The 72,089-nt window shown below is 38.0% G+C and overlaps 1 protein-coding gene across 1 annotated transcript; it reads right to left on the bottom strand.

Moving 5' to 3' along the window:
* Positions 1-38,515: 38,515 nt before the first annotated feature.
* On the bottom strand, positions 38,516-39,493 carry LOC127527541 (putative nuclease HARBI1). The gene has a single exon (XM_051926611.1). The coding sequence runs from the start codon at positions 39,491-39,493 to the stop codon at positions 38,516-38,518; it is 978 nt and encodes a 325-aa protein (XP_051782571.1).
* Between the last annotated feature and the right edge of the window lie 32,596 nt (positions 39,494-72,089).

Raw genomic sequence — 72,089 nt, 5'->3', positions numbered from 1 at the left:
AGGTCCAGAAAATCAATGAGTAAGCGAGTTGATGATGAGTGATTGATACTGACAGACATCCAGAAATCTATAGACAGCCCAGAAAAATAAGCTAGAATTGAACATGTCAGAAAATGAATAAAAATAATTAGAACCCAAAAGAAAGGCTAAGCAATTGCCCTTAATGCAGTATTGCCCAGATGGCAGGTAAACACCATAACCTGTGTGTAGTGATGCAGTTGTGTTTTTTTCTTTCAATAAACAGAAGACAAAAGACAACCCATGCATATTCTGTGTGCTTTTTATGGTCTATTCTCAAAATTGATAAATTGAATTTTACATAGAAGAAGGGATGGGACACTGGTGCACGCATATAGCTGCCGCTCCTTAACACTTTTTGTTAAAATTTGTGTTAAATTTGCACTTCTTACACTTCTTTCACTTTTTTTTTATTGTATAAGTTCATGGATACATCTGACTCAAACTGCACTGATCTGGATTTATTTTAATAGACTTTATGGACTTTGCCTTAACTGGGTTTTCAGCCTCAGGGACAAATTAATCTTTCTGTGGTTCATGGGACGAGTCTTATGAACATTTCTTTGCACCATGGAGATCTAGGAGCCGGGGATGGTCGGTCTTCTTGATTATACTGGATATACTGGATTGCTCTTGATTACTTCTATATGTGCTTAATGACTGAGAAATAATTTGATTATACACCCACATGGCTTGCGGCCCAGCGTTATATGTATGTGGCTGTACATTGGAACATCCGAATTCTGGTATCTTCATGTGCATCTTGTGATATCTCCTACTATGCTTTTTCTGCTGCTTGCTATTGCTGCTTATCTGCACCACCCCACCCCACCCATCTCACCTTCTCCCCTGTGCTGCTTCTCTGCTACTATCAGATTAAGTATTGCTCTGCACTATGCTAAAATACTCTCATGACAAACTCTTTCATATTAAACAGTTTTTCCAGACCAAAAAGTGTCCTAAAAGACACTGGTATTGTGTGGTGCCCTAAAAATTTACTTTTGTGGGTCAGGTCACCGCCACTGCCAGGCCATGAATGAAAAGTTCAATGGCAGTATTTGTTCAGGAATACACTGTACTATTCAGGGTTTTGGAAATAGGAGTGTCAGTATGCCAAATTTGCAATTTGTTAAAATAAACTATGATCATGGATCTGTCCAACATGAACCCTCGACAGCTAATATTGCATTGTTTAACTCAAGATCTCTTAATGGCAAAGCACTGATGCTATAAGAATCAATTTCAGACTCCAACCTTGACATGCTTTGCCTAACAGAAACCTGGCAAAAAACAAACGATTTTACATCTCTCACGAAAGCAACACCATCCAGATACATTTACTTCGCAGAGTCTCGCAGCTCAAGACAAGGAGGAGGAGTCGCAGTAATTGTTAGAACTGAACTAAACATCAAAAGAATCCCAACTGACTGTTCATTGTCTTTTGCGTGTCTGCCTCTTAAGCCAATAACAAAATCAGGTCCTGTTTTACTCATTGTTCTCTATCGTCCTCTAAAATACAATGCGTCTTTTTTATCTGATCTAACTAAATTATTAACCCACTTAAGTTCCCTTTCACAGAGAGTAATTTTTTGACGGTTTCAAAATCCATATTTACATTACTATATGTAAGCTGAGAAATGAATTCCTATCCTTTCTGGACTGTTTTATCTTGGTGCAAAATGTTAATTTTCCTAATTACTCTGGTGGTCATATATTGGACTTGATCTGCACATCTGGCTTATCTTTTGGCAGCCCTTATAGCAGTGATTTGGGACTCTCTGATCATAAAGCAGGACTTTTCACTGTCTCATTACCTCTCCCTCCACTTACCTGTAAATGTCAAATTTCTTTCAGAAACCTTAAAAATATCCTTCCTAGTTCCATTTCTGATCTTATTCTATCTTCACCTATTCTAGCAACACTAGATAGTCTTGTTGATCACTATAACACAGTCCTTCTTTTAGCACTAGATAAAACAACTCCTTTAAAGCAGGGGTTCTCATTGTCGGTCCTGGGGGCCCACTGTGGCTTCAGGTTTTTGTTCCAACCAAATTCCTAATCAGTGAAAACATCTGATAACACTGATCTCAATTAATTAGCAGATGTTTTTTTTTCGCTTCACTTATTCTTCATTAAAAAAGCACCTGTTTTACATTTACAAGACATTTAGGAATATTTCTGCTTTTGCTAGAGATTTAAATGCTTAACAACCTTTTGTTGATTTCATTCTATTTTGCCCTCTCTCTGTGCAGTTTGCTCCCTTCATTGTATCCTAATAATGACAACCAGCAGAGCAGACAGCCAGGCAAACAACAAGGCTGCAACTACTTCAGCGTTAGACCCACTAATTAGAAAATAATTAATTAATTAAACAATTAGAACACCCGGCAAAAAACAGAATGAAAATCAAGATGAAAATATTGTTAAAAAGAAAACAAAATACATTATTCCAATATAACTGCTTGGTACATTTTAATATACCAAACTTAGTTTTCTAATTTCTACATTTTTCCCAAAACACAGAATTTGACAAATAACAGTTCACTTAATTAGCCCAGGGGTCCAATTAAAAATAGAAGCTGGTTAGAACAAAAACCTGCAGCCACAGTGGGCCCCCAGGACCGACACTGAGAACCCCTGCTTTAAAGCATAAGGAGGTTTCCTTTAAGCGGTTCGCTCCATGGTACAACTCCACTTTTCTGTAATAAAATTAAAGATCTAAATAATTTAACTAACATAAATCCAGCATCCATTTATATCTTTACCTGTGCTCCCACTACATCCAGCTCCTTTTCTAAATTCTCACCAGTCACATCTGCATTTGGTAATGACCTGCTTTGTAAGATGAGGTCGACTATCTGTGTACTGGACCCCATTCCCCCCCATCACACTTCTTAAATCCTGCCTTCATGCTTTAATTCCAACTGTTACAACAATAATAAATACATCCCTCGACACCGGTTTTGTGCCAGACACTTTTAAAATTATTTCTGTAACCCCAGTGTTAAAAAACGTCTGGTCTTGATGCTGGCAGTCTTAACAATTTTAGGCCTATCTCTAACCTTTTCATGTTGTAGCCTCCCAACTCACCAATTACTTAACTTCTAATAATTTGATGGAACCCTTTCAGTCTGGTTTCAGAGCACAGCACAGCTGAGAAACTGCTCTGCTTCGGGTAACCAATGATTTGCTTATGGCAGCAGATTCTAGACAAACCAGCATATTAATCTTGTTAGATATTAGTGCAGCATTCGACACTGTCAAACATGACGTTCTACTGTCCAGAATGGTATAGGTATGTCTGGCACTGCTCTCCACTGTTTTAAGTCATATCTGACTGACAGGCAGGAGTTTGTTAGTCTTGGCAACAGAGATCCAGCTCAGTGCCAGTTACACTTACTGTTTGTGTGTTGAGGGCGCTGCCAGGGAAACGCGGGGCCGTCTAGCGGGTGAGCGCTGTGAGGCGCAGTGTGTCTGGACAACACATGGAGCCGGTATAATGGCCAGTACGGCCTCCACCGCACGTGTTCGTTTTTACACGCCGGTGTCCTCGCAGCCTGCCCAGCTTAGGCGGTTTGAGGTGCGGCACGCCTGAAAGAAAAAGCCGGCATTACCCTATGTAAACTAGGCTGAGTCAGAGAAGGGGATCCCATATTGCAAAGAAATTATTTTACTTACAGGCGGCAACGGGTATGCTTGACCTCAGCATAGCCGTTGGCCATCCCGGAGGGTTTATACTCGCGCGACCCGCAGGGGTTCGATTTTAAATACATAGTTGCCCGGTGTGTGTCGCGGCTCGTGGCGTGAACGCGCTAGCGTTTACCTGGATAGGTGCGTGAGGTAGACGGGTTGGCAGATTGGCAGGACAATCTTGACGGTTATATTTAAGGAGTCACCAGCCAATAGGGGGTCGTCAGTGGACCTAAAGGCGAGGGAGGAGTAAGCACTGCTGAGCTATTTGGAGGAGCAGTTGTGATTTTGGCGGCTTTGTATATATTCTTTTGTACAGTATATAGAGATTTGTTTTTGGTGGATTTTCTTTCCTGCTGGAGGAGCGTCTTCAGCCAGGGATCAAAGAAGACAACCTTCATTATTGGAATGTGTGTGTGTGTGTGGTTTTTGTAGGAGTGTACTGCTTTTGTAAATACACCAAATTTTTCCTTTTTTTTGTTATTTATTTTTGAAGTAGTGTCAGTGCTGAAGGACTGTGTCTCAAAGCCCACCTGACACTACTACATTTTTGGTTGTTCAGCACTTTTGTAAATAAACTTGCACCATTTACCCTTCAATTTTTGTCTGTGTCTCATCTCTCCACTGATCCTGTTTGGTTCATAAACTATCAGATGTCCAGAGTGTAAGCTGGGGCCACTTCCCACTACACTGGATATCACACTGAAATATTTATGTTTTTGTGCAGATGATACTCAACTCTATTTCAGTGTTAAAAGTGAAACTTCATCAGGTCTTTCTAGGCTCACACCTTTCCTCAATGAAATTAAAACCTGGATGGAGCAGAACTCTTTAAAATTAAACAAAACTGAACACTGGAACTTGGCACTAAACCACAACTTAAGAAAATGAGCTCCTTCTCAGTCACTCTTGATGGTGATCTCATCAGGCCTTCGTCTAATGCAAGGAATCTTGGTGTCATTTTTGATTCCATCCATTATCCACCGCTTATCCGAGGTTGGGTCATAGGGGCAGCAGCCTAAGCAGGGAAGCCCAGACCTCCCTCTCCCCGGCCACCTCCTCCAGCTCCTCTGGGAGGACCCCGAGGTGTTCCAAGGCCAGCCGGGAGATATAATCCCTCCAGCGTGTCCTGGGTCTGCCCCATGGCCTTCTCCCAGTGGGGCATGCCCGGAACACCCCCCCTCCCCCTCCGGGAGGCGTCCAGGGGGCATCCTAACCAGATGCCCGAACCACCTCAACTGACTCCTGTCAATGCGAGGCGTAGCTCCTGGGGACTCTATTGTCCTGCTGGGAGACTGAAACGCTCACGTCGGCAACGACAGTGAAACCTGAAGAGGTGTGATTGGGAGGAACGGCCTCCCTGATCTAAACTCGAGTGGTGTTCAGTTGTTGGACTTCTGTGCTGGCCATGGATTGTCCATAGCAAACACCATGTTCGAGCATAAGGGTGTCCATAAGTGCGCTTGGCGCAAGAATGCCCAAGGTCGCAGCTCGATGATCAACTTTGTAATCATGTCATCAGATCTGCGACCTTATGTCTTGGACACTCGGGTGAAGAGAGGGGCTGAGCTGTCAGCTGATCACCACCTGGTGGTAAGTTGGATCAGATGGCGGGAGAGGCTGCCGGACAGACCAGGCAGACCCAAATGAATAATGAGGGTCTGCTGGGAACGTCTGGCGGAGGAACCGGTCAGAAAGATCTTTAACTGCCACCTCCGGCAAAACTTCAACCTCATTCCGAGGGAGGAGAAGGACATTGAGTCTGAATGGGCCATGTTCCGAGCCTCCATTGTCGAAGCAGCAGAACAGAGCTGTGGCTGCAAGGTTGTCGGTGCCTCTCGTGGTGGCAATCCACGAACCCGGCGGTGGACACCTAAGGTTCAAGAGGCCGTCAAGCTGAAGAAAGAGTCCTATCGGGTCTGGTTGACCAGTGGGACTCCAGAGGCAGCTGAGGGGTACTGGCGGGCCAAGCGTGTGGCAGCATTGGCTGTTGCAGAGGCAAAAACTCTGGCATGGGAGGAGTTTGGGGAAGCCATGGAAAACAACTTTCGGTCTGCACCGAGAAGGCGCCTCAGGAGGAGAAAGCGATGCTCCACCAACACTGTGTACAGTGGAAATGGGGCCCTGCTGACTTCAGCTGCAGACGTTATTGACCGGTGGAAGGAATACTTCGAGGATCTTCTCAATCCCACCAGCATGTCTTCCTTAGAGGAAGCAGAGCTGGAGGACTCCGGGGGGGCCCGTCCATAACAGGGGCCGTGGTAGTTAAAAAGCTCTGAGGTGGCAGGACATCCCTGATGTAATCCCACCTCCACCCTGAATGCATCCGTCACTCCTACCGCAGACCTCACCACTGTCACACTTCCCTCGTGCATATCCTGTACAACTTTTACGTACTTCTCTGCCACTCCCGACTTCCTCATACAATACCACAGCTCCTCTCGAGACACCCTGTTGTATGCTTTCTCCAGGTCCACAAAGATGCAATGCAACTCCTTCTGGCCTTCTCTATACTTCTCCATAAACATCCTCAGAGCAAACATCACATCTGTGGTGCTTTTTCTTGGCATGAAACCATACTGCTGCTCACTAATCATCACCTCACTTCTTAACCTAGCTTCCGCTACTCTTTCCCATAACTTCATGCTGTGGCTCATCAATTTTATCCCCCTGTAGTTTAACCCAGCCACAGGGGATGCACAAACCAGTGTTTCTTCGTGCCAGTCCCAATCCCAGATAAATGGGGAGGGTTACGTCAGGAAGGGCATCCAGTGTAAAATTTTGCCAAATCAATATGTGGACAACAATACTTGTGGCACACTCACACACCAGGCCAATTTCACCTAATTTCAGATGTTTTAAGGGATACACAGAGAAAAAAACTATGCACACACAGAGAGAACCCCCAAATTTCATGAAGAAATTATACAACTGGGAATTAACTCCAGTCTCCTGGAGCCTTGAAACAGAAGTGTTAAACAGTTAGTTTTTATGCCATCTCAAAAATGAATATAATAGTATCTGTGGAATTGGTATACTAAGGTTCAATGTAATACCATTCTTTTTGAAAAAAATTCAAGTGACAAGTGACTATTCTAGAATTCTATGAGCTCTATGAAATCAAAGTTCACTTGGTAAATCTCATTTCTATTGTATACCATTTTTAGTTTTTCATACTGTCTTGTATAAATTCCCTTTTAAAATTTTTCAAGGGTTATCTTCGACAGATGCCATCACCATGTTGGTTCAACTTAAACAGGCATCCTCCTTTGCCCTTTCCTCTTTTTATTACTGTAGCAATTCCAAAAGGCTACTATCTTCATTCTTAGGGGATTAAACTGTTTGCAGACCTCAGTATGGGAAATGAGAGGGGATGCTGGGTCACAAAAATGAAACACCTTTGAAAATTAAACCTTTATTTAAGGGGCAGATTGAAGTTCCCTTGAGACCTTGGTTGGTCAAAGGGTCATGGCTTTGATGCCTCAGGTGTAGGTGATCGGTATGGTTTTTCAGTTGTTAATATAAAAGTAAGCTCACTGCTGTTTTCATGATGAGATGAAAAAGGATTCCTGTGGTTAAAAAGAGAGCACACAGAAAATCAGGAATTTTTATTCATCTCTCTCACACTGTCTGTTTCATCTTTACTGTAAGACACATAATCTTTTAGGGAAAGTAAAGGTGGTTTCTCAGTCTAGGTGCTGTATTTATCAACGCTGATGTTGAGCTGTAATCTTATTAATGTGTTTAATATTTACATGATGAGAATGGCTTTTGCAAATCAATCATGTATTTTTTTTGTTGCCCCAAATAATGAAGTGAACATGAATAAAAGTGACAAAATTGTGTGGTTGTTTCAAAAGAAAATTACTATACTTTTGGTGATGAGGAAAACAATGTTTCTGGAGAGTTTATTAAAGTGATAAGAGCAAACAGTATCATCAATTCTAGTTCAAGATTATTTAAACATAAGAGATGAGACTCCTGATTTTGTGTGCTCAGACAAGAACTAAGCAGAATATATGGAAAACTGTCAGCTATTCCATAAGATATTTGTACCACTAATCAAATTAATGAAATACTCAATCTTGTTTAATATTTGTATGGTAAACAGCAATATAACAGTAAGCAATGAGCAAGTGTTTAGATCGGTAAGGTAATCAGAAATAATTTTGTTTTAATTGAACAGAATGTGAGAAGCATTGGATTATCTTGAAGCCTGATGTGGGTAAACAAGAATTACTTTTCTTTATTAGTGATGAGAAAGTATTGATTTTGAAAGACCCTTGTGGAAAATATATTTTTCGATCAAGTTTTCATTAAATATGTTTACTAGATAGAGACAACAAGGTGTCTGCTTTTACTTATTTAGTTATTTTATTTTATTAACAACACCCTACTTCTGCTCCACCCTCCCAGTACTGAGAAGTGGCCAATGTTCACAATATTCATAATTTTGCCTCTGTACACTATCACAATGGATTTGAAATAAAGCAATCATTATGTGACTGAAGTGTAATCTTTCAGCTTTAATTTAAGGAGTTTAACTAAAATAATGCATGAGCCATTTAGGAATGACAGACATTTTTATACTTTGTCTTCCTATTTTCAGGGGCTCAAAAGTATTTGGACAGAGTACCAGAATCTTAAATATAATAATCGTTTTCAATATATGGTTGAAAACCCTTTACAATCTGTGGTGGGTTGGCACCCTGCCCAGGATTGGTTCCTGCCTTGTGCCCTGTGTTGGCTGGGATTGGCTCCAGCAGACCCCCGTGACCCTGTGTTCGGATTCAGCGGGTTGGAAAATGGATGGATGGATGGAACCCTTTACAATTAATGACTTCCTGAACCCTGGAACCCATGACCATCTCTAACTGCTGGGTTTTAAACCTACTGATACTTTTCCAGGCCTTAACTGCAGCTGTCTTGAGTTGCTGCTTGTTCGTTGGACGTTCTGTCTTCAGCAAGTGAAATACATGTCCAGTTGGGATGAGGTCAGTTTATTGACTTGGCCTTTGAAGACTCTTCCACGTCTTTGGCTTGAAAAGCACTTGGCTTGCTTTTGCAGTATGTTTCGGCTCATTGTCCATCTGTACTATGATGCATCGTCCTATCAGTTTTGCAGCGTGTGGCTGAATCTCAGGAGAATATAGCCTGATATACTTCAGAATTCATCCTGCTACTTCTGCCAACAGTCATATCATCAATTAACACCAGTGAGCGACTTCCATTGGCAGTCAGGTATGCCAATGCCATAAAACACTGCCTCCACTATGTTTCACAGATGATGTGGTATGCATCGGATCATGAGCCATTCCTTTTCTTTACCATACTCTCATCTTTCCATCATTCTGGTGTATATTGGCCTTAGTTTCCTTTTTCCAAAGAAAATTGTTCCAGAACTGAGCAGGCTTTTAAAAAATGTTTTCTAGCAAAGTCTAATCTGTCTTTCATATGTTTGAGATTTACCAGTGATTTGTACCTTGTGGTAAACCCTCTATATTTATTTTCAAAACATTTTCTTTTGGTTGTAGACTTTGGCAATAATAGGTCTACCTCCTGGAGTTTGTTCTTGGTTTGGATAAATGTTGAGAATTTATTTTTCTTCACCATGGAAAGAATTCTACAGTTGTCTTCTGTAGTTTTCCAGACCCTCTGGTCTTGCTGAGTTCAGCAGTGTGTTTGTTCCATCTTTTAAAGAATGTACCAGATGGTTGATTTGACCACTCCTCATGTTTCTGCTATCTCTCTAAAGGGTTTCTTTTGTTTTCTCAGCCTAAGGATGGACTCTTTTTACTTGCATAAAAAGCTCTTTGAATCTCATATTGTGTGTTCACAGCTTATAAATGCAATTCCACCCTTGGAATCAATTCCAGACATTTTACCTGCAAAATAATTAATGAAATAATGAGGAAACTGCTTCAGCCTGACTATGGAATAGCTTATTAGTCAAATGTCCAAATACTTTTGACCCCCTAAAAATAGGAGGGCAGTGTAGAAAAATGGCTGTCACTCCTAAACAGCTCATATGATACTTTTGGTAAATCCTTTGAATTAAAGCTGTCTCAGTCACATAATGATTGCTTTATTTCAAATCGATTATGATGGAGTACAGAACCAAAATTATGACAGTTCTATCACTGTCCAAATATTTATGGACCTGACTGTGCTTGCCTAGGTTTTTAATTTGATTTACATATTGTTTTGTTGTTGTTACCTATCATAGTTAATTTTTAAAGTGAAGTGAGAAGAAGTCTTAAGGTCAGTTCCTTCCTTCCAGGTATGTACATTCTCACCTAAAATGAATTCTTTTTGACATCAGCTTGCTTGACTTCACATGTCCAGGAAACTATTCATGTCCTTCCAAATCACTGAGGTTGACTGCACTTGCTCCTTAGAGCACTCTGTGCAGCTCTATAGTTTTTTTGTCTGGATTGATTGCACCAAGTGACATGCATATTTACGCACTCCTAAAACAAAAATTTGCATTTGCAAACTGTGCAGAAACTGCAGAATCAAAGATATAGTATGACAAGTCAGTAATCATTGTATGTATGTGATATGTGTAGATATGTGAACCTAGTGTAGTCATAACCAGTTTTGAGATGTTCAGCAATTGGCAATTAAAAAAGGTGGACTTGCAATTAACAGGGAGTTGTTAAATTATTAGTGTTATGAACACCTACAGGATTAGGCGAGGGAAAGCAGTCACAAAATGAAAAGCACTAAAATGGAACAGGCAGTAGAACCAAATATACAAAAAAAACAAAAACACTGTCACAAAACAAACTCATAGTAAAAGATACCAGCAACAGAGTAAAAGGTATTGACTCCTTGAAAAACCCTTTTAGCTTCCTTTAAGCTAAGGAGATAGCCAAAAAATGGGACAGAGCAGAGAAGAGGCCAGGGAGATTTAAGACTCCAGAAACCAGAAAGCAAACAAAAGCTAAATATAAACAAAACCAGAAAAATTTAACAAGAGAAAGCAAAGCAAAGGGTTCTAACCTTAAAGTTTTTTTGAAGGAGGTTTTTCAGTTTCCACTAATAATAATAATAAAATGGTAGATAATTTTTAAGAAATTAATTCAGTACATAAATGTCTTCTATTTCTTTCATATGACCAGCCACAGACATACTACTCATAAACAATATGGCCACAGTAATGAAGAGAAAAAACCACAAACCCCTCAAGTCCCCAAAGTCCTGGCCAACAACACAAATGCCTCACTTCTTCAGACCGCCTCCTTGCCTCCTCTAAGACCTCGTCTCTTGACCTCCCAACTCAAGCCCCTGACTGGAGGGAGGCGGCCCCTTTTATAGTCACCCGGATGTGCTCCAGGTGCCTCCCGAGAATCTTCCACCGGCACTCCCCAGTGTGGCGGAAGTGCCGGCTGCACACCCGGAAACACTCCGGTTGTGCCCGATCCTCTTCCCACCAGCACTTCCGGGTGTGGGGGAATTGCTGAGGTCCAGGGCTCCCAAGGCATTGGGGCGCCCCCTGGCGGTGACCACGGGCCCCAACAGGGTTGAGCTTCAAAGCTCTGTACACGTGGTCCCCATAGACCAGGGCGGTCGCCCCACGTTGTCTGGGGAAGGCGTAAGCCCTCTTCCGGTCCTCTGACACTGTTGATTCATGCAATTGCCAGTGCATCCTCTCTGATTTTGCAGACCAATCCATCACATGACATTTTTTATAGATCATACTGGAACATATTAAATTTACAATGTTCCAAGCAGAACTGTAATTCAGAAACAAAAAAAGCTGTATTACTTGTGTTACAAAAATGTAAATGGAATTAAATTCATTGTGCGGTAACAGAAGCCTGAACATTGTGATGGTTAAAATAAGAAGAACAAGATCAGCAAATTAAACTCTCTCTGCCTGTTCCTTTCATGAACATGGAATGAATTGGGCATGAACTTTTATGACAGTTGTAAATTATTTTCCTGCTACATGAATACTTAAAAATAAAACACATTCTGGCAGTGGTAAGCACAATTGCTCAACCATTCTTGAAGCCTGGGTTTGAGTCCAGTCCTGACCACTGAACATTTTGAGTTTACACCTCCTCTCACTGGTTTTGTGGATTTTCTATGGGGAAACTGTTTCCTTCAAATCCAAAAGACATGCATGCTAGGTAATCTGATGAATCAAAATTAGCCTAAGATGGGAGTATATGTGATCATGCCGTCGCATTGTTTGGCTTTCTAAAGACACTTAGTTTGCTTTTGCTTGAATAAACTGTGGCTCCTTGTGGTCCTGTAATGAACTATGTGTGTTGAGGAAATAGGCAGAGAGATTTCTTTTTGTTATGCTCGGGCTTCTTTCCACAGCTCCCAAGATGTTGTTAACAACTACTGAGAGAGAGACGGAAAGAAGTGATCTGAAGAATTCAATGTGTTGTGCTACTGAAAATAGATAATGGTTAATATATGACACTCTCAAACAATTTTTACTCAGCAATAGCTTTATCGAAAGTGAAGAAAACTGAGAGACCATCCCCATGCGTCATGTGCCTGACATGACTAATCAAATACAAACCATTCTATCAGTGCAAACCTAACAAGGAGATTGCAGACGTCTGTATCATCATATAAGAATAATTTCTAATGGTCAATGTTCCAAACCTTTAAGCTCTTACATTGTATATCTTAGTAAACTTTTTTTTTTCTTACTTGCTTTGACTCATGCTATAGTGTTTTTATCCTGTCAACCTATAATGCAGTGCTTTAATTAATTTGCTCTTAATGAATAACTATATACAATGTAAGGTTATTTCACTCTGTTTCATACGAAATATATATTTTTTTTAGAGTGAACAGGCACCCAAAAGCTCCTCGCATGTCTGCTAAGTGACCGCATTACAAGGTGCATCTACGCTGGGCACTTAATGAACTGCTTAATCAATGACAGCATCATTCATATGGATGATAGCTCTTAAAGCAGGTAGGCACGTACCAACTGAATATATGTGTGTAATTCAGATGGTGAACAGGTTAAGGTAAGATTAATATGGCATTCAACTAGTAAGTCAAGGTTTATCCTTTATTTTTATGCATGACACAAGAGACAGCTACAGGTCAATAAAGAATGTCTTACAGAATGTCTTAAAACCCAAGAAATGGCAAGTCTTATTGTGAGAAAGAAAAGCATACATAAAAGATGTAAGGAGTGGGAGGGGCAGTTTGTGACAGGATGCAATCAGTCACCAAATAGCAGAGTTCAAAATTGATGCTGAAAGTGGCATATCAAAATACACTCCGTATTGACCTTGCCGCAGATTTAGTATAGCTCTCAACTATATAACCGAGTTTCACTCTTCTCATTGGAAAACGCTGCAGCTGCAATGGGCTAAGAAATACATAGGACATAGGAGCATCAGAAAAATATCAGCGGATCTCACTCAGAATATGGTACCAATGTAGGAGATACTTTCAGATGACGAAACTGTCACTTTTGCCAGTGTATGACATTTATTCCTGCAATCTTTAACATACACAGCATAAATGTGTATTTATTTATTTAAGCATTCACGGTAGTTAATAATTTTCTTGACCTTTAGAGATTTTAATATTGGCAAACATACTGTATGTGTACTTTGAACAACTACACCTCGGATACAATCTTCCAGTACCATGGTAAGTTTATTATTGTATGTAGAAATCTGAAATTCTGTTAAATCTGCCCAAGCTTTCTAAACTTCCCTTCATATCTATGTTTAAAACAATACTGGCTAGTAATGATGATAATATACATATGGAATATCTAGGCTTTATCAATTTGTTTCATACATCATACCTTTTCTAATCTGTGTCTTTAGACTGATATGAGAACAAATGAGATGTCAACTCCATAATAGGAAGTTAAACCTATAGTATTAAAGGCTGTTAAATTGAAGAAATGGAAAATTAGAAACTTAAGGATCCAAATCATGGGTTTGTCTAATAGTTCATGGCTATGATATGAAAGCAATACATAGAGTACAAAGCCATCATTATTAATAAAACAGAGACCATATATGTAAAGCTCAAATAATTTGTTTTACTAAGAGTATGAATATGTATAACTAAACATTTAGACTTTATGTGCCAGTACTTAAGAGCTTTCTTGATTTCTGGTTTTCATTTCAGATTAAAAATTCAAATTGATCTATTTTACCTGAACTAGTCTAACCTTTCTTAATAAAATACATGTTTACTAGTCATTTAGTGATACAAATCTATGATATCTCTACATTAATTGGGTATAATTAATGGATGAATGGATTGATTATGGGTAAGACAAGAATTGTTACTCATGTTTGATTCGCATTCTGCTTACTCTTAATTTGAGTTCACATATTCTTTGTATTTCCATATGACTGCCGGCACCATACTGTGGAAAAATATGCACATCAAGTTGATCAATGACTTAAAAATGGACAATCAATACTGGTTTCTGTGATTGTGAAATGGAAATTATGAGTTTGAAAAATTAATGGATGAATTGTTAAAGAAAACACTTTTTCATTCTCATGATGAGATTAATTTTTCAGGTAAATTAACTATAAAACATTACTTTATTAACATATGAAAACAATCCTTTGTCAAATTAACATGTGTTAATTTTCACCATTTCTGGGACTTTGTTTTTTTTATTATTATGATGGTGACATCACCACAGAGCTATTTTGTTGCCTTATTTCTTTATCACCACAAAGCTATTTTGTTTCCTTATTTCTTTATTATTCCTGCTAATTTATATTAAACCTTGTATGGCCACAACCATATTGCTTACCATCTACTGTTGCTGGCCATGTGACAAAGAGGTCATGTGAGATGCTATGTCATCAAACTTGGCCCTTAACAGATGGTGGTGCACATTACACTGGGCCCAAGTTTTGCATTATCTTAGTTAAAGAACAAAACTATGGATAACAACAGTTAGAGGCTAACAAAATAAGTTAGTATCTGGACTTTACCTTCACAATTCTGATTTTTGATTAATGATTCCTTTTTTGATTATTCAATTCTAGTTTATTTTCTGCAGCATTTCAAAATCCTTGCCTGTATAACAATTACAACTTGGTGCACTACTTTACAGTGGCATTTTTGGTTTGAAAGTTCTGGCAGGGCTATACCAGAATTTTCTTTTAGCTGTAATGACTTTAATGGTAACTATCCATTGTCCCTATTTTGCTGTTGACTAGCCAGACATGCACAGTTCCATAATTTTTGCATCACAAAATAAATCAATCAAACAATGGGATGTTGGTGTCTGGTCTGTCTCAATTAACATCAAATTACCGTGATACCCTCTGATATTATCATCATCTGAAAAATACAGTAATACAGATTTTAATGGTATAAAAAAGTGAGAGCCACATAGCCACCTGATGAAGAAAATCTATTGGGTAAAAACTGCCTACTTTGAAATAGAAACACCTCGAGTTTGAAATCAAACAGCCAAAATAACACAGACAGAGCACACACTCTATACACACACTGTACAAATGTAAGTCTCTGGGGCATCTAGTAGCAGTGCTAACCACGTTGTGATCAGATGTTTGCTGGACACTGCAAGAATGGCAGACAAATGATTTTCGACATAATGCTCAGACCTGGCCATTCTCAACCAGGAATCTGTGCTTATTTGTGATAGGAGCAACATACTTCTGGCTTCAAAAAGTGGAAAGAGCACACATAAAGGCTTACTTGGTAGCTTTTTCAAAATTAGTGCCATCAGGCCATCCTCCTTAGCAGTGGGTAAAGATCAACCTACTTTCTTGTGCTTGATGCATTCCTAATATTGAACTGCTTTGTTTTTGTTTTTTTTTGTAGTATAGTATTAGATTAATATTGCTGAACATAAGGGGCTATAATCTTAAAGTCCCATCTCAGTTAAACTGGGAAATTCAGATTGCATACATGCACACACTCAAGGGTATAAAGAATAGTGCAAGGCCAATAAAGGTAGCCCTTCGGTGCAGCATCCGCAACAAAGACATTCTCACATACAACAAAAATCAATATTTTTCTAGATAGGAAAATTGAGCAAGTTCAGCATTGCTATAAATATTTTAACAATAAGTCAGATTACTGAGATAAGTTTTTTTTACTTATTTTGCACATCTGGTGTGGCTTTACCTCTCTGGCCTTTAATACAGTAACTTCACTACTACTTCAGGACTTTCATTCTTGTGTCTTTTATTCCATGCCACCTTTGGGCACTTGTTCTCACCCTTATTGACATCATAACAACACACCCTCTGCAGTTGTTCCTTCACTGCAGAGCTATGGTGTAGTGAGGGTTTGACTAACTAAGTAATCAATGCTAGTATAGTTTTTAGGTAAGTATTTTAAAGCCAAACTCCCATTAAAGTTTCTGACACTCCCACCACTTATGGGGCCTCATTTTACATGGTCAGGGGCCTAAGTTCAAAATCTGCCTTGGTCAGTATCTGTATGAAGTTTTACAATTTGTCTGTGTCTGTATGACTCTTCTTTCTGGCCATTAAAATCTTGAATGGCTGTGTTCGGTTAAGGACTGGAGTCCTATCTAGTGCTTATTCCTGACTTGAACCCAACTCTAGATCCCCAATGCTTTGTAATGAAACAAAGGTAAAGAGATGATTATTATGAATTACCTCACTGATTTTTCTGCTTAGTCTGATAGTTAACGTTGGATGTTATTTATTGAAACATTTATTTAGTCTTTTACTTTAGCAAAATTAAAATCCGTAGAGCAGCAATAAGATGATGAAGCAGTCTTCTCCAAGCTAATACTGTATGTCTTTGTCTCCACTATAGCAGTGCACATCTATAAGTTCAGCCTTGGAAATTCAACCTTAGATGACAATAAACTTCTCAAGGTTATTTTATACAGTTTTATATTTTATACAGTTGCTTGCATGCTGCTTTGATTGCAGTTTTATCTGTAATGCATCATTTCTGACCCAAGGGATTGTTCAACCCTATACCCCCAAACCTAGCAGCACCAAGGACTGGCATGGCATTTGCAGGAGCTGCCTGCTCATCACAATTCTATCCCATGAGAGTTTTCTGACCGCAACTGGAGGACAAGGTAAACTTGCCCTATGCAGGACACTGTACAAGAATATTAGCTAGCTGGTAACCAGATATGGTGTGCATCTGCACTTTAGCATATTATTCATTTCCTTAAATTTCTGAAACAATGCTGACTTTCACCTAATTTAAAGTAGCTCTGGGATAAAACAGAGCCCTAATATCATACCATTAACTGACATGTGCAGATGTGCTTTATATCAAGCCGTAGAAAAGCACATTAGTATAGAACTTTCAAGTTTAATTACCAGATCACTGGACATCTGCTGCTGAAAAAAAACTTTACAGAATAAAATGCCCTTTTATGATTGTAGATTAATTTTAAAGGCTAGCATCTGCCTGCAGCAATGAAGACGCAATCATAAAAAGTAAAATGCCTCATTAAATATGATTTTGCAGAATTTGATAATGCTTCCTTTTTGACTATTAAAAAATATACATGAATTTAAGAGAACCCATTGATAATGTCGTAAAACATCACTGCAAATATGCATCATAAAGACAACATCATTCTTTTATACTGTATAGTAACCAAACACAAGGCACCATACTAAACAAAAAAAATAGATTTAAAAATTCAAACCTTAAATGAAACAACGTTCAATATATGATAAAGTTACAAGAAACAAACTTAAATGTTGAAAGGAAGTAGAGAAGAAATTTGGAGTACAAGGAATAATATTAGGGCGGCATGGTGGCGCAGTGGTAGCGCTGCTGCCTCGCAGTTAGGAGACCAGGGTTCGCTTCCCGGGTCCTCCCTGCGTGGAGTTTGCATGTTCTCCCCGTGTCTGCGTGGGTTTCCTCCGGGCGCTCCGGTTTCCTCCCACAGTCCAAAGACATGCAGGTTAGGTGGATTGGTGATTCTAAATTGGCCCTAGTGTGTGCTTGGTGTGTGGGTGTGTTTGTGTGTGTCCTGCGGTGGGTTGGCACCCTGCCCAGGATTAGTTCCCTGCCTTGTGCCCTGTGTTGGCTGGGATTGGCTCCAGCGGACCCCCGTGACCCTGTGTTCGGATTCAGCGGGTTGGAAAATGGATGGATGGATGGAATAATATTATAGCCACAACAGGATTACAACACGTATAACAGAAGAATCACGTTTAAGAATATGGTTCACAGTGAAACAAATTGAAATGTGCTAAGAATGTCTTTTTTGTTGTAAATGTAGTTTTTTTGTATGTATCCTGTCCTGACACACTTAATAATAGAACAATAGTTATTAGGTGAATCAAGAAACAAAACAAAATGCACAAAATAAGGTAGTGGGTTCTTGGTAAAAGTTATACAAGGAGAATCCCACCAATAGTTTTTTTTAGAGTATACACTTGGGAGGCAACAAACTGGCTTAGTAGGTAGATAGATAGATAGATAGATAGATAGATAGATAGATAGATAGATAGATAGATAGATAGATAGATAGATAGATAGATAGATAGATAGATAGATAGATAGATAGATACTTTATTAATCTACTTTAAGGCCAAAAGTTTGTGGATACCCCTCCAAATTACTGAGTTAATGTCTTTCAGCCACACCCATTGTTAACAGGTGCATAAAATCAAGGACATAGGTAGCAATCTGCATTGACAAACACTGGCAATAGAATGGGCTGTACTGAAGACCTCAGTGACTTTACACTTGGCACTGCCATAGGATGCCACCTTTGCCACAAATCACTATGTGAAATTTCTGATCTGCTAGATCTGCCCCAGTCTACTGTAAGTGGTACTATTATGAAGTAGAATCTTCTTATTGCAGCAACAGCTTGGCCACAAAGTGGTAAACCATGCAAACTCACAAAGTATAAAAATTGCCTATCATCTGTTGCTTCACTCACAACAGAGTTCCAAACTGACTTTGGAAACAGTATCAGCACAAGGACTGTGTGTTGGGAGCTTCATAAAATGGGTTTCCATGGCTGAGCAGCTGCACAGAAGCCAAGATCACTATGGGAAATGCCAACCATTGTCTGGAGTGGTGTAAAGGTTACCACCATTGGACTCTGGAGCAGAGAAAACATATTCATTAGGACGATGAATCACACTTCTGTATCTGGCAGTCTGATGGGTGAAGATGGATTTGGCGGATGCCAGGAGAACACTAACTTCCAAACTGCAGTGTCTATTGTAAAGTTAGGTGAAGGAATAGTAATGGCCTGGGACTATTTCTCAGAGTTTGGGCCTTGGCCCTTGGCTGCACTGAAGGGTACTGTTAATGCTACAGCATACAAAGACATTTTACACAATTTTGCACTTAGAACTTTGCAGGAATAGTTTTGGGAAGGCCCTTTTCTGTTCCAGCATGACTATGCCCCAGGTTCATAAAAAAATAGTCTGACAAATTTGTGTGGAGAAACTCGAGTGGCCTGAACAGAGTCCTGACCTCAACCTTACTGAACACCTATTAAAAATGTATCTATCACTTGTGATAAACTGGAACACCGATTTCCAGCCAGATCTTCTCATCCAACATCAGTTCCTGACCTCACAAATGCTGTTTTGGCTGAACAGGCCCAAACTCCTTCAGACACATCCCAAAATCTTGTGGAGAGCCTTCCTAAAAGAGTGGAGGCTGTTATAGCCTCAACGTCCTGGTCAACTCCATTATAATGATCATGGTTTTAGAACAGGATGTCCAACAAGCTCAGGCAGGAGTAATGGTCAGGTGTTTGCAAGCTTTTGGCCATATAGTGTATTTATGTGCAATTAAGCAAATGCACAAATCACCTACACAAACATAGTGTAACAACAGTATTAACACAGTTAGTTACAGCTTCTTACAATTTTTATAAAGTCCTCAAACCGTAACAACTTTTGAATGTAGACAGTTTGAATATTATATAATTTTGAAAGTATACAAGTATATAAAAGTTGGACAATGCTGTATGCATCAGGTTCACTATATGTGTCAATGTCTGATGACAAATACACATTGTAATCACTATCACTTGAGTCTATTAATGGTTCAGTTTCAGTTTGTTCTAAAACTTACTTTACAGCTTGTTGTTTACACACACCATTGTGATGTGGTTGAAGAGTCTGCCCCACTCATGAATATTGATGAATTGCCTTACAGTGGCAAAATGCATAGAAATACTGTAGATGTTAGCAGAATACTGTCAATAGAATTTTCTGCTTTAACACTGTAAAAGTGGATCATTACATGACTCGGGCTTAACCATAATTACAAAGAATTCCAAGCCAAACTTGGGGTTAATAGCAAGGATGTTAATGTGTCTCTGTATATTTCTTTAAACCACTTCATCTTAAGGGGAATGAATGCCACCAGTTTGTAGTCATGCAAGAAATCCACATTTGTGTTTTGTTTTTGAAGAGGGATATTTTTGGTCATTTTGAACCAGGCAGGAACCATTCATTTTTTTGCTGCATATGCGTCATCATTATGCCTTTTGTCTGTGTTGCAGTTAATGTTTTATATTATATTTATAATTCCTGTATAGCCTGCTAGCCTGAAAAGCTGTAAGTGTGTGTTTAGTTAAATTGAAAAAAATTATTTATCTGAAATACAACCATGTAGAGCTAAACAGTTAGCACAGAAGCCTCCAAGATCAAAATGGACATTCCACTCAGTTTCCTAAATGGAAGGAGAATAAACAGAGGATGAGTGGGTGCAATGGATCATATAACATCATTAGGGCTTTACACTTCATTCTGATAACTAGAGTAAATCCAGAGTTGAAGACTGCATTTGATATTAGAAAAGGTGCTCACCACTCTCTAGTGGCTTCCTGTTCACAGCAGAGACAGTGACATACCAAAATCATAATGGAGAAGGTTGACACACTTTCAATAACAGACTTATAGAAAAGAATCAGTGTCACTCTGAACTTCTTTAACTGCCTTGGACAAAACATTCTCTGTTCACCTCTCCTGGCTATAATAAATGGAATGAACACCTATTTATAGAGTTGCATATTGTGATGGTAATACATTTTAAATTATACATACAAAGATAATTGCATTGTTACCTTTTTAGAAAAATTTTGCTAGATTGAGAAGCTGGGCTATGATTTTAATACCAATGCAGGCAAGGCTGGATTAAGACAGCCCCCTGGGTAACTTAGCTCCTTAATAGAAAAGTCATCATATTTGTAATAATGCAGTGTGTGAACACTGGGTCATTTAAAGCAGTGTGGCATTTCTCACTCTTGATTTTAGTGCAAGACTCAACTGCTTAGTTGAATGTCCTGATGGTAGATTCACCCTGAATGCTGTAGAAATAATTTACAATAGTATTTTGAATGAAATAACACTCAGCACTTTGTAGTACAGTGCTTCCTAAAATGCAACTGTAATATTTGGAGATTAACTTTCCTAATCTTGATAATTATATAAAATATACGTAAATAAAATTAAATACATATATACATAATATATTTAAGTAAATAACTTGATAAGAATAAAAAAAGTTTGTTGAAAAACATGTCTTTAACCAAAGCCTGCAAGGAAAAGCAACAAATAACACCAGAAGAGTCACTGGGATCATAGGTATATTCACATTTAACACAAATTACATTTTTTTAAGGGCAATTCTTTTTATTTAGTGTAACAAACTTGTCGTCAAGATTCCAGGGACCGTTCACACAGCACTTTGTTTAACCATAAATTATTTTTCCACATCACAGAGGTAGCATAATAGTCTGAGATAGTAGTCTTCCTTGTAATTTTTCATATACATGTGTGGTCACGTAGAAGTCACTCAAGTCCTACCTGCAGTATATGGTGCGATAAAAAATTTAAAATAACCTTGGAACCTCTAAAAAGTGCATTTCCAGAATTCACCTTTTATCTATAGCAGCACAGTATAAATAAATGAGTGACTGCATACAGCATCACCCAGTTTGATCCTTCTGACAGGTTCTTCTGCCTCAGCAGAGAACTACTGAAGCTCTGTTAGAGTGAGCATTGGGTTCTTGGTCACCTCCCTGACCAAGGCTCTTCTTACCCTATTACTCAGTTTGGCTGGGCAGCCAACTCTAGGAAGAGTCCTGATGGTCCCAAACGTCTTCCATTTTACAATTACTGAGACCACTATGATTCTGGAAACACTCAAAGCTTAAGAAATGGTTCTATCGTCTTGCCCTATTCTATCCCTGCACCATCCCCTGGAGACACCCATGTATCCCAACGGGAATGAGCCAAACTCCCATGAAGCCCTGTGGGAATCTGAGGCACCGCTGCAACCCAGGGGGGCTGCCATCTAGCACTCGGGGGGAGGTAATGCCCTGTACATATTCTCTCCCTTGGTCAATCTATTATGGAGGCTTTCCAGATGGGTAAGGGCCCCGGCCGCCTGCCACATCATACAATTTGATTATCAAAAAGGATGGACTGTATACCTGAAAGGGACTTATTCAGCCCATATGTTTGTAAACTCTCCATATGCCTAAGAGGGATTTTTTTCTGTAACCTTTTTTTTTCCTCCCATACCTCAAGTGACTGATTGTGCTCTGAAATGAACTGGAGCCCCAACCAGGAATGGCTGTTTCTTTTGTTAGCTAATAGTTGAGCTTGTCCAAAGGATTTAATATATAGCAATGTAGAAAATGTAATGATTAAGAAAAAAACAAATAACAGTTGAAGAAATGGGCAAAAGTCAAAACCAGAATAATAAACCAGACAATTCAATCATCAAAACAAAAATAGCAAAACAAAGCTTAACAGTCAAAAAGCCATAAGCACAAGACTCCTAGCTGCCCAGATACAGTATATGAAGGTAATTCAAAAAGTAAATAACAATTTGGAAATTATGCGGTAACCACAATGGATAGAAGCTGACACAATGCAATACATTTGCGATGGCTTTTGGGTAGTTTGAACACACATACAGCAATGTTCTACTGTTAGTGTATTCAAGGCAAAGGTCAAATGAACATGGATGCTCTGTTGCGAGAGTGCACCTTTGTTGAACAATTTGTTTTATTTATCCAAAAAGTTGGACAATAACACGCATTACCATTCTTAAGTACAAACAGCATTTACAAAATCAATGACTGTCATTGGCACCATATGACTGGCAACAGGTGTAGCTTTTATCAATAAATGACATGTGACATAAGCAAAAAAATAATAACATTGCATTTTCTTTCTATGTAACACCCAAGTAATATTACAACATCTGTCATGAATCTTATGCCACCTGGATAGGCCACAGCCCCTTACAATCCTGAATTGGATTAAGTGGGTTTAAAAAAGATGGACTGATGTAAAATGCATAGTAAATATTTTAAACAAGGTTATCATGGATAACATGTAGTATGGAGCTAATGTAGATATGAAAGTGGTACTCTTCAAATTAGACAATATCCATCTTTATGTATTGATACAAACATTCACAATTCATTATTTCAAATTCTAAATTTCCTAATCTGAGACACAACGGTAATTTAATAAATCAATGTACACTAGATCATTGTTAGGATACAAAGAAGAAGCAGCAAGCAGAGAAGGTTAAATTTGGAAATAATTTATTGGAATCAGTAAAGTTTCATTACACCAGAGAGAAGGAGAGATAAGTGACAACATTGTCAAAGCACTAGCCCTACAACTCCCCCCCAACCGATCTCCATTAACCAGTCAAAAGTGCTGCTCCATGTAGTCTGTCTAGCATGAACATTAGCAGACACCTGCTGATTTTCTTAGATGAATGATATCTCTATGTCACACAGAGCTGGTATTATTTATTTAGTGCTGGTGTGACTACAACGAAAGGAAGCTGTCTAAAGTTGTCCACGTGGTGTAGCTGACCTGTGCCTGTCAACATTTTTGTTCTATAAGAGCCTCAAAATCAACAAGGTTCATTTTCAGCAAACTTTGTATTGAACTGTAGTTCAAAGTTTAGCTTCCCAATGCCATCTGACCTTTCTTCCTATTTTTGTGTTCCTACAGTATATAAATATACATTTACACATGTATGAAATGTGAAAGACACAACATGTTGACTATATTCCCTTCATTAGGTGTGCAAATGAAAACAAAAGAGCAGGTAATATATATATACATATATAGCAAACCCATGTCAGAAGAAAGAAGAAAATGTTAGAGTAAGTGAGAACCTAATATAAGAAAAGGTAAAAAAATGGAAGAGATTAAAAAAATATTCAATCATTAAGACCTGGAGATACATGTGATCCCAGCATCTTCAGTTTTTTTTTTTTTTAAGTGTCTTTGAAGTCCTGTGAATAAAACACAAACAGAGAGACCAGTGTACGCATGATCAAAGTATGTGAAGTGTTCTACAATAGACTTTGTATGGTCTTTGATTTCAACAGCTCAATCGTGCTCACAAAACAGTCTGCTAGACATCTCCCTGTTTGACCATGTAAATGGTTGGACACTTCCTACAAGAAATGTAGAAAGTAAGACATTTAGACTGACATGAGGCCTGTTTGTTAAATATTGTATATTACTAGATGGACCAGATATAAGAATGTAAAGAGTACTAAAAATTGGAGATTTTGTAAGTTTATTCAATAAGACTCATAATATCTGAGGCAAGGTATGCTCCAAAACGTGGCCAGAGGTAGAACGATTTGAACAAAGGCTGGTGTGTGAGTGAGGAGGGTCCCGCCCATCTCCCCACTCCTGAAGTCACGCTTCCCCATCCTGTCAGCCCACAGCCTCTGTCTTGGATTATCATGAAAAAATCGGTCCTGCAAGTGAACTATGATACTTAGCGCGATGAGAGAAGTCACAAAATCAACCAGAATGTTCAAGCAAATTATAGAAAAAAACAGATCTAAATCCATTAAATAGTTCTCTCGAGAAAAACGGACAGACATACAGACAGACAGGCAGATGTAGATTTTATATACAGTGCATCCGGAAAGTATTCACAGCGCATCACTTTTTCCACATTTTGTTATGTTACAGCCTTATTCCAAAATGGATTAAATTCATTTTTTTCCTCAGAATTCTGCACACAACACCCCATAATGACAATGTGAAAAAAGTTTACTTGAGGTTTTTGCAAATTTATTAAAAAATAAAAAAACTGAGAAATCCCATGTACATAAGTATTCACAGCCTTTGCTCAATACTTTGTCGATGCACCTTTGGCAGCAATTACAGCCTCAAGTCTTTTTGAATATGATGCCACAAGCTTGGCACACCTATCCTTGGCCAGTTTCGCCCATTTCTCTTTGCAGCACCTCTCAGGCTCCATCAGGTTGGATGGGAAGCGTCGGTGCAAAGCCATTTTAAGATCTCTCTAGAGATGTTTAATCGGATTCAAGTCTGGGCTCTGGCTGGGCCACTCAAGGACATTCACAGAGTTGTCCTGAAGCCACTCCTTTGATATCTTGGCTGTGTGCTTAGGGTCGTTGTCCTGCTGAAAGATGAACCGTCGCCCCCAGTCTGAGGTCAAGAGCGCTCTGGAGCAGGTTTTTATCCAGGATGTCTCTGTACATTGCTGCAGTCATCTTTCCCTTTATCCTGACTAGTCTCCCAGTCCCTGCTGCTGAAAAACATTCCCACAGCATGATGCTGCCACCACCATGCTTCACTGTAGGGATGGTATTGGCCTGGTGATGAGCGGTGCCTGGTTTCCTCCAAACGTGACGCCTGGCATTCACACCAAAGAGTTCAATCTTTGTCTCATCAGACCAGAGAATTTTCTTCCTCATGGTCTGAGAGTCCTTCAGGTGCCTTTTGGAAAACTCCAGGCGGGCTGCCATGTGCCTTTTACTAAGGAGTGGCTTCTGTCTGGCCACTCTACCATACAGGCCTGATTGGTGGATTGCTGCAGAGATGATTGTCCTTCTGGAAGTTTCTCCTCTCTCCACAGGGGACCTCTGGAGCTCTGACAGAGTGACCATCGGGTTCTTGGTCACCTCCCTGACTACGGCCCTTCTCCCCCGATCGCTCAGTTTAGATGGCCGGACAGCTCTAGGAAGAGTCCTGGTGGTTTTGAACTTCTTCCACTTACGGATGATGAAGGCCACTGTGCTCACTGGGACCTTCAAAGCAGCAGAAATTTTTCTGTAACCTTCCCCAGATTTGTGCCTCGAGACAATCCTGTCTCGGAGGTCTACAGACAATTCTTTTGACTTCATGCTTGGTTTGTGCTCTGACATGAACTGTCAACTGTGGGACCTTATATAGACAGGTGTGTGCCTTTCCAAATCATGTCCAGTCAACTGAATTTACCACAGGTGGACTCCAATTAAGCTGCAGAAACATCTCAAGGATGATCAGGGGAAACAGGATGCACCTGAGCTCAATTTTGAGCTTCATGGCAAAGGTTGTGAATACTTATGTACATGTGCTTTCTCAATTTTTTTATTTTTAATAAATTTGCAAAAACCTCAAGTAAACTTTTTTCACATTGTCATTATGGGGTGTCTGCGGTGGGTTGGCATCCTGCCCGGGATTGGTTCCTGCCTTGTGCCCTGTGTTGGCTGGGATTGGCTCCAGCAGACCCCCGTGACCCTGTGTTCAGATTCAGCGGGTTGGAAAATGGATGGATTATGGGGTGTTGTGTGTAGAATTCTGAGGAAAAAAATGAATTTAATCCATTTTGGAATAAGGCTGTCACATAACAAAATTTGGAAAAAGTGATGCGCTGTGAATACTTTCCGGATGCACTGTATATAGAGATGTAGCCTTTAACACTAGAATTACAAAAGCCTACGAAAAAACTCATAAATCCTTCCCACCTTAAATCCCTTCACACTTCTCCATCAGCGTCTTTTGTCTTATAAATGTGCCGATCAAGACAAACAGTAAGCAGCCTACTATTCCATCCACCCACCGCCACAGAACAGGCACAAAGTTCTCCCAATTCCAGCCTTGATTATCTGGGAGTGAAGTGCTGGAGTTTTAGAATGGAAATAATAGATAATTATTTGGAACACATGCATTTCATGTGTGTTTCACATTGTTAAAACAGAAACATTTTTCATATTTTAGTAATAAATGACAAAATGTAGACATAAACTGTATAATGTGTGAAGCCTGAAGTCCAAAGATCAAATTAACACTTTCACAAAAGTTACAAGGGTGATACAACAGCCTCTGTGGCACAGTGCTAAGAACTGCTGACTTGTAATCAAGAGTCCCTGGTTCAACCCTGACTGCCTCGTATATTTGCCGTTTTCAGTAGTGAGCTGCTCTTTTGTTAATATTATACAATGAGCACATACATTTGATTTGCGTCTGTAACAGCCGGTGTAAATCTGTAGTACTTGTAAAAGTTATACTGTACTTTGTATATAAAATGTTATTTACCTTGATTTATTTACTTACTTCCTACAGCATAAAGTCACAAGTAGACTTCAGAGCTTCCTGTGTTTGATAGACACGGGCATGTTCAAAAAAATACATGTGTAATGCAAAGAAATGTGCATGCTGACACTTCATTTCGTAAGCAATGGCACGAGAATGCAATCAGACATCTTTTTTGGGCACATACACCATCCAGATCTAAACACTAGTGTGGAGAGTTACTCGCGTACTGAAGAGTCTATAGCTGCAGGTGGAAGCTGCAGTCACTGTACTTTGTATATACAAGCCAGATTGAATGTTATTTACCTATTTACCTTTATTTATTTACTTATCTTCCTACAGCATAAAAGTCACAAGTAGACTGCACAGCTTCCTGTGTACATATACAAAGTACAGCGACGGCAAAAGTGTGACGTGCATTCTTTCTCCGATGTAGAACTCTCATCATCATCTGAGTTCACCTATGTTATATAGCGTCTTTATGTGAAAACAGCAGTGTCACATGGGGGGAGCATGAACGTGACTGGGAGAATAAAACTGAACAAAAAAAAAACAAGGCTAACCTGTACAAGTACCATAAATTTATACTGGCTGTTACAGACTCATTACAAATTTATGTTTTTATTCTAAAATAGTAAGAATAAGAGCAGCTCACTTCTCAAAATTGAGTCATTCAGGATCAAACTTGCGATCTTTTGATGAAAAGTCAGCAATTCTTACCAAAAGCACCAAAGCAGTCGTATTAAAGACGTGTCAATGTCTATCGCGGGTTCTTTTTCTGCAGTTATATTCTTCAATAAAAGTGTACTTGTTTTGTCATACTTGTACCTTTTGTGAAAGTGTTTATTTGATATTTGGACTTCAACCTTCACACATTACACGCTTCATGTCTACATTTTGTCAATTATTACTAAAACATGAAAAACGTTTCTGTTTTAATGATGTGTTTACATAGATTGTTGTAGACATGGAACACACATGAAATGCATATGTTCCAAATAACGATATAGTATTTACTCTATACAACTCTAATCAACTGACACGCAGGTAAACAGACTTGAACTGAGAAAACTTTGTGCGGCGGTGGAGGGATGTGATAGCAGGCTGCTTATCAACATATTTACAACACAAAAGATGCTGATGGAGAGATGCGAAGGGATTTAAGGTGGGATGGATTTAGTTCAGTTTTTTTTTTAGTTTACTTTTTTCGTAGTCTTTGGTAATTCTAGTGGAAACCCACCTCCTAAAACAAAGAAAGCTATGGTAAATAAAGTAGAAACCTTGATGAATTATTGGATTAATTACTGGTATTGTTGAAGACAAAACTCATAATTAATTATCTAAGATAAAAATTTATTTTTCAAATCCCATATTATTATCCCATACTCCTGTTTGGCTGTCTTACTGATTAATAATCTTCAAATATCCTACAGTAGTCCTTTCAGGTGAAGTACCCAGTGGCAGTGATACACTCTTGGACTTTGTAGAGGTATTCTGAAGTTGCTTTGCATTTGATTTGCAACCTGGCTAGAGCAGTGACATGCATTGGCCACTGTTGTGTCTTAAACATGAGTGATGATTAGATGATACAAGGTAATTATTGAGGGGTGTACTTGCAAATCAAGGCTATAGTTGTGGCCAAAAGTTTTGAGAATGAAACAAATATTGGTTTTCATAAACTTTGCTGCTTCAGTATTTTTTGATCTTTTTGTCAGATGTTTCTATGGTATACTGAAATATAATTACAAGAATTTCATAAGTTCCAAAGGCTATTATTGACAATTACATTAAGTTTATGCAAAGAGTCAATATATGCACTGTTGGGCCTTCTTTTTCAAAACCTCTGCAATTCACCCTGGCATGCTGTCAATCAACATCTGGGCCAAATCCTGACTGATGGCAACCCATTTTTGCATAATCAATGCCTGGAATTTGTCCGAATTTGTGGGTTTTTGTTTGTCCACCCACCTCCTGAGGATTGACCACAAGTTCTCAATGGAATTAAGGTCTGGGGAGTTTCCTGGCCATGGGCCCAAAAGTTCAATGTTTTGTTCCCTGAGCCACTTAGTTATCACTTTTGCCTTATCCCAAGGTGCTCCATCATGCTGGAAAAGGCATTGTTTGTTACCAAACTGTTCTTGAATGGTTGTGTGAAGTTGCTCTTGGAGGATGTTTTGGTACCATTCTTTATTCATGGCTGTGTTTTTAGACAAAATTGTGAGTGAGTCCACTCCCTTGGCTGAGAAGCAACCCCACACATGGTCTCAGGAGGCTTTACTGTTGGCATTCCACAGGACTGGTGGTAGCGCTCACTTTTTGTTCTCTGGAAAATCTTTTTTCCAGATACCCCAAACAATCAGAAAGGGGATTCATCAGAGAAAATGACTTTACCCCAGTCCTCAGCAGTCCAATCCTTGTACCTTTTGCAGAATATCAGTCTGTCCATGATGTTTTTCTTGGAGAGAATTGGCTTCTTTGCTGCCCTTCTTGACACCAGGCCATCCTCCAAAAGTCTTCACCTCACTGTGCATGCAGATGCACTCACACCTGCCTGCTGCCATTCCTGAGCAAGCTCTGCACGTGGTCCCCCGATCCCGCAGCTGAATCAGCTTTAGGAGACAGTCCTGGCGCTTGCTAAACTTCGTTGGGCACCCTGGAGCCTTCTTCACAACAGCAGTGGAAATGGTTTTTTTGGGATTAAGTTAATTTTCATAGCACAGGGACTTTGCAATTAATTGCAATTCATCTGATCACTCTTCATAACATTCTGGATTATATGCAAATTGCCATCATAAAAACTATTATATTTGTGTCATTCTCAAAACTTTTGGCCACAACTATATAATTAAGTAATTTCTAGAATTAAATTGTCCACAAATATAAAAATGAACCTTACAGGTCTTTACTGAACAATTTTAGACTACAAAACCAAGGGTATTGTTGGTAACAAATTTGCAAGTTACACATCAGCTCTTGTTACAGGTCAAAGGGCCTGGTGAGGAATGTGGCTCTCCACTGTGAAGTGAGCTGTGGACGAGATGTTTGCATAGGTTAGATGGTTAATTGAAGGAGATCTATGGAGAATAAAGAAAAAAGGTTCCTAAAGTATTGTTCTGTAAAATCTGTAAATTTTGTTTATTGAACTGTGGGAGAGGTAGAGTGTTAGTGTGGAATGGGAGGTCCAGAGGGACACAGGTTTCATTACTGGGATTCCCTTTAGAGTGGATGCTACAAAGTGTACTCATGGCTTGATTTTATATTAAGGGCCCTGTCCTCAATATAAGAAGGGTGCTCTCTATCTCTTTCACAATTGCGTATACTCCACTGCATCTGCAGTGATGAGGTTAACTTCTGATGCAATATATACATGTACATATATATATACTGTTTGTTAATGCAAATATCTAATCAGCCAATCACATGGAAGCAACGCAATGCATTTAGGCAGATACACATTGCCAAGACATCCTGATGAAGTTCAAACTAAGTATCAGAATGGGGAAGAAAGATGATTTAACACTAGAATCCCTGAAGTTTACAAAAAACTTGTAATCCCGGGCCACCTTAACTTTCTTCGAACCTCTCCTCATCAGCGTCTTTTGTTTTGCAACTGTGTCAATCAGCACAAACAGCAAGCAGCCTGGTATCCCATCCTTCCATTCCCGACACCCCCAGCCTGACGGAGCTGAAGTCAGTTACAAACTTCTCAGAGCTTAAGTGTGTTTATAGTGGGGGAAATAAGTATTTGATCCCCTGACGAATTTGTAAGTTTGCTCACTTACCAAGAAATGATGTCTCTAAGTTTTATGGTAGTTTCATTTTAATGGAGAGAAACAGAATATCAACCAAAAATCCAGAAAAATATATTACATAAAAGTTATCAATTGATTTGAATGTCATTGGGAGAAATAAATATTTGATCCCCTACAACCCAGCCAGAATTCTGGCTACCACAGATTGGCTGTGGGCAGAATCAATCAGTCAATCAATTACAGATACTCCTGATCTCAAATTGTTATGTGTATAAAGCACACCTGACCACAGAATCAATTTCTTCCATTCCAACTTCTCCATCACCATGGGCAAGACCAAAGAGCTGTCAAAGGACATTAGGGACAAGATTGTAGACCTGCACAAGGCTGGAATGGGGTACAAGACCACCAGCAAGAAGCTTGGTGAGAAGCTGAGGTGTGGGTGTGAGGTGACTGGAGTTGTATAGGGTAAATAATATATCGTTATTTGGAATACATACATTTCATGTGTGATCTTTGTAAGTGTAGGATGAAAGGAAATGCGAGGCAAGAAATGCTGAACACATACCTAAAACAGAAACTTTTTTCATGTTATACTAATAATGACGTGAAGTGTATAATGAAAGCTTTAGTCCAAATATCAAATAAACACGTGCGTTTTTATTCAAGAATATAACCAAAGTAAAAAAAAAATCATTTAATTTACATTTTGCTGTCAATGAGTTAAAAACCCCAAGCTCAAATGTCAATCGACAGAAAGTTGATATGTCTTCTTGGATGGTGCAGAGGTAAGAACTGATGCCTTATAACCAAAAGGTTCTGGGTTTGAGTCTGGATGCTCTGCATCTAGTGTTAAGTGACTTTGAACATGGCATGGTTGTTTGTTTCAGACAGGTTGGTCTGAGTATTTAAGAAACTGCTGATCTACTGGGATTTTCACACAAAACCATCTCTGGGGTTTACAGAGAATGGCCCAAAAAAATGGAAAATATCCAGTGAGTGGCAGTTCCCTGGGCAAAAATGCCTTGTTGATTTCCAGAGGTCAGAGGAGAATGGTGAGACTGGGTTGAGCTGATAGGAAGGCAACAGTAACTCAAATAACCAGTAGTTACAATCAATGTTTGCAGAAGAGTATCTCTGAACACACAAGACGTCGAACCTTGAAGCAGATGGGCTATAGCAACAGAAGACCACACAGGGTACCATTTCTGTCAGGTAAGAACAGGGAGTTAAGGCTACAATTCAAACGGGCTCACCAAAATTGAACAATAGAAAATTGGAAAAATGTTGCCTGATCTGATGAGTCTCGATTTCTGTTGCAACATTCAGATGGTAGGGTCAACAACATAAAAGTGTGGATTTATCCTGTCTTGTATCAACTGTTCAAGCTGGTGGTGGAGGTAGTGTAATGGTGTAGGGGATTTTTTTAGCATACTTTGGGCCCCTTAATACCAACAGAATACTATTTAAATGCCACAAGACTGAGTATTGTTGCTGACCATGTCCATCCCTTTATGATTGCCATGTACCCATTTTCTGATGGCTACTTTCAGCAGGATAACACGTCATACAAGGCTCAAATCATCTCAGACTGGTTTCATGATCATAACAATGAGTTCACTGTACTCAAATGGCCTCCATAGTCACCTGATTTCTCTCTATATATGGTAAGTGCTACTTTAATGTCACCTATTGGAAATATGTCCTCTGAGCAAATCTTTTATGTGGCATTCTATAAAAAAAAATTTCAATAGACAATGATCATCTCTGGAGATTTTGAAGATTTCAAACAGGATAAGAGTTCATTTCCAAGCGTGTATTAACAATTGGCTTATGCAAGCAAGTATTTGCCTGCTCTAAAGTATAGGAAGTATAGCAAGTCTACAGCAGGTATAAATCTTCTAAAATGGAGATATATAAAGATGGTCATGAGGGCCTTATGTTACTGTAATTTACTTCAGATTTCCATTTGTTTATATTATTTATGTAAACCGGAAAGATGCAAAACCTTCATTCATATATCCATTATGAAACCCATTATAATGCATGATGTTTTATTTTAACTTTGTCACCTGAATATCTGTAAATATGTACCACACTCCAAGACTACATAGCAGGAGGTGTGTTGTAGAAGAATAAACAGAATTGAATTGAAAGAATGCAAAGCACAGGAAATAAATCCTGGATTAATGTCAATCAAAGGGGACATTTTCTGAAAGATCTGCTGGCTATTTTCCCAAGATGAAGTCGAGGTGATTTTTACAGAAGGGAGAGATTAAAACTGTGTCACTTCTTACCAAACTAGTACTGCTGATTCCAAGGATGTTGCAGCTGGGAGGATCAGAAAAATTTGCTCGTCTTGAAATGGCTCTAGAACTTTTCCACCTAACTGAGTTTTCTAATCACTATTTTGATTTGTGTGGACTTTCAGAACACCTTTCATTCAAAGTTTACTATAAGTGAAACATGCAGGAATTGTATAAAAGTCATCCCAACATAAAGCTAACGCAACAAATTAAAAATATTGCCTTACCAATGTAGTACTCCTACAGGATTGTCAATATATAGAATAAAACAGCATGAAAAGTTAAAGAGGAACACACAGTGAAACTAAACTGCTTTAAAGCTTTTAAATTCCTGCATTCTTTCTCAGAAGATTCTCTTGTAAGGCATGAAATGCATTTTTCTCCCCTCTGAGCCCTCATTATTATTTAACACCTGAGATGTTTTCCCTCCAGTATCTGCTGTACTGCAGCCAGTCTCCCAGCTTCATTACTGTGATATAAATTGCCATCTGTTCTGGCCATTTGCCTCATCCTATTTGCATTTAGGCTTTACAAGCTAAGCGGGTGCTGGTGGTTGGGTAGTCTGTGTGTTTCTCTGATCTGTGTGAGGCCACATTGATGTCCTCACGTACTAAGATGGTTGGAAGAATTCTTTTTCCCTTTGTACAGTATTTTTCATCAGATCTGAGAAAAATAAACCCAATCTCTGTCTTGTTTTCATTTAGTATATGCAATTTATTTCATCAATTCATCCATTTTCTAAACACATTTAATCCAATTTTAGGGAAGATTCAGTCAGTTCCTTCCCCAGCAGTAAGAACTTTTAGATAAGGCGCAAGTCCATCTTAGGTTATCCCCCTTCACACACCCAAACTCATGCTGGCCAGTTTACAGTCACCAGTTAACCTACCATATCAGAAACATGTTTTGGATAGAATAGGGAAACCAAAGTACTGTACTTTGAAGAAAATGTATGCCAGCATGGGCATAAATGTAGACTCTACAAAGACATTAAATGGGTTAGGATTCAGACACAGTCCCTGGAGCTGTCAGGCAGGAGCATTAACCTTTGCACCACTGTACTGTCACAATATATATATATTTAATGAATCTAATTAACAGACATTACCCAACATGTGGAAATATATTTCTTATAAAAGCATGATAACTGTGATTGACAGTGGAAGGAATATACATTAGATCTAAAAAAAAAAAAAGAAACAAGTTCACTAAAGCAATTTGACTGCCCAAGAGTGAAAGAAAATGCAGTGGAACTTGTGATGTTCACTCTTATTGTAATTTTTTTGAGATCATAAGCAGACCTTCACTACAGAATGACAAGAATATAAATTAATGTCATTTCCTGCTTCTAATATTTGGCTTGAATTTTCAAAAGCAGCAATTTCAATGTTTTTTGGGTCACAATGGCAACAGAAATAAACTTTAATTGACACTGCTTTCACTTCATAGAAGGCATTAAAACTACCCTAATGTAACAAATATGCAACCAATCAAAGAATGACAACTGGGTAATTTCTGCCTTTAGTAGCAAGCTGAAAGATAACTGTATTCATCACATCACTCAGTATCATTCGAGGCAATTAAAAATATAATATTCTTGTTAGCAATGGGGAGAGATATTAATAGAAATCATTAGCATAACATTCTCAAAGCTGGAGCCTATCCCAGCAGTATCATGTGCAGGGAAGCAACTAGTTCTAGACAGAATGTCAGTCTGTTATAGGCACCACTCAACTGCACACTGGCATCAATTCATTTAATATGCACATCTTTGGGGATATTGGAGGAAAACCCACACAGACACAGATAGATGCTAACAAAGGATGCTGGACCCATAAGGCAGTAGCGTTAACAAATAGATGAGATGTACCAAATTTTGTGATTCCAAAAATGATTACATATTGAATGCAAGGGAAAGCCAGCTACAGTAAATTTATCGTTAGACCTTACTAACATCCATACAACCCATTTTCAAGTTCATGTAATTCTGCTATTGAGGACAAAAGCCTATCCCAGCAGCACTGGGCACAAGGTGAGAGGCAACCCTGAGCAGGGCAGCTGTCCAGCTCAGTTCACACACACATATACACATACATTCACTGATGTGGACAATTTAGGGTTAACCTAACATACAAACACCACATAGATGGTGATCGGGCTAGAATTAAAATACAGGCTTTTGGAACTATAATACAGCAATATTAAACAATGTGCAACCCACAAATAATACAATAAATTCACAAATAAATCATTTTTATTTCCAACTTTGGAGCAACCCACATATACTGTAATTGTTCACAAGAAACAGTGTAATCCTCAATTCGAGGTCAAGGGCCCTGACGTTTTTTAATCTCATTGCAAAGCTTTATTTAACAAAAGTAACAGCTTTACCAATTTAACCTTAAATTATCTTCTATGACAAATTTCCCTGGGTGTGAAAAAATTTTGTTCAGTGCCTTTAAGTTATTGCTGTCACCTCAAATTATATAGATTTTTAATTATTAACCTTATAAAGCAACTGACAGCTTACATTTCAGAGACATTTAATATGTGCTTCAATCTTTAATTCAACACTATTTTGCAGCAACCCTGAAAATTCTAAACAGCTCCAAAATACTATAGGGCAGTGAATGGTCTCTTTATCACCTCCCATAGCTACAACAGATTTATATTCTCTTGAAACTGCTGGGAATTTTTCCAGGTTCAGTTTAGATTGGTACTAACTCTTTATTGATTCTTTTGCTCCTTTATATATGAGACTGACATAGTACATTCATAAATAAAAGGTTTTCATAAAATTAAAGGGAATAATAGAAAAGAAAGACAATACGAGAGGAAAATATATAATGCCATATTACAAAAACTGTCTTAATTATTTATCTTACAATTTAATTTTAATGTAAGCATTTACAATCAATTCTAAAACATAATAAAAGCATTATATAAATGTAATTATTAATTATTATCATTACTATTGTTATAAACTAAAAGATTTACTTAATTCTTCATTGTCACAGCCAGTTAATGTTAAATGCACATGATTAACTAGAATAAAATGTTTGTTATACATTACTACATAGATAATAAAAGATTCTCTTTTATTCCCCATAAGCTAACTAGTTAATGGACCATTACTAACACTATGGCTAAATGCTGATGTAACAGAAGAGTAAGCTCAGCTGGAAAGATAAATAATTTTCAAATGGAAAGGCACAGAGTTATACAGCATGTTTTATGTATATAGAAACATTTATACTTGTCTGTAACTAAGATATACATCCATCTTCCTAACCTGCTTATCCAGGGCAGGGTCATGGGACAGCTGGAGCTTATCCCAACACTCACAGAGCACATGGCAGGCACAGTCCCTGGACATGGTGCCAGTCCACTGCAGGGCTAATACATAAACTGGGCCAATTCAGTGATGCCAGTTCACCCAATCTGCATGTCTTTAGACCTCTGGAGGAAACTGGAACACCTGGAGGAAATTTACGTGGACATGGGGAAAACATGCAAACTCCAGAATGGGATCACCCAGGACATGAACTCCAGTGTCCTTACTGTGAGGCAGCAGCACTACCACTCCACCACCATGTCTCTCTAACTAAGACACGTAAGCCTAAAACAGAAGCACCATAAGCAAGAAGTTACTTTTGTGCATATTATCACATTTTTCTTAATTGTTTGTGAACTGTTTTTACTTAGAATTTCACTAAAGTTTTGAAAAGGAAGATATTGGACTATTGAATTTTTTGTATATGTTTCATACTCAATACATGAACCCTTACTATGGCTGCAGAATTCTAGCAAAACTGAAGAAACACAGCTACAATTCTTTTTGTTAATTAATCACTTTTAACAGTTGTTCATTGTTACAGAGGTTAGTGCTGCTGTTTCATAACTCCAGTGTCCTGTGTTTATATACTGGCCCAATGACAGTCTGAGTAAAGATTGCATGTTCCCTCACGTCTCCATGGCTTTTCCTACAGGCACCGTACTTTATTATTCCAATTCCAAATTGGCAAGACTAACATGGACCCAATGATTGTTAGCATGAGTGTGCTCCATAGTGATCTGTTCATGAATCTTTAGATGCGGACATTTAATTTATCATGTCTCATGCAAATAACTTTAGAAGGACATTGTAACACTAGATTTTAACTAATTCATCCCGAAATGGGTCTTTACATTATATGGGGCCACTTAACAAACTTGTAGAAATTAAAACTACATTCTTATAGTAGTGGATAATGCAAAATAGTATCTTTAGATTTCTCATTGTGCAGTGAAAAAATATCCCATAAAATGATATGCTTATTGAGTGTTTTAACAAAACCATAAGCTATAAAGATGAAGTATCTGAAGTGGATGGGAAGAACTGGGATACTATCGCTCTTCTTTTTTGCCTACCAGGATGTACTCTGTGGTTTGAGTTGGGTTAGAGACACAACAGGAATTTACAAGACAAATTTAGGAGAAAGACTAGCTTTTCATGTCTGCTTCCTAAAGTCTGAATGTTAGAAAAGGTCTCTGAAATTAATAAAAGTAATTATTGTTAAGCTGTCATACTGTCCTTTCTTTGGATTCCTAGATATTATCAGAAATTCATTGCAGATATTTTTGAAAGTGTAATCACTCTTTTTTTGTTTATGTTCATCATTATGTTTTGACAATTTTTCACAGTATTTTCTTAATCTCAACCTGTGACAAGACCACGCTACCGCCATGAAAGACTGTGGATTGAAGATCTAAAAACTATGCAAGATTTAGCCCAATTAAGGAAAGACTAAGCAGCTTATTTAGGATTTAAATTTTGTCATTGTTTCTGGTGTTGAGTTTGGATTACTTTTTGTTTTTATTGTGGCTAAAAAATGGAGAAATATCCTGTCTAAGATTTAGAAAATGGCAGTAAGACCAGGGCCCAGTTGTTCAAAAGTAATCCAATGGGATCTGGGATAACAGATTGGATTGAATCTTGAAAATGAGTTGTTCAAAGGGAAAACAGGGATTCTGGAATCAGATCAGATCACCTAATCCAATCTCAGTTTTAATCAGGATCAAACAGTCTTTTGTGTTGTTCAAAAATTTGTGTATGAATTGGGACACATTTGACCCCAAAAATCAGGATAATCCTGATCCCAACACAGAGGTGGATTCAGTGTGGATTTCTGGCACACAATAAAATAAAACTTGAAAATTGATCAAAAAAGCTACTGTATGTTTGCAGGTGATGTATACATCTATTTATATTTTGTACAATTGTTGAACTAGGACAGTGACAATGTAAACAAAGTAGGGAATAAGACATGAAGCCTTTTGGTATAGTCAAAGGAAAAAAATCCCTGTGAAATATCAGTACTTAAACAAAATCTCAAAGCTTACAAAGCTCTACTGTCCATTGTATTTTAATGAAAATGACAATTACTATTACTCAAGTCATCAGTCAGAAGTAATGTCTTACAATTGCATCCCTGATCACACGTCCATTCTGGCCCTCATTTGGAGCAAACATTGGAGGTTGCCCTGGTTGCATTTCATCAGGCTCAGGTCCATCATATATGTCATCAAGAGGAACATTACGCCTGGTGGCAATGTTATGCAAGACAATACAGGCTAGTATTATATTGCATGCCACCTTGGGTTCCACCCGCAAGTAGTTAAGGCATGCAAAGCGCCTCTTCAGGACTCCATTTAAGTGCTCAATTGCACATCTTGTTTTGCAATGTGCAGAGTTGAAGCCTGCCTGCTCAGGTGTGTTTGCAACTGGAAAACGGGTCATCAGCCATGACAAGAGTGGATAAGCACTGTCTCCCAATATTATGCCATTTGGTCGGTTGGACCGGAGCTTTCTGTATAGTGCACTCTCCCTCAGGATATGTGCATAATGGACAGACCCTGGCCACTTGACAACACAGTTTGTGATGATGAGGTCAGCGTTGGCCACAAGTTGGACATTGATGCTATGCCTCCCTTTTCGGTTCATATACTGCCACTCCCTTTCATGAGGTGCTTGAATGTGCAATTGAGTACAATCAATAACACCAATAGTATTAGGCATGTTCCCCAAAAGAAAGAAACTTCGCTTAGTTTGCGCCATCTGGTCATCCTTGGGAAATGAAACAAATTCATTGACCAGACTGGCCAATTCAACTAAGACAGCTTTAACCACATTAGTAACAGTTGATTTGTCCACTCCCATATTGTCACCAACAACCTGGTAGAAAGTCCCAGAGGCATAAAAGCGCAGTACAATTAGGCACTGTTCCCCCACAGACAGAACATGACTCCTTTTGGTTTTGTGCTGTAACTTTGGCCTGACAAGGTCTGCAATGTACTTGATATTATCCCTCCCAAAGCAAAAACGGGCATACAGTTCCTCTGTAGTGTATTGCGCAAGTGGTTTGGCACGCTCAGCATACATTCTTTCAGAGTATTTTCTCCTTCCCAACCTGTGGTAGCGATGAATAACACCTGCTATGCCAATGCCTCTGTAAACCTATGAACGAGGTGTGTAAGAAATTGGTGATTTTATTTGGTCACACCCCAATTAAGCAACAATGAGCTGACTGGTTTGTCATGTGTTGAATTACCCCAATCAAGCACAGGGCCTATAAAATCAGTATTAGCTACACAAAAGAGATGGAACCATGGACTCAAAAGGGCCTAATTTCACAGTGGCAGAAAACCATGCACTGTTGGAGGGTGTTAGGTGCCATTATTCCTCCATAGTAGGACACTTCAGTTCATTAAAGGGGAGAGAAGTGACCAAGAAATGCAAACAGAACATTTGGGAGGACATCACCAAGAATGTGAATGCTATAGGGGCTGGTCAGAAAAGGACCACAAAACAAGTCATATTAAGATGGAAGAACCTTAAAGCCAAGACAACAAAGGACCTTGCTGAGGCCAAAAACCCCACAACGGGTAACAAGCCTTTCAAGAGGGGGTGAGTATACTGACATTGTCCTTGACATTATTGGTGGTGACAAATCAGAAGCTCTGCATGGAATTGATGGTGTTGAAGTCGATGGTGAGCCCACAGTTACAGAGGAGGGTGGGCCTGGTTCTCCTCATGAAGAGGAAATATTTGTCCGCAATCTCAGTCAAGTGGTTGAGGAAGAAGGTGGATTCTCACAGATAGAGCCAGCTGTTGTCACAGAACCTTTAAAAAGAAAGCGTAAGCATTCTCCAAACCTGGATGGTGACACATATGAGGTGCTTCTTACAAGAGAAACTGAAAGAGCAGAAGTGCAGATTCTTCTGGCAAAGGAACAACTCCTCCTTATCCAACTACAACAAACTAAAGTCAGAATGGAAATCCAACTCCTAAAAGCAGAAATTGAAAGAGCTGGTCTCTGTACCAATGAGGAACTATAAATGTTCCTTATTTTGTTGACTATTGGACTTTTTTGTTTTACAATTATATAAAAATAACCACAGTGCATATGTGGGGAAATATTTTATTCTTTCAGTCATTCATTCATTTATTCTTGTGAGATTGAAATGGAATCTGGCTGTTTATAAATGAAGTGGAAACATATTTGTTTATTGTGGTGTTTTCTGTTTCTTCCAAGTAACACACATGATGGCTATTTGGATACTGGTATTTTTGGTCCGTCTGTTGTTCTTTACATAGCCAGTAGGCTACACTGTGTGTTCCATTTAAAGCACTAGTAAACCGGATTTGGTAATCCTGAATATTCTGCATCTGGATAACAGTGATCCAATCTAGTGTTGCTTTGAAAAACCAGCATGAAAGTAAAATGAATTAGCAGATCCTGGATAGCAAAACAAGAGATTTTAAAATCCAGATCATTTTTATCCCAATTAAATAGTTTGAACAACTGGGCCCAGGAGATAAAGAGACACAGAACAATTAAACAAATAGCCAGTAAAGTGGAGCAGGGAGGGTTAAAAGTAGCTGTTTCAATCTCCAAAACAAGCCACTAAGCAAAATCAAAACATTCATAAAAATGTGTCTGTCAAAAGAGCAAATTAAGAGTTCTAACTATAACTAATAAAATTTTTCATCTAAGTTCTGACATCATTAGCAGCTGCCATAAGGTCTTTTTCAAAAAGAGTTGGACACCATGTAGTCCACACCATCAGTTTCCATACCTTAAATATGATGATACACATGCACTCTAGTCTCACAAGAACAAACCTTCCCTCTAACAACATGGTGGCGCCCATGCATTGACCACAAAAATAACATGAAGTGACATAGTCACTAGAGAAATTCATACCAAAATTGCGCCACATTGAAGTCATAAAACATAATACATGAATAACATTTAAAAATCAATCATAACAAAACTAATATACAAAGTCAGAAAATCATGACAAGTTTTAACTTTTGGGTATTCCTCTTTAAACATGCTCTCCCACTGATTGCCTTTTCGGTTATTCTTCTTAACAGCTAACACATTATATCCACATTGTTTAACAATTTGAAGACACTACTAGTCTTCCCTGTGGCTTCTTTTTGTCAAAGGAATTCATAACAGATTGTTAGCTGGATAATGGGAGAACTCTCCATAGGCTTGTTTTGGGTGTCTCAGTCACAGTCTCATAAAAAATAACACAGATAATGAATGACAGCGAGTTTAGTCCAACATCATTTTCTATGCTATCCCCACAGCCCAGGAGTACTAAAATTACATCTATACTGTTCTTGATGCTAATCAGAAAGAATTGTGAATGAAAATGTGAAATAAATACTCAAGACCAAAATGTGTTTTCTAGAGCTAACACAGATAATGAATTATAAGGAAGATGCATAGTAGAAGAGAAAACTCCCTAAACGCTAATTGCCCAGCTCAATTCCGCATTTGATATCAGAGACAGAATAAAAATAAACAGGAGACACATTTACTGTAGGTTTGCTGGGTTGGTAATGTTTTAGAAATACAGTAGGTGGAAGTTAAACCTGAAAGAGTGGCTAATAAAGGAGGTCTTACTATAAAGACCACAACTTTTGGGTTTGTTTATTTCACCCACACTTTAAAGGCATGTTTACATTCATATTCTGTTTGCATTGGACCAAATCAGGAGATAATTAGTTATTTTGCTTCAATCTACAGTAAGTTTAGTTGCGTTTCACAAAGCAAACAAACTTTGAAGTGAACCGGAACATAGCAATAAGCACCCTACGGACGTGTAATGGACTTCTTTCATTGGGCAGAAAGTTTTCCAGGAACAAACACCATGGATGGACCACAGCAGCTACATTTGTGAACAGCCATATTTGCAATAATTATGTGGTTTGTTTATGAAACTTAGCTCTGTGAGTAGAATGCCTATAATCTGGTAACTAGAAGAACACAGGAAAATAATATGCTACTTTGCATGCCACAGAAAGGACATGTTTCATCTAGGTAACTCTATTTAAGGGTCAAAACAACTGCTCTACATGAACCAAGTGTAAAAACACCTTTAGACTTGGCTACATAAGTTGCTCCTACTGACAACAAATGGAGTTTATTTTTTACAATCTATAACTAGCACAGAAATTTAGAAAGAGTTCAACACTCACATAAAATTTTAAGTGGCAGCCAAAGGCACATTACTGGCTCAAGTAAGTTTTTTGTTTAGTTAATCTTTTTGTTGTTTTTCAAATATCATTTTGTATATTATGTTATTAATCATGTTTTTGGTTTTGTTCTTTCTGTGGATTATATACTATGGTGTTTTATTAATTATTTTGCATTTTTGTGTTATAGTATGGTCCTCTGTATCTATGGATTATTGGTGCCAGGACCCCCTGTGGAAACCAAAATCTGTGGATTCTCTAGTGGTATAGCATGGCATTTGCATATAATCTATGCACATACTCCCATATACTTTTAAATTATCTCCAGATTACTTATAATACCTAATACAATATAAACACTATTTAAATAGTTGTTATTCTGTGTTGTTTAGGGAATAATGACTTTAGCAAGCGACATGCCACTTTTTAAAAGATCTAAGATTTTTATTTTCTCGTGGAGAAATAGAGCTTCATGCTCCTCTTAGCCTCTGAGGGATTGCTTTGACCACTTAATTGCTTTTAAGGCAGCCATTTTTTTATAAAAACAAAGGGTGCACACAATGTGACTGCAAAATCTTCAGGACAAGATAGGTGGCTGAGCCCCAAACCCTGAACACAACTGACACAACAGCTTTTGCTTAAAGAAATGTGGAACTGTGATTGCCACTGTACACATACGTCCCTCTCAATAAAAGCAGTTTTGTCAGTTGAAACTTTAGTACAGTATTTAATTTGCAGTGCACCGATTACCTGCAGGCAGTCTGTGAGTGTCCAATTTGTTTCTAGCCTGCACAGCTTTATGAAGATGTGCAAGCATAAAAATAACCTTACCCAAGCTAAGTTTAAAGTCGGTGACCTGGGCAGATGTCTGTAGACTGATGGACAGACTCAATTTGATTGGCTAGGGAGGGAACAATGGTTTAAGGAAATCCAATTTCAGTTTAAGGTCTGGCTATTTATTTATATTGTATAATATCTGAAGATTGAATCCCTTTTGGAGACTTTGAAGTGGCAGGATCGCAACATATTGCTCACAAAGATCATTGCTGTTACTCACAGTCACAGCCCAGCAAGCATTCTTGCTATTTCATATGTTTGAAAGTAATAAGATGGTGCTGCAGATACTTTAAGACTGAATATTAAAAATAACATAGTTGTCTGGTGCTTTTATGTAAAAAATAGTCAAAGTTTTCACTCTATGCCAGCTACATTATGGTTACCTTTAAATTCACCATTAAAAATTACTACAACTTCACTCAAGCAGATTGCCCACTACCCCAGCTGTGGCTCCTTTATTACCAATGAAGTGACAAATCACTTCCTAAAAGCCATTTTCCAAAGCTACTCAATATCTCCAGAGAGCTTCTTTCTGACCAGTCTTTATGGGTATCTTGGCCAAAATGCCCACACTGGCTCTATTTTAGATGAACCATTATGAGAACTGATTTATGAATTTGTTTTGTCTGATATCTCCTCTTGAACCAGTTTGCCATAGGCAGCCCTACCGGGAATACAAACCTTCAAACAGCACAGCTCTGATATCTGAAATAATGGCAAGAAAAACTGATTGGAGATGGCTTTAGCACTTTTAGATAATGAAGATAGGAGACAGTGAAATGAGGCTCCAAGACTTTGGGAAAACTTTTGCTATTAACATAAAAATTGTGTAAGGTTTTGTCCAGTAGGTCAGAGTAGTCTCCCTAATTTATTTCTTAGTTTGAGTCTACAGCTCTCAGACTGGAAAATTTCTACAGATTATTTCAAAGAGGTTTAAAGAGGTTTATTATGTACATGCTGTTTACATTAAAAAAGCCCAGTTTCAAGTTTAAAAGTAATTTGTTACTTAACTGTTAACTGAAAAGTAAAAAAACAAAATAAAACTTTCTGTCAGCCCCTTTAGAAGTAAATGTAAATCACAACCACATTACTTTTTATACATCCCACTGTATCTGCTTCAATCACATCTCTCTCTACGGGGGTCTTCCCAGACTGTCTTAAGACTGCGGTAGTTAAACCCCTACTTAAGAAAAATAATCTCGATCCCTCTGCTCTTGAAAATTATAGACCCATCTCTAACCTGCCTTTCTTAAGTAAAATTCTAGAGAAGGCAGTCATTATACAGTTAAATGAGCACCTCAATAAACATGCTATTCTTGATAAATTTCAGTCAGGTTTTAGAATAAATCACAGCACAGAAACTGCACTCGTTAAAGTAGTAAATGACTTGCGGGTAAATGCAGACAGAGGCCATTTATCTGTTCTCATCCTCTTAGATCTGAGTGCCGCATTTGACACCATTGATCATAATATTCTTAAGAATCGCCTTAGTCAATGGGTGGGCCTCTCTGGCAGTGTCTTAAATTGGTTTGAATCCTACCTGGCAGGGAGAAAATTCTTTGTTAGTTGTGGTAATTATAACTCAAAGACACATGATATTCTATATGGTGTTCCACAAGGCTATATCCTGGGTCCACTGCTCTTCTCAATCTACATGCTTCCATTAGGTCAGATTATCTCAGGGCACAACGTGAGCTACCACAGCTATGCTGATGACACACAGCTGTATTTATCAATAGCACCTGATGACCCCAAATCTTTTGATTCGCTAACACAATGTCTAACTTGTATCTCAGAATGGATGAATAGTAACTTTCTCAAATTAAATAAAGAAAAAACCGAAATGTTAGTGATTGGCAATAATGGATACAATGAGGCTATTAGAAATAAACAGGATGCATTAGGATTAAAAGTCAAATCGGAGGTAAAAAGCTTAGGGGTAACCGTTGATTGTAATCTGAATTTTAAATTGCATATTAATCAGATCACTAGGACAGCATTTTTTCACCTAAGAAACATAGCAAAAGTTAGACCTCTTATATCATCGAAAGATGCAGAGAAATTAGTTCATGCGTTTGTTTTCAGTCGGCTAGATTACTGTAACGCACTCCTCTCAGGACTACCCAAAAAAGACATCAATCGTTTGCAACTAGTGCAGAATGCAGCTGCTAGAATCCTTACCAGGAAAAGAAAATCCGAACACATTTCTCCAGTTTTGATGTCACTACACTGGTTACCTGTGTCATTCAGAATTGACTTTAAAATTCTGCTTATGGTTTATAAAGCTTTAAATAATCTCGCCCCGGCTTATATATCGGAATGTCTGACACCTTATATTCCAAATCGTAACCTCAGATCCTCAACTGAGTGTCTCCTTAGAATTCCAAGAGCAAAACTTAAAAGAAGTGGTGAGGCGGCCTTCTGCTGTTATGCACCTAAAATCTGGAATAGCCTGCCAGTAGGAATTCGCCAGGCTAATACAGTGGAGCACTTTAAAAATCTACTGAAAACACATTATTTTAACATGGCCTTCTCATAACTTCACTGTAATTTAATCCTGATACTCTGTATATCTAATTCATTATAATAACTATTCATTCAAAATCTGTACTAACCCCTACTCTCTCTTCTGTTTCCTTTTCCGGTGTCCTGTTGGTGGTGGCGTGTGCCACCACCATCTACCCAAAGCACCATGATGTTCCAACAATGATGGATGGATTAAAAACCAGAAGTCTGTATGACCATCAGCATCAAGTGACTCCGTGAAAAACCCGAACTACAAAGAGGACTATTTCATTTATGTTAGGTAGAATGCCCAAAGGGGACTGGGCGGTCTCGTGGCCTGGAACCCCTACAGATTTTATTTTTTTCTCCAGCCTTCTGGAGTTTTTTTTTGTTTTTTCTGTCCACCCTGGCCATCGGACCTTACTCCTTTCTATGTTAATTAATGTTGTCTTATTTTAATTTCTTATTTTGTCTTTTATTTTTCTTCTCTTCATTATGTAAAGCACTTTGAGCTACTTTTTGTATGAAAATGTGCTATATAAATAAATGTTGTTGTTGTTGTTGTCTCTCTTTATTAAATGTTTATTTTACTCTATGTTGATCATATAACTGTGGAAATGGGAAAATATTTAAAAATGTTTCAGCAGCATCTACCACCACAATTCATTTTACTGAAGTACTTATTCTTTGTGTTATTTAATTATGTATTTCATATAAATTACTGTAAAAGACGTAAAAGCATAAATATGACATCTTTTGACCTAAGAGTCAATTAAAATGATTTTTCGATGAATGTGATTTTTCAATTATTTCTCAAAAATGAAAAAAAAAAAATCAGACAAAGTTTGGTCACCTCTGGATTTTTGGATTTTTTGGTCTTACCCATACTGCCCAGATCAATTAATTAAGTATATTATATCTTATATGGTGCCTACTAACGCAACACAATCCCAGAAAGCATTTTTCAAAGAAGACTAGAATACAAATTAAAGCCCTAGGACAACTAATTGTAATTCTAGATCAAAATTTTAAGTCTGTGCTTGCTACATTACATTGCATTGAGATACAGAAGTCTTCTTTGTCTCTTTTTCCTTTATCTTATGCACCTCAGAATATACACAGTGGGGCCAAACAATACAGAACTTTCTGTGTACTGAATATTATTGATCAACTTCTCTCTTTATCACCTCTATCAGAATGCAATAGATATTACTATAACTATCATCAGCAAAGCCCCTCTATTTTGCCATTTAACCTTATATGATGTTACTGATAAAACCTTTCATAATTCATGTAACTGGCGGTCCAGGTCCACTGCTCGGCCACACTACCATTGCACTTTTACCAATAAGTTGCTATCCTCATTAAGACTGATCAAGTACACCTGCTTTTGATGGTATGATTTTACAGTAGCACTTCTATGTTCAAATATAAAGTACACATTAAACCTTTAAAATAAAGGATTAACACTGTAGCGTATTTGCTACGGTGTTGGACTACACACCTTGAGATTGCCAGTTCAATCTCCTAGTATTAACCTCTTCTGTACTTCAAAAGCACGCCAATTAACCTGCCTCTGCTCCAACTGTAAACCTATTTATTTAGACAATTGGGATGTATCCTGGTATTGAACGCTGCTTTCTATAAAGATGTCTGGTAGTAAGCGCCACCTGAAAAAATCCAGAAAATGAGTTGTATTAGACCTACTGCAGGAGGAAAACAGTACACAAGAACATACGGTGGCAGTTAACATTTCCATTTCTGAATGACTAGACTATTTAATCATGATTGCTTGTGCTTCCCTTTTGAATACTAAAGCTGTTAAACCCCATAACACTCCTAATTATTGTGGAGTCACAAATTATCCAAACTGAAAACATCTGCCAAACAATTCACTATATGGATTTAAATAACAAACAGGTTACTGTGAATAGAATTTAATAATTTTAGGCACTTCTTGCAGTAAGTGGATTTTCTTTGATAGAGAGACACATTTCAATTGCTTCCTTATCAGTGATGATATTTTATTAGCCATACACACAATTTATTGTAATATGGGTTCCTGTGACGATGCGGGTTACGCTCCATGCTCCCATCTTGCTTCTGGGAGCTCTGAACCCGACACCATCGGTAATGTCACCGATAAGCTGGACTGTGAGGCACAACAATGAAGCAAGGGGACGGTGCAAAAAGTGCAAAGTGCTTTTATTAAAAACAACAAAATCAAAAGCAGTGTCCAAATAAATAGTTCAGTGTCTCAAAATTTTTAAATAAATAATCCAATAAAAACAGGTGAATTGTGGAGGTTAACACAATAAATAAATCCTTTAAAAACGAGGTTAAAATAATAGCTGTAAACCGTCCTTTTAAAAACAAAGCCCGATGCCTTCTTTCTACTGGTGACTCCCCTGCTTCTCCTGTCCAGGCTATGGACCAGAGGAGTCACCCTACCTGCAGCTCACCTTCTCTCTGTTGCCTTCATCTGGTCTGTTCACCTCACCGATCCCTGGCTCCAGTGGGTTTCACCAGACCGTGACATGGGCTCCCCAGTGACCAGGGTGCTCACGCTGGGGGCGTTCATTTCCCAAGTCCTGATTCCCGCTGCCTTCTCTGCCTTATGCGGCGAGCCATCCTCCTTCCGGTCACTCCCACTCCTCACTAATGCTCAACGGGAGCGACCACTACTGACTGCTCCTGGGGTGCCGGCCAAACACCCAGGCTCACTGATCAGCTGCATTTGTTCTCTACAACGAGCACCTTTGCTCATTCATGCACAGGCTTTCTCCTCCATGCTTCCTGCCTTCTCTCCTTCTTAACCTCCGTCTGTCTTTTCTTTCTCTCCCCCATAAGCCCCAGTTGCACGGGAAGGCTCCATGCCACTGCCAACCCTGTGCAGCTGGCGGTCCAGGTCCACAGCTCGGCCACACTACCATTGCACTAAAAGAAATAAATAATAAAAGCACTAAAAACAATCCCACACTAAAACCAACCCAAGCCCCCTTGTAAAAACAGGACATTAAAAGAATAAGAACTTTAAAAAGACAATAAAAACAATCAATAAATAAATGTCCATTAAAAAGCATGGTATTTTAAAATGTCCTTCTCCGGCTTGGGTCTGTGGGTTCCTTAAAAAAGTCTGGCACCTATCCCGCTTGCTGCTCTGTCTCTTGCTCTTCGGTCCCCACTGCCAGCTCATCCCACCGCTGCCACCAAATGTGATGATGCAGGTTCTACTCCATGCTCCCATCTTCCTTCTGGGAGCCCTTGAACCCTACACCGTCGGTAATATCCCGATGAGCTAGGCAGTGAGGCACAACAATGAAGCAAGGGGATGGTGCAAAAAGTGCAAAGTGCTTCAAAAATGTTTCAATAAATAAATAGTCGCTTAGAGAGGGGGCGTGGTAGTGTGGCTGGAGCAGGTTCCCAGGTGAATTCGTGATGCGGGCAGTCCTTGCTTAAGTGCACAGGTGAGGAGTTGTCCACATCCGTAATTGAGGCCGGGAGCTGCTAATTGCCACACCTGATCCACGCCCCTGTGATAAATAATAGATGCACGAGGCGGCTAGGGTAGAGAGAAAGAAAAGATGGACGGAGGTTAAGTAGGAGAGAAGGCAGGAAGCAGGGAGGAGAAAGCTGGTGCATGAACAAGCGAAGGTGCTTGTTGTAGAAAACAAATGTAGCTGAGCAGTTAGCCTGGGTGTTTGCCCGGCACCCCGGGAGCAGTCGGTAGTGGTCGCTCCCACTAAGCATTAGTAAGTAGTGGGAGTGACCGGAAGAGAAGGCAGTGGGAGTCGGGACTTGGGAAATGAATCCCCAGTGCGAGCGCCCTGGTCGCTGGGGAACCCATGTCACGGTCTGGTGAAGCCCACCGGAGCCAGGGATCGGCAAGGTGAAAAGACCAGAAGAAGGCAGCAGAGAGACGGTGAGCTGCAGGTAGGGTGACTCCCCTGGTGCATAGCCTGGATGGGAGAAGCAAGGGAGTCACCAGTAGAAAGAAGGCACCGGGCTTTGTTTTTAAAAGGATGGCTTCCAGCCATTATTTAACCTCATTTTTAAAGGATTTATTTATTGTGTTAACCTCCACAGTTCACCTGTTTTTATTGGATTATTTATTTAAAGATTTTGAGACACTACACTATTTATTTGGACACTGCTTTTGATTTTGTTGTTTTTAATAAAATCACTTTGCACTTTTTGCACCATCCCCTTGCTTCATTGTTGTGCCTCACTACCTAGCTCATCGGTAACATTACCAATGGTGTAGGGTTCAAAGGCTCCCAGAAGGAAGATGGGAGCATGGAATAGAACCCGCATTGTCACAGTTCCCTGCAACTCTAAAACCTGGGCACAAATTCCAGGCCTCTAATTGCTGTGTTAGTGACATTGTATTACTGGGTTACACAATATCTTTGTCACCGAAAAGCTACATAGTCACTTCTTTAATGTGAAGAATCAATTTTCGTCATGTTGTCTCAATTTCACCATTAATCTAAGTCTAGCTTCTACAGCTGAGGGAGGTCAAGGGTCACAGTAATAATATTCTATGACAGCTAATGTGTCAGTCTGTATCTATGATCTTTTTAGTTGTTTTATTTTTTTCTCCTCTCCTGTGCATTTCTTTAAATTTTATTACTAGTTGATGTATCCAATCTCTGGACACATTACAGGTTTTTATAAATATCTATACCATTTAAAACTTAAACTATAAATATTTACAAAAAAATGTTAATCCCATTTTTACAATGAACTATAGGTACAAATCCCATGAAGACATAATGTATACACATACACAGGCCAGTGCCTTAAAGTTACCTTTGACACTGATATACATCTTAAATACTCAAAACAACTAAAACATCGGTCCATATCATTGAACAATGTGCTGTATCTGGTAGTGCATATTACTACTATGCTTCCTTATGTTTTAGTTACAGTAGGAACACAACAACACATGTCCGTACTGTTGATCCAACTTGATAAAGGTGGCTATGAAGGATAGACCTTCAGAATAATTTCATGCCTGCTATACTCACAGTCTGATCCTAAACCTTTTTAAAAGTTAGATGCATACAGGGAACCGGTGGCATTTAAATGGAATGGATAATTTGATAAGAAGGGAATGTAGGGGATGAACACTGATTGCCCTTCATCCTTCTGCTAGTAGAGTTTTCTTCTCATTCTATGACGGGATTAAATAGTACTATTCTTTCATGTGAGCAGTTTCTTTCATTCTTTGTCAGTAAAACTGATACAATCCGTTGTGGTATTGTTCCAACTGGCTATGAACTTCCTACTGTTAATCATGGCATTGTCTTGGAATCTTTTGATCTCGTCTCACTTTCACAGTTAAAAAGTACTATTGACACCCTTAAACTTACTCTTAGTCCTCTTGATATTGTACCACCACGCCTCTTAGTGGAAGCCTTTCATGTTTTGGGTCCACCTTTACTAGCCATTATCAATGGTTCTATTAGTGAGGGGGTCGTGCCCTCATTTTTTAAACATACTGCGGTGCGTCCCTGTCTAAAAAAGGCAGAATTAGATCCTAGAGTTTTTGCCAATTTTCGCCCGATTTCCCAATTGCCATTTCTGGCTAAAATATTAGAAAGAATTATTTATAATCAATTGGTTGATCATCTTAACTCCAATAATTTATTTGAGATCTACCAATCTGGCTTTAGGCGTTATCATGGTGTTGAGACGGCCCTCCTGAAAGTATTCAATGACAACTCAATTATTACTGACTCAGATGGCGCTCCAGTCCTTGTCCTCCTTGACCTGTCCGTTGCCTTTGACACTATTGACCATGAGATATTGCTGTTGCGGCTTGAACATCTTGTTCGGCTTAAAGGGACTGCTCTTAACTGGTTCAGGTCATATTTAATTGGTAGACACATATCAGTAACTTTAAATTCCTCTTTTTCATCTACTGCTCCTCTTAAATGTGGTGTTCCTCAGGGATCCATTTTGGGTCCTGTTTTATTCTCTATATACCTTCACCCTATTGGAGTGGTTTTTAGGAAATTTAACATTTCTTTTCACTGCTATGCTGATGATACACAGGTTTATATTCCTGTCTGCAACTCTGCAATGAATCAACTGCACAACTGTCTTTTTGGACTAAGATCCTGGATGGCTAATAATTTTCTTGATCTGAATCAAAATAAAACGGAGGTGCTTACAGTGGGTCCATCAGCTAAAGCCCAAATTGGTCTTGGACTTCTCGGCTCTTTCTTCGTCTTTTAGGTAAGATCAAGCCTTTTTTATCTTCTAGGGATCTTGAGAAAGCTACTCATGCTTTATCTATTCTAAATGCAATCAGTACTTATTTCTCCACCATAAACTCAGAAAATTAAAAGTGAACATATACCTCATGTCCTTTTATCTCAATGTGATCCAGTCTGTCATTACATTCTGTTATATCTAATTCAGGTTTTAGATTTTTTTAATTTATGTTAACTGCTTGGATCATTCTTTATTTTTGATTTTTTTTTGCTTCATGTTCTGTGGGTGGTCCCCCAAGATTCGGGACCATCTACCAATCACTGCTAGGAACTGCCCTCCACCCTATAAATCCAGAGTCTTCCACATTTCCTGGCAGTTCATTTCAAATGCTCTAGGGAGCTGGTAATTGTCTTATTTTCTACAGTATTTTCATGATTTTGTCTAAATTTCTGACCATTTTTGCCTTGTGTGCTCTATGGAGCCTCATGTACATACTTACCATTTTTTTGATAATAAATCTTCTATTAGATATAAATTCTATGTGGTCATTTTTATATGTAGCTCTTTTTTTTCACAGGGTTCCCACCCCTAATGGGCATTTTTGGAAATGCTTTTGTGACGGATGTGCTGCTGGAACCCTATTCATAACACTTTCAGTTTCATTGAATGGTTTAGCAGTCTGAGAAATCAACATTTAAAAAGTTCTAGCAGATTACCAAACATGCAGCCAAATGAAGATACTGGAAATCATCGCAGCTGATGACAGACACCTATTGCATGCAGAGGTTACCTTTGGTTAATTAGTGAAAATAGTTGCTTTACAGACACACACAAACTGCTCCAGAAATTCCTTTCCTTCCAGTGCCATACAGCTTTTTAATAAGGAATATTGTAGGTAATTAAAATTCTAGGATTGTACAGTTTTTCATATGTATCATATAACTGTTTTAGCTAAAATGTCATTCACAAACCTTTAGAATTAGAATTGTTTTTACAAATGTAAATATTTTGGATTTCTTTTACATATTTGTCTATATGTGTTTTTAATTTGATCTGTTACTGGATACAGCTGAGAAGGCAAATTTCATGTTTCCTTGTGTAAATATGACTAAATAAAAACACTGAACCTTGAACGTTTAGGGTCCCAGGCCAGGTACTGCTCATCACCCTACCTAATTGAGATTTCACTCACTCTGTGCATTCTTTCTTGTTGTGAATGGACAGTGAGGAAAACAAATCATATTGCATGTTTTTGGTATATTAAGAGTTTAATCAATCAATACTGCAAAATCTTATTTACAGTTATTTACTACATTTAATCACTTTCTGAACTCACTTAGTAAGGACATATGAGGTATATCCTGAGTGCTGGGCTGAAACCAACTCTGAGCCAGAAACTGTTACTCTTACATTACATTCTCCAGTTGGCCAGATCAAACATAAGATAAAGTACCATAGATATGCAGACAACAAACAGTTATATCTCTTTCTATAGTACCAGCAGAAATCTGAGGCTCTTAACTTCCTGAATAAATGTCTTACGAGCATTACAGAATTGATGAGCAGTAACTTGCTTAAACTAAACAAGGAAAAACAGGATTTTTTGGCCTGGTAAAAAAAAGACAATATCGGTGGAAAATGTTTGCAAGTCAAGTCAGAAGTAAAAACCATCTAGGTGTTATTGTAGATACAGAGCTCAATTTTAAATTTTATTAAACATATTAATAAGAAGGTGTTTTTGTTTAAAAAAATAGATTTTGTCTTTTAAAGTTTTGCTATTATGATTAGCATTTTCTTTTAATTTTTATCTGGTTTTCTGTGGTTTTTTTGGAAGATGGTTGAATCTTGTCTTGTTTTTCTTACTACAGAGAATTAATTTCCAATAGTATACTTTTGGGTGTATAAAACTTTGGATTTTTTTATGCCATACTGTGATGCCAATTTATTTATATACTGATGTCAATATTTTACAGTTACAGTGTACATATTACTATGAAAATATATACCATGATCCACTGAGGTTGAGCCTCCAAAAAGTATTACAAAAGCAGACCAGGATCTTCACTGGCATGTCCAAAATAACCTCATCCCAAATTGGCCAGCACCTAACTACTAACTACTGGCTTCAGCCTAAGCAAGCCCCAAAATAGGGAATCTATCTGTTAAGTTCAAAAATAGTCAAAGAGTCTCAAAAATGTCTCACAAGGGAGAGAATCCATAAAAAAACATTGACATGTAAAGACAGTTCAAATAAAGAATATTTACAAATAAAGATATTTATTTGAAAGTCCCAAAAACAAACAAGGGCAAGGATTTACTTAAAAAGGCAATCAAAAACAAACAAGTTCAATCTTTAATCACAAAAACAGAAGCAATAAATACAGAAACCAGAGTAATAAAAGAAACAATTACCAACAGCAATTAATGAACTGCTAACGAAACAAGGGCCTTCTTGCTTTGATTTCATAGTAAATTTTGCTCATACTCAAAAGACAAAAATGACAAATACACAATAAAAATCAGATTTATAAAACCAAACGTATGCCATGTGCAACGTCAATTTCCTTTATAAATCTCAAATCAGCTTAACACTATGGTGCATGTATATGCTTTTAGCCACTCCCCATTACCACCTGTTAGTAACCATATATGGCATAAAAACACCATTTTTGGATATTCATGATCTAATCACCATATAAATTTGTCCATGTTCCCGAGTGATGCTTTTACTATAAACCCTGGATAACAGGAAAAAAAGGAAGAAAAGAAAACTTAAGTGAATTTGAACTTGAGGTATTACTGACTGAAGTAAAGTACCACAAAAATATTCTTTTTGATGGTGTCTCTGTAGGAGTCGCAAAATAAAATAAAAAAACAACAGTGGGAGCAGCAGAGTTGAAAGAGCTATAGTAATATGTCATCATGCAATGCCCAGACCACAACCAGTACACAGCGTGAATTGACACTAGCTATATGTGCAGATGTATGAAATTTTAAGAGCATGCTTATTGCACTTATAAAAAAAATAAAGTCTCTTTACGTTCGATGCACCACACCCAAACATCTTTGAAATGCCATTCTATTTATATCCGGAGGGACATTGTCTGGGTCATCCATGCGCTCATCTTGATCTATCTCAGGAGGCACAGGCAGTCCATGTGTCTGTGATATGCTGCACAGTGTTGCACAAGCCATCACAATGAGGCAAACCTTTGTGGGGCTGTACAGCAGTATGCTGCTGAACAAGTCCAAACACCACCATCTAAATTTTAATGAATAAATGGTTTTATTATTATTATTATCAGACACCTATATCCAAGGTGACTTACAAAGTAAGTTAGAATATATAATTACTTATAACTAATAATATATACATTATATTGGTTCTATCACCAATTGCATTTAGGAATGCCCTTTCATTATCATTTCTCCTCTCTGGTGATGTGCCCACTATCACTTGAAACAATGATTATGCAAGTTGTTTGTAATGTGCTACACTTAACTGAACTCCCGTCAAACCCTGGGATGAGCCAGGGCCACCTGGTAACATTAATCAGACACACTGGAGCATCACACATTACTTGTATATTAATCTAATAAAAGTACTTTCTGTTTACAAAAGCAAATTAATTCTATGATGGTATCATTATTGCAACATGTGTGCAATCAACTGCACCTATTACACTTGGAAAATCTGCAAACGCTGCAAACTGCCTTTTGATTCTGGCTTACTCACCATAACTGTAAGGAAACTGGATATATCTGGAAAGAATCTCAATTGTATCATCCCATGCAGACAGCATGAAATGGTTCAGAGATGACTTTGAGATTGCTAACCGGTCAGCCAGTTCATTCTGAAACATGCCTGTCACCCAATATCCAGCGTTTATTAAAACCTGTAACTGAACAGAGATTGCGTGATTTCTACATGGTTTTTCTCTCTAATGTAGGTACCAATTCAGCACACAACTCCAACACGACAGCGAAGAAGAGGTGCCATGACTGAAGCGTTTAAAATCATGAAAAAGAATTAGCACAGTGGACTAAGGCTGTTTCTTTGAAAAGAGTTCAGCAAGAACATGGGGACACAGTTGGATAGATAAATTGGATAAGTTACCAGGTAGTTTGGTAATAACTAGAACTTTAGGGACATTCAAAACGAGATTTGATATTATTTTGGAGAAATTAAGGGGATAGGACTGGGGAGCTTTGTTGGGCTGAATGGCCTGTTCTTGCCTAAATCTTTCCATAATATTCTAAAATCCTTGCAATCCATAATAGACAGCCATTGGCAATATCCTCCAAAAAAGCTAATGTTGCCATAGCCAGTTATGCTGTACAACACACAGCACAACCTTTTTATTGACAAAACTGATAGGCTACACACAATGGCAATTACCATTAAGTGTAAGCATTAGCAATTAATGCAAACATCGAAGATAACTATAATGAATGAATACAGTAATCCCTCCTCCATCGCGGGGGTTGCGTTCCAGAGCCACCCGCGAAATAAGAAAATCCGCGAAGTAGAAACCATATGTTTATATGGTTATTTTTATATTGTCATGCTTGGGTCACAGATTTGCGCAGAAACACAGGAGGTTGTAGAGAGACAGGAACGTTATTCAAACACTGCAAACAAACATTTGTCTCTTTTTCAAAAGTTTAAACTGTGCTCCATGACAAGACAGAGATGACAGTTCCGTCTCACAATTAAAAGAATGCAAACATATCTTCCTCTTCAAAGGAGTGCGTGTCAGGAGCAGTGACTGTCACCGAGATAGAGAGAAAAGCAAACAAATCAATAGGGCTGTTTGGCTTAAGTATGCGAAGCACCGCGGCACAAAGCTGTTGAAGGCGGCAGCTCACACCCCCTCCGTCAGGAGCACACAAAGAGAGAGAGAGAGAGAGTGAGATAGAGAGAGACAGAGTTTGTTTTTCAAGCACAAATCAATACGTGCCCTTCGAGCTTTTAAGTATGTGAAGCACCGTGCAGCATGTCGTTTCAGGAAGCAGCTGCACAAAAGATAGCAACGTGAAGATAATCTTTCAGCATTTTTAGACGAGCGTCCGTATCGTCTAGGTGTGCGAACAGCCCCCTTTGCTCAATCCCCTACGTCAGGATCAGAGAAAGTCAGCGCAAGAGAAAGAGAAAAGTAAGCTGGGTAGCTTCTCAGCCATCTGCCAATAGCGTCCCTTGTATGAAATCAACTGGGCAAACCAACTGAGGAAGAATGTACCAGAAATTAAAAGACCCATTGTCCGCAGAAACCCGCGAAGTAGCGAAAAATCCGCGATATATATTTAAATATGCTTACATATAAAATCCGCGATGGAGTGAAGCCGCGAAAGGCGAAGCACAATATAGCGAGGGATTACTGTACATCACTTAACTGATTTAATTAGATCATGGACATAGGAATGTGATACTGAAATATGAAATGAAACAAGATTTTCTGTTGACTTCATTGTCCTGCCGCCTGGTGTCACCAAAAATCCAAACCAAAACGTTTTCAAGAGTAAGCAAGTTTTATACATGGGATACCTGCTTCTCGGGTTCAGATATACAGTCATGGCCGAAATTATCGGCACCCCTGGAATTTTCCCAGAAAATGCACCATTTCTCCCAGAAAATTATTGCAATTATAAATGTTTTTGTATATACATGTTTATTTCCTTTATGTGCATTGGAACAACACAAAAAAACAGAGAAAAAAAGCCAAATCTGACATCATGTCACACAGAACTCCAAAAATGGGCCAGACAAAATTATTGGCACCCTTTCAAAATTGTGGGTAAATTGTTTTATTTCAAGCATATGATGCTCGTTTGAACTCACCTGTGGCAAGAAACAGGTGCTGGCAATATAGCAATCACACCTGAAGCCAGTTAAAATGGAGAAAAGTTGACTCAACCTTTCTGTTGTGTGTCTGAGTGTGCCACACTAAGCATGGAGAACAGAAAGAAGAGTAGTGAATTGTCTGAGGACTTGAGAACAAAAATTGTGGAAAAATATCAACAATCTCAAGGCTACAAGTCCATCTCCAGAGATTTTCATGTTCCTTCATCGACTGTGCGCAACATATTCAAGAAGTTCACAACACATGGCACTGTAGCTGATCTTCCTGGACGTGGACGGAAGAGAAAAATTGATAAAAAACTGCAACGAAGGATAGTCCGAATGGTGGATAAACAACCTCAATCAACTTCAAAACATATTCAAGCTGTTCTGAATGAAATGAAACGCTATGGCAGGAGAGCCAGGAGGACCCCACTGCTGACACAGAAACATAAAAAAGCCAGACTGGAGTTTGCCAAAATGTATTTGAGGAAGCCAAAATCCTTCTGAGCGAACGTCTTGTGGACAGATGAGACCAAGGTAGAGCTTTTTGGTAAAGCTCATCATTCTACTGTTTACAGAAAATGGAATGAGGCCTACGAAGAAAAGAACACAGTACCTACAATCAAACATGGTGGAGGTTCTAAGATGTTTTGGGGATGTTTTGCTGCCTCTGGCATTGGATGCCTTGACTGTGTGCAAGGCATACATGAAATCTGAAGACTACCAAAAGATATTGGGGTGCAATGTAGGGCCCAGTGTCAGAAAGCTGGGTCTGCGTCAGAGGTCATGGGTGTTCCAGCAGGACAATGACCCCAAACATACCTCTAAAAGCACTCAGAAATGGTTGAAGACAAAGCGCTGGAGAGTTCTGAAGTGGCCAGCAATGAGTCCGGATCTAAATCTGATTGAACACTTATGGAGAGATCTCAAAATTGCTGTTGGAAGAAGGTGCCCTTCAAATCTGAGAAACCTTGAGCAGTTTGCAAAAGAAGAGTGGTCAGAAATTCCAGTTGAGAGGTGTAACAAGCTTGTTGATGGTTATAGGAAGAGCTTGATTTCAGGTTATTTTTTCCAAAGGGCGTGCAACCAAATATTAAGTAGAGGATGCCAATAATTTTGTCCAGCTCGGTTTTTGAGTTTTTTGTGAAATGATGTCAGATTTGGCTTTTTTTCTCTGTTTTTTTGTGTTGTTCCAATGCACATAAAGGAAACAAACATGTGTATACCAAAACATTTGTAATTGCAACAATTTTCTGGGAGAAATGGTGCATTTTCAAAGAAAATTCCAGGGGAGCCGCTAATTTCAGCCATGACTGTATAGGCTGGTGGCAATCCTTCAGTAATGACATCAGGGTGGACCTGTCTCTTAGAGTTGCACCCACAAAACACAAGGAACAAAGGAGAACACATAATATATACATGTAAATAAGCAGAATAATAGTAACAAAAATATGTAAATACAACAAACATCACAAAAATAATACTAAAATAATAAACAAATAAGTCACCAAAACGGCAAAATGAACATAAGTCAGGAAACACACCCTGGCTAAAACTTGACAGTGATGATACTTAGGTTGTCGGATGTTATCCCTGTTTTATCCAAGATTGATTTCAAAGAGCACAACATGCTATTCACTTTACTTGGTGTTTCTGGTATTTGATACACAGGCACTTTTGTGGACTATGATTTTCAAGTACTGTATGGGAATGACAAAAGATTGATTTAATTGTTTGGTTTTGACCTTGAACATTTTTCTTGACCATACCTCTATCTTCCGGTCCTAATCATGAAATTTTTCCTCTGTCTCACTTGAGATAGAACATGCTTTTGATTTTAGCTGACTAGATTATTGTAATGTACTCGACTCAAACTACCAGGAAAAGATACATATCAGTAGACACTTGTTCAAAATGAAGTAGCAAGAAGAGAAAACCAGTAAGAGAACATAAAACACATCTTATCTATACTAGTATCTAAGAATACATGTAATTATCTAGAAGGCTCTGAAGAATATTGCACCTATCTACATTTAAGAATGTCTCCACTCATACAGTATATCCCTAATTGTAATCTCAGATCTTCAAACAATGACTTGTGTTCCAGAAGTGAAACATGAGAGAACTAGTGAGGATTTCTTTTACTTTAATGAACCTAAAATGTGGAATAAGTCACCAACAGAGATACATCAGGCTAGGGCTATTGAACATTAAAAAAAAGGTTAATAAACCATTTTCCATTTTGCTTTTTCATAACTTATTCATAATATATCTGTTGTAAAAGATTAAAACTAATGTTTGGAATGGATTGGGTACTATTATTGTATTCAAGCAATCCAGTGCATGTGCTAAAAGGGAATAGAGACAAAGAAAACACCTGAATTTTTTTTAACAGATTTTACCTCCTTTAACCATCACCTTCTTTCATTGACCAGTTCTTCACACCAGCTCCACTGCACCAAAACCTCCTACCACTTCAACTGTCATGAATGTGATTAGTCCACCTCTTATAGACTGATGTTATAGACTGATGACCAAGTGAGGAAACAACTGAGGAGGCTACACACAGGAAAAGCCACGAGACCAAGTGGAGTTAGTCCACATGTACTTAAAGCCTGTGCTGACCAAATTTGTAGTATCTTCTGCTACCTGTTCAGCTTGTCATTAAAGCTGCAGAAAGTACCACCGCAGTGGAAAACATCCAGCATTGCTCCTGTTCTAAAGAAGGCAGGTGCCTCTTCACCTAATGACTACAGACCAGTGGCCTTTATGTCCCACATCATGAAGATTTTTCAGAGGCTGGTCTTGGATAATACAAGTACTCTTCTGAAAGACTGCTTGGACCCACTGCATGTTATCTATTGGACAAAGACTGGATTGGAAGGTACAATTATATATTTGCTCCACAAGGCTTATTCTCACCTGGACAAAGCTGGTAGCACTGTGAGGATTATGTTTTTTGTTTTATCCAGTGTCTTCAATACCATTCAGTCATCCCTGTTAAGGGGCAAGCTCAGAAATATGCAGGTGGATGAACCTGTGGTGTCCTGAATAATGAATGCTGGAACACCACAATGAGCCACCTATCTCATTTCTCTTCACCCTGTACACCTTGGACTAAAAATATAAAATCAGGTGAAGTAATTTTCAGAGATTTTCAGATGATTCTGCACTGATGGGGTGTATTGATTAAGGGAATGAGTACAGACGTTTTGTTAAAAAAAATTGTTTGCAAGTTAACATCAACTAAACCAAGGAAGAAGCTACTGACTTTCACCACATCAAAGAGCCTGCACACCCGGTCTATTCTAGAAGTGGCTGTGGAGATGGTGCACTGCTACAAATACTTGGTGGTCCACATAAATGGCAGGTTGGACTGGCCAAGTAACAGAGAGGAACTGCAGTATATAAGAAAGGATAGTATATAATTGTTCCTTTAATGTAGGTAATGACAACCTTTAGATAGTCAACACCACACTGTGGTGTGTTGGGTTGATAACATTACTTCAAGATAGACCCACTGAATCAACAAGCTAATTAAAAAATTACGCTCAGTTATGGGATGCACTCTGAGCCCTGGGAGGTAGTAGCAGAGGAGAGAATGACAACAAAACTGATACTGTAGCTGTTAAGTTCAATGCTTCACAGCCTCTTTCTGACACACTAATATTAAGTACTTTAATAAAATGAATTTTCGGCAGACATGTGAAAAGAAATGCTACTGGGGCTCCTTCATACCTATGGCAGTACACATTTATAATGCCTCATTTCACTTTTATCAAAAGCCAAGTCAGAAGCTTTCTTCCTTTTTTTGTAATTATTTTGTGTATTTGAAGGAATTTGTTGTTGTTGGTTATAATATTTCCTGAACTTCTAAAAATGACTTGGCTTCACTGTTGGTACAAATAATGTACTTTCTATCTGTCTATCTTTGTATCTAATACCGAAAAAAGTATGTCTGTTTTCACAGAATACAGCTATTAGATATGTCTTTGTTTTCTCCTTCTGGTATTCTGTATGCAACAGTACCACCTAGCCAAAGTATTCTTCAGCCACCTCTGATGCTGAAGAGATTGAAGGATAACACCTCTATGATAATTATGATGCCCATAGTACTGAAACTTGTAGGACTTTTCATCAAACATAGATACCACTGACAATTAAGTACTGTAATGTAGAATGTCTAGCTGGGCAGTCTATTGGCATTCAAAACCCCAGAAGTTTACATTCTTCAGCATTCTCACCAGCTGGAGTTTTACTTTCTCTCTCTACTACACCTGTAGTGGTCATGATCAACAATTTTGACTAATATGTTTTATTTATATAATATCTTTCCTATGGTCAAAGTGCTTCTCTTGTAAGAAAGTCGATAGATTTTTCAGAATGACTGTACAACATAACATACAAACACTTTGTGTATAAGAAAGATTATGTTAAATCACCTATTCTTAATCTAGACTTTTGTTATTGTCTTCATGGCTACTAAGCTAGTCAGAGGTCTGCTGCAAAAATCTCATGACATAGTACTGTAATAGGATTTGGGATGGCTTTAAGTCAGTTTTCAATGTAGAAATTCAGGCTTGGACTAGGTTTATGTTTGTTTTCTAAATACTGGAAATGAATAATGAATACTTTGTGTTTCATTTTTTATTAGAAGAAATGTGCAACTCACTTTGTATGCCACTTAGTTTTCTTGTTCTCTGTTTCTTGTATGTGTGCAACAGGAACAGGTTATAGATCAAAAAAAATTCTTGCTGAAAACCTAATGCGCAAAAGAGAAAGGCACCAAATTTTTCAATCTTTGACCCACAATAGATACTTTTTGGATGAGGATTTCTTTGATTTGATGCAGTATCCTGTTAACATTTGTTCTTAAGATTAAATGAAGGTAAATTTGGCATTGTATATAATGTAGTAACTCTTGTATTTGCTCTGTCTTCTTGTTAAGATATATCAAATCAGGACAATAAACTATATGCTCAGTAGCAGGGAGTGTAATTAAATATAATCAACAATTACAGACAATTTTTTTTCACCAAGGTTGTGAAGATTGCATTTCTAGGATACTCTAAAGTAGCAGATCTTGCCCAAAAAAGTGCCCCTACTCTCCTTGTGAGCCACTGTTCATCAAAAGGTCTCTGCCTGTCTTTACCTTTACTGTAGCTCTTTTAATCTCTTTTGTTAACTGTTTGAAAGAATGTTGAACTATACTTAAGAAAACACATTATATAAATAAATGTTGTTGATATGCAGTGGCTGACCAAACTTTTTTGGGGCCCTGAAGCTTGAACTGTTTTAAAGTCCCATACTAAACAGCAATGAAATCTGAGTAACCACTGCTATCTTCATCAGTGGGGTTGTTCAAAGACAGATCACTACAAATTTAAAAAATGTTTTACCTCTATATTTCAGATCTTGACTAAAATTGCTGTACTGGATTACCTCACATGTTAAAGTCACTGGTGTGTATAACAATTTCCTATCCCTTATACTTTTTGAGTTATGGGGGATGAAAATTACAGAAATGTTATATTATATACCTGTATGCATGATGCAACACAGAATCATGAAATAAAACAGAAAAAATCACAGTCAATATATTTTATTTTAGATACTGTATGTATGAGAATACATACTGCATGAATTACATTTTACAAAAAACTATTTTTTCTAGTAATATATTCACATACAGTTTTGTCATATCAGCATTTCCTTGCAATGTTATTTTCTAGAGACAATATGTATAAAGCACTTTTCAGTCATGGTAGACCAAAGTTGCTCTTTATAAAGGATAGCTTTGGAAAATTCCTTTCTGCTTCACAGCTCATGATAGGCATTAAGCACAAAAGTAATACTGGGGAACACTTCAATAATTTTAATGAAAATTTTAATTTCTGTCATAAATGTTAATAGTGTTTTAAATTATTTATAATTATTTTATATTAAATATATTCAGAATGAAACATCCTTCATTTGAATGGTTTTTTGTTTACAGCTAGCCTATATGATACCTTAATAACTTTTTCATTTTAATTTTAACTATTATTTTGTATTGAATTACACTATACTATTAATTCTTTAAAAACCTCTTCACATACAGCAGACACACAACATTTTTAAGTGATGTGGACTAAAGTCACTTCTGGGGGCCCCTCCAGGATTTTGGGGCCCTGAAATTTAAGCTTTATTAGTTTCACAGTTGATCCCCTGTTGATATGAGCAGTGCAGAAACTGAAAGAAAACTATGTATTAAGAGGAGAGATAAGGAAATCAAGAAGCTTTCCATAGAAAGACAAGCATGAACTTTGATTTAAAAAGTCTCTGACCAAATATGAAACTGCTCATGCAGTAATGCTGAAATGGTTTTAGCAATAAAGACAAAATCCTATAAATACAAAACATACAGTTAGGTTTAGACTCAGTATACCATTCAATCAGCACCATCTCACGTGACACACATGCTGACAGCTGCATTTTGAAGTGTTGTACCAGAAGGCACTGGGAATGTTGTCAAGAAACAAAGGAGCATTGCAGTGTAAAGTATAGACAGATTTTAAAGGTGATCTATCCTTAATTTACCAAGAATCTATATGTCATTGTGACCCCACTAGAGCAAAGCCACATGAAACATCTGAAAAGAAGAAAAGTAAAGTTTTTTAATGGCCCAAGGAAAATCCAGATATAAATCAAAATACAGATTATGTAAAGAGATGTTAAACATCAATCCAACCAGCTATATCCTAACTACAGGGTCATGGGGGTCTGCTGGAGCCAATCCAAGCCAACACAGGGTGCAAGGCAGGAAAAAAAACCCAGGCAGGGTGCCAGCCTACCGCAGGGCGCACACACACACACCAAGCACACACTAGGGACAATTTAGAATCGCCAATGCACCTAACCTTTGGGAGGAAACCCACGCAGACACAGGGAGAACATGCAAACTCCACACAGGGAGGACCCGGGAAGCGAACCCATGTCTCCTTACTGCGAGGCAGCAGCGCTACCACTGCGTCACCGTGCCACCTGATGTTAAACAATACAATTCAATGATAATATTGTTAAAATGTATTAGTCCTAAACAAACAATGCCAAGAATGGGTAAGCATTATATTGTATAAAGCCAGAGGAAGCCTACCTTAAAGAGTAAAGGGAAGTGTAGACTTTACAGCTGGAATACTTAGACCATCTATGTATTTAAATCTGTTCTACCTGTGTAGATTTTCTTAATTTATATCCACTAACTAACTAACTATACAAATATTGGGACAATAATCATCATTTTCATTTTACAAAAAGTAAATGTTTAAACTTAATTGTTAGGTTATTTGTGTCCCATCAGAAAGCAATGTCAATGGTAGGCATTGATATTTTTGCAGTGTACTAAGACAAGTAAGAAGTAAGATGAAAAAAAATCTATTTTTAAAACAACTGCATGATAACTTTCAGTGGCATGGGGATTTCCAGTGTCTCAAATGGAAATCTGGGCTCATGTGTCAAAAAAAGTATAGGGCTCAAAGTGTGAAGCACCAGAGTAATATCAAAATGGGATTTTCTGTAAGCTATCCAGCAAATCTCATAGGACTTTCACAATTCATTTCATCACTTATCATGTCTAAAACATTGGTGTGAATAGACTGCTAGCTGCGTTTTGGATCTCAGCCAGACCCAGAACTTGAGCTTCTAACTGAATGTGCCAGTCTGTAGAGCCGGCTGTTATAAATTACCACATGCCACAAAACATGTCCACTGGGAACCCATTGTCACTATACAGCTGGTTGTAAAAGTGTTGCATTGCTCTAACAGAAATGATTGCATTGTCAGCTGGTTAATTATGGTGAGAGCAAAAAAGTTTGCTTTCAAATAAATCAGAATACAAAGTATTTACTGTTTTATTTAGCTACAGGCAAAAATGCTAAAAGCAAAGAGACATCAATGAAAATATAGTGATTGCATATTTCTGAACTATATTTTGGTCTAAATATAAAATAACTACATGCTTTAATATATCATTATTCCTCCGCAATTCCCTAATTCCCATCTTTTAGAACTGTACTAATCAGCTCCAGATTCCAAGTCACAAGAAAGTGGCTCTGGGGGATCAGCAACTCACTTAGAGCTTTGTAATAACTAGTTTAATGCTGAATGGAGACATTTGCCTCAAGTGTCACATATTTACAGTGAAACTTTCACTATTCCAAAGCAGGCAGCGTCTTTAAATGAATACAAATATAAACTGGGTAACACAAAGCTGTAATTTTAGCCATTGATAAATGAAAATATATATATTTTTAATTTGCATTGTAAAGTACCAAAAACACTGATAGCAGATGGTATTTTCCATAAGAACAGGCAACACTAAATTGGTCTCAGGGTTTCTTAGTGAGAATGTGTGTGTGCTTTGAAATGGACTGATGCCTTGTTTAAGGTTGTTTCCTACATTGCACTTAAAGCTTCCAAGACAGACACCAGCCCACCTTGCTCCCTAAGTGGATCTGTCTAGTTTAAGAATGTATATTTTTATATACAATCAAATTGATTTCAGGAAACCAGTCAGCATTTGCCTCTGTGGAGATAGTAAATGAAACTTGGGTTAATTGGCAGCTCTACTTTTGCCTTGTAATAGTACACAAATAGGTATTTGCATGAGTGTATACCTTGCCACAGACTAGTGATCCTTCCATGGCTGGTTCTTGTCCTGTGCCTAGTTCAGCATGGATAGATTTTGCTTTCCTAGGCCACTGTGATGATGAACAATGGAAAACACCCATCACTACATGGTTTTCTCAGGAAAACATGACAAGGAAATTAACATTTACAATGTAGTGTTTTTCAATGTGTTTTCCTGTGGTAGGTACCTTTGGTAGCACAACATACTCTTCTGTATTTTCACGTCAGTGCAGACATGTCCTTTATTATGACAAATCCTTATTTAGAAATATTGTTAAATATGATCCCTTACAGTAATGGTGTCTGCCTTGTGCCCAATCCTGGGATATCCTCCCCTGTCTCACTATAATTAAAAATGGATGAACAAATGAAGGAAAGGTGGATGGATGGAATCTATTTTAATATATCTTAAAATTATTAAATGTTCATTCTGAAACACTTACATGCTATTTCTGATGCATTAAAATGTTTAATATATCAGATAGAAAATTTGCCTGATCACCTCATAAACCAATACACAATATGACAGCACTGTCCAATGCCATAATAAATAAGAATGTACTGAAAATAATAACTTAGAAGAGAAAATACAAATTAGCTTACCTGATGTACTCTCAACTCACATGTATATGCTTTAATTCCTTGCTAATCTTACTAAAATGTGTCTGTATGACCCAAATATTTAATGATAGTGAATATGGTCTTAAATACTGCAGTGCTATGCCTACGATACATGATCTTTATGCTTGTGAGTAAACATAATATGCTAATGTCACGATTTTGAGAGATGATATACTGCAGATCTTTAACTAAAAATGTTTTCTCTCAAAATATTTTTTTCTTTTTAGAAATTTTACATTTGGTTATTAAAATTATAAAAATGTAAAAATCACCAAGAAATTAAGCAAAAATATTTCAGAGAAATAAGAATCTTAAAATCAGGAAAGAAAAAAATTGGGTAACCTGTTCTGTAACCACTTCTTTCTGGCTTTTTCTTTTGTTTTTCAGTGTAAGATAATTGTAAACACAGTATTATATAAATCCTATTATCAACATAATGATGCATTAACTGAAAGTGTGTGACATTGTGATTTGATTTCAGTTTGATTTCAGTTGACTAGATTACTGTAATGCAGTCCTCTCAGGAATACCCAAAAAAGACATAAATTGTTTGCAACTAGTGCAGAATGCAGCTGCTAGAATCCTAACCAGGAAAAGAAAATCCGAGCACATTTCTCCAGTTTTGATGTCACTACACTGGTTACCTGTGTCATTCAGGATTGACTTTAAAATTCTGCTTATGGTTTATAAAGCCTTAAATAATCTCGCCCAATCTTATATATCGGAATGTCTGACATCTTATATTCCAAATCGTAATCTCAGATCCTCAAATGAGTGTCTCCTTAGAATTCCGAGAGCAAAACTTAAAAGAAGTGGTGAGGCAGCCTTCTGCTGTTATGCACCTAAAATCTGGAACAGCCTACCAATAGGAATTCGCCAGGCTAATACAGTGGAGCACTTCAAAAAACTGCTGAAAACACATTATTTTAACATGGCTTTCTCATAATTTCACTGTAATTTAATCCTGATACTCTGTATATCCAATTCATTATAATAACCATCCATGGTAGCTCTAAAATCTGTACTAACCCCTACTCTCTCTTCTGTTTCTTTTTCCGATGTCCTTTCGGTGGTGGCTTTCGCCACCACCATCTACTCAAAGCACAATGATGTTCCAACAGTAAAGAATTAAAAGCCAGAAGTCTGCATGTCCATCATCATCAAGTCCTTCCGTGAGAACCCTAGACACAAGAGGACTATTTCATTTATGTTAGGTAGAATGCTAAGTCCCCAGCCGTCTGGAGTTTTTTTTTTGTTTTTTCTGTCCACCCTGGCCATCGGACCTAACTCTTTTTTTTTTTATGTTAACTAATGTTGTCTTATTTTAATTTCTTATGTTGTTTTATATATATATATATATATATATATATATATATATATATATATATATATAATTTTTTTTAATTTACTGTTCTTCATTATGTAAAGCATTTTGAGCTACTTTTTTGTATGAAAATGTGCTATACAAATAAATGTTACTATTATTATTATTATTGACACAAAATAAAGAAAGCTAGAGCACCCTAGAAGGCAAAAATAAGAATGAGGTATCATATCGCATACAGACTGTGATACAAATCACATTGCCATTTGGAAGTCTAAGAATGTATCATATAAATTATGACCCTGAAATACTTACATGTTTATTTGCCAATCAGCATTCCATGAAATTAAAAAGTATTCTAGTTGCTATTATGTCTTTATGAAGAGAACTTTTATTAATTTACATCTAGATAACATTCACTTAAAGGATAAATTCAGTATTTTTCAGGTCAAAGTAATTTTCTCACAATTGTGGTATATTATTAGTTTGTAACATTAATTGCTCTTTAAAGTGAAGCATATTTTACCCATTTTAAAAAATAACTAGCCCTCTCTGGAGTTTTACAATGGAGCTAATGGTTACTGGGGGTCCCATGGTGAAGAAAAGCCTTAAAAATTACAGATTTCATCCACTTTGAAGTAACAAAAGTTTCAATTTAAGAAAATGTGCCTTTCCAAGTTACAGGCATGTTTGTGACAACAAAAGTAAACTGGAAACAATTTTAACATTATATCACAGATTTTTCATACTATTTTTTTTCAAGGTAAGGACATGTTTCCTGCTTGCTTCTCGGCTTTCAGAAGCTCTCATGGGTTGAGTTATGTCAACACCAACCCCCCAACTGCAAATTGTATTCTGCTTATTATTCTACTTTTGCTTCTGCAATTCAGTTTACTCAGCAGTTATGTTCAGCATAGCTTGTAATAGATGTGAGCTCAGATCATATTATTATTTTTCCTAAATGCCTTTTACCTTTCACCAATTACATTCTGTGTTGGTACTTTACTTAGACTATGGAGTGACATGCACACTGAGTGGCAGCATGGTGAAATGAACACATATGGGTTTTAATGTACTTTGTACAGTACACATAACAAGAACTGGGCTGATTACACTGCATTGTGTTTTTAATAAAAGCCTTATATTTCTGAAAGAGCCAAGCCACTTGCACATTGTACTTGCAGTGTGCCATTATTCTTTCTCAATAAAGCACACACATGTAATTTCAATCCAGAGGCAGCAGGCAAAATCTTTATGAAATAACGAAATACACTTCTGTAGAGTGAAAGAATATAAGCAATCATGTGCCTTTTTTAGTTAATTTTGTCTAAAGAACACAAACTACAATTCACATCTGAACATCAACATTCTATGTCAATAACAGCACTTTGTGATGACTTTCCAAGGTGAATCCACATCCCTAACCCTGAAAGGTGCTGCAGAAGAAGATGAGTGCTGAGGTATAGTGCACAGCCAGTCTCCTTTTAAACTGGTTGAATCTCACCTTGTTTTTCTTTTTTTCCTTCTTAAAATGACATTTTGCAATATGTGTGAAATTTCAAGAACAAGAATAACACTTGATAACATTTTTGGCTTGAAAAATTGATGTATTCGGTAAATTTTAAGGCTTCATTCACAAAGGGACCCTAGTCTCAATAGCTCTATTATAATTTTTTAATAATTTTATAAAATACGCTTCAAGTTAGAACACAATTTCATGTGCAACTAATATATACCATGATTTTGAAAAAATAACTATGACTTCAAAATATCAAATGTATCATTTAATCCATTTCAGAATCTTGGGGGGACTAACAAGACACATAAAAGATACAGCCAGACTGGGCACCAGTCCATTGCAGGGCTCACTCATTTAAACATCCACATTTACACTTACAGTACATATGGTTAATTTACAAGTACTGTACCAATGAATCTAACATGCACATTGTTGGGATATAGAAAACTCACACAGATATGGGGAGAATGTGAAAAGTTCACACTGAGAAAAGACCGAGCACACCATTTGAACTCAGGACAGTAAATCCGTGAGGCAGTGGTGTTAATAACTGCACCATATCAAATATACAGTAAATTAGACTGTCAGTATATGCTGGTGGCTACTAACAATCACACACAATATGTCTGATAATATCTGCATAATAAACAGTTTCTTCCTCTTATCCACTAATGTACATAAAATACTGGTATGAGCAAAGACAGTCCATCATGACATGTAAGCATTGAAATTGGTTCCTGCCTTGTGCCCTGTGTTGGCCGGAATTGGCTCCAGGAGACCCCCATGACCCTGTGTTCAGATTCAGCGGGTTGGAAAATGGATGAATGGATTATTTGTGTTCATCCACTGTAATTCTACTACAAGTAAACATTAACTTAAAATTCTGCCATGGGGAGCTTGCCTGGAAGGGTGCAGCAGGGGCAGCAGCACCACTAAGTCTGAAAAGAGATCAAAACAAAGCTAAATGCAGTGAATTGATCATTTTTTCATAAGAGAGAGAAACCTCACTAAAGAGGAGCCAAACATGGCAGCAGAAAGACAGCTAATACCATGGAAAAAAACTTTTATAGTCCTCTTTATGCGGGGGAAAGTAAAAATACAAAATAAAATATAAAGAGAATAATGGCAAGAAATCAGAGAAAAACAAATAATACAAACAGAATTTGAACAGAGATGAGGTACTGGTGTAGTCCTGAAGCAAGATGGCAAAGGGCTATCACTGAAGACACCTCCACAAAACAGTGACATTACTACACTTAAAAAGATAGAGCAGATGGCCCTGATCTCAGAAGTGATTTCTGGGAATGGCCAGGTAGTGATCTTGAGACAACATTAACATTATTAGGTAGGGGTGAAGATTTGTTAATGGGAGGAACAGAGGCCAAGGTTGTTAAAAAGAAAGATAGGGGAGGGAAACAAGAGCTCAAAATAAAGATTTCTTTTGTGTGACTTTGCATAAGAGGAAGTGGGGAGCTTCTCCACTTGGTAAATGGGGTAGTTAAATGTGTAGGGGGCTTAAGGACAGAAAAGGTAATGTTTCCATATTTCTTTGTTACCTTGCACCGTCTCTGTGTTGATTCTCCTTTTGGCATGTTTTATTTTTATTCTAAGGGAACAGTTTCTGATAGTTACGAATACCCAAAATAATTTATGTTAAATTGTACTCTCTCCACTCAAACTAGCTGGCAGGTTATAATCTAGTAAGTGATTGTTTATTTTGAGAAAATGTAGCAGAATGTTAAATATGCCAGCCTTACAGCCAGATCATCCACAGGGAAGATTTTGCCATGTTGAAAATCAGTCACATAAATTAAGTGGATCACCAACAGATGTCTGTCTCAATCAAAGCACAGTAGCCAATTCATTATCATTTATCAACACACTGCAAAATACTGCCATTCTGTGGCACCTTTGTCTTACTTAGTTAAAAAGAGAATTAACCTAA

The sequence above is a fragment of the Erpetoichthys calabaricus genome, chromosome 4 (genome assembly GCF_900747795.2).
Source record: "Erpetoichthys calabaricus chromosome 4, fErpCal1.3, whole genome shotgun sequence".
Taxonomy (NCBI): Eukaryota; Metazoa; Chordata; class Cladistia; order Polypteriformes; family Polypteridae; genus Erpetoichthys; species Erpetoichthys calabaricus.
Note: the sequence above shows the minus strand (reverse complement) of the source record. Positions and strands in the feature narration are given on the sequence as shown.

Coding starts and splice junctions, on each gene's coding strand:
- LOC127527541 (XM_051926611.1), bottom strand. CDS start 39,493: ATGTATGCTGAGCGTGCCAAACCACTTGCGCAATACACTACAGAGGAA.